Source organism: Nicotiana tabacum, chromosome 5, assembly GCF_000715075.1.
Source record: "Nicotiana tabacum cultivar K326 chromosome 5, ASM71507v2, whole genome shotgun sequence".
Lineage (NCBI taxonomy): Eukaryota > Viridiplantae > Streptophyta > Magnoliopsida > Solanales > Solanaceae > Nicotiana > Nicotiana tabacum.
This window is the reverse complement of record NC_134084.1, coordinates 96,722,502-96,794,590: the sequence shown is the minus strand read 5'-3', so window position 1 is coordinate 96,794,590 and position 72,089 is coordinate 96,722,502. Positions and strand designations below refer to the sequence as shown.

General features: G+C 39.1%; 1 protein-coding gene, 1 long non-coding RNA gene and 1 pseudogene across 2 annotated transcripts; 2 read left to right on the top strand and 1 right to left on the bottom strand.

Annotated features, from left to right (window-relative positions):
• The first annotated feature begins 31,411 nt into the window (after nucleotides 1–31,411).
• Nucleotides 31,412–33,596, top strand: LOC107760874 (indole-3-acetic acid-amido synthetase GH3.6-like; annotated as a pseudogene).
• An 11,985-nt stretch (nucleotides 33,597–45,581) lies between these two features.
• LOC107760875 (indole-3-acetic acid-amido synthetase GH3.6-like) lies at nucleotides 45,582–48,157 on the top strand. The gene is made up of 3 exons (XM_016578985.2): nucleotides 45,582–46,149; nucleotides 46,369–47,291; nucleotides 47,401–48,157. Exons 1-3 carry the CDS (start codon nucleotides 45,704–45,706, stop codon nucleotides 47,985–47,987), a joined length of 1,956 nt encoding a protein of 651 aa, XP_016434471.2. The 5' UTR covers nucleotides 45,582–45,703; the 3' UTR covers nucleotides 47,988–48,157.
• LOC107760876 (uncharacterized) lies at nucleotides 47,491–51,074 on the bottom strand. The gene is made up of 4 exons (XR_001642480.2): nucleotides 49,863–51,074; nucleotides 49,717–49,782; nucleotides 49,514–49,647; nucleotides 47,491–47,959 (listed from the first exon to the last, which is right to left on the bottom strand). It is a non-coding gene; the product is annotated as an uncharacterized LOC107760876 (long non-coding RNA).
• Between the last annotated feature and the right edge of the window lie 21,015 nt (nucleotides 51,075–72,089).

The following is a 72,089-nucleotide window of genomic DNA, read 5'->3' as shown; positions in this document are numbered from 1 at the left end:
AAGTCTCTAGCTCAAAATATGAGAAATGGGTTCAAACCCTCTATTTTGATATTTTGATAGTATGCCCAGTGATTACACTACGCGATCACGGAATTTCCCTTGTGATCACGAAGAAAAAAATCTTCCGTAGCCAAAAATCATATATGCGAATGTGCACTCCAGGTCACGAATGCGGTGACCCATTTTTTTCACCTACGCGATCACGGGCAGCCTCACGCGATTGCGATAAACAACGCGTGGAAATCTCAGGCCTTCTCTTCCTTGTTCGTGAATGCGTCTGCTCCCACGTGATCGTGTAATACAACTCCCTAAGGCTTTACGATCGCACCCTTAACCACGAGATCGCATAGATCAAATTCCAACATGCTATACCTTACCCTCCTCGATTGCGTCCCTCTCCTTGCAATCGCAAAAGAGGAAACTAGAAGCAAAAACATCAGCAACTTCAACAAATCTTCTAACTCCAATATCAATCCATTATCTATCTGAAATCCACCCGAGGCCCTCGGGACCTCAACCAAACATACAAACAAGTCCTAAAATAACATATGAACTCGTTCGAAGCCTCAAATCACATCAAACAACACTAAAATCAGAATCGCACACCGATTCAAGCCTAATGAACTTATCAACTTCTAACTTCTAAAACAAATGCCGAAACATACCAAACCAACTCCGATTAACCTCAAATTTTGCACATAAGTCATAAATGACATAATGGACCTATTCAAACATTCAGAACCAAAATCCAAGCCCAGTAACAAAAAAGTCAACTCTCGATCAAACTTCTCAACTCTTTAAACTTAAATTTTTCCAACTTTTGCCAATTCAAGCTGAAATCATCTACGTACCTCCAAATCAATATCCGGACACACTGCTATGTCCAAAATCACTATCCAAAGCTATCAGATCCATCAAAACTCCATTTCGGAGTCATTTACACATAAGTCAATATCTGGTCAACTCTTTTAACCTAGACTTCCAACCTTGGGACTAAGTGTCTTAATTCATTCTGAAACATCCATGGAACCAAACCAACCACCCCGACAAGTCATATAACAACGAATGAGCATAAAGTAAGAAATATATGGGGAAACGGGGCTATAATACTCAAAATGACCAGCCGGGTCATTACATTCTCCCCCTCTTAAACAAACATTCATCCTCGAACGGGTCTAGAATCATACTCGGAGTCTCAACTAGGTGTGGATATCTTCTCCACGTCTACTGCTTGGTCTCCCAAGTAGCCTCCTTGACTGGCTACCCTCTCCACTGCACCTTCACTAAAGCTATATTCTTTGACCTCAACTTCTGATCCTGCCGATCCAAAATGGCCACCGGCTCCACATCAAAAGTCAAATCCCCATCTAACTGAACCATGCTGAATTCCAAAACATGATACGTATCTCCAAAATACTTCCGGAGCATAGAAACATGAAACACTGGATGAACACTTGATAGACTAGGTGGCAATGCAAGCTTGTAAGTCACCTCTCCAATCCTCTCAAGCACCTCAAAAGGGCCAATATACTGAGGGCTCAACTTGACTTTCTTCCCAAACTTCATAACACCCTTCATGGGCGAAACTCTGAGCAATAACTTCTCTCCCACCATGTACGCAACATCACGAACGGCAAAACTCTTATGTCTAGACTGTGCCGTGCGAAGCCGGTCCTGAATCAACTTAACCTTTACCAAAGTATCTTGAACCAAGTCAGTACCCAATAACCTAGCCTCACCCAGCTCAAACCAGCCAATTGGAGATCGAAACCGCCTCCCATACAAGACCTCATACGGAGCCGTATGAATACTTGATTGGTAGCTGTTGTTGCAGACAAACTCTATAAGTGGCAGAAACTGATCCCAAGAACCCCCAAAATCCATGACACAAGCACGTATCATCTCCTCCAATATCTGAATGGTGCATCCGGACTATCCATCCATCTGAGGGTGGAATGATGTACTCAACTCAACTTGTGTGCCTAATTATCGCTGCACTGCTCTCAGAAACTGCAATGTTAATTGCCTGCCCTGATCTAAAATGATGGATAGTGGTACATTGTGAAGGCAAACAATCTCGCGAACATAGATCTTAGCTAACTACTCTGATTAATAGGTAGTCCCAACTAGAATGAAGTGCATGGACATAGTCAACCGGTCCACAATCACCTAAATAGAATCAAACTTCTTCAAAGTCCATGGGAGCCCAACTACGAAGTCCATGGTGATATGCTCCTATTTCAACTTAGGAATCTCAAGCCTCTGAAGCAAACCGCCCGGCCTTTAATGCTCGTACTTCACCTGTTGACAATTCAAGCACCGAGCTACAAACTCCACTATGTCTTTCTTCATCCTCCTCCACCAATAGTGTTGCCTCAAGTTCTGATACATCTTTGCAGCACCCCAATGAATGGACTACCACAAACTATGGGCCTCCTCAAGAATTAACTCACATAACCCATCTATATTGGGCACACAAATCCGACCCTGCATCTGCAACACCCCATCATCCCCAATAGAAACCTCCTTGCCATTAGCGTGTTGAACCGTGTTCTTAAGGACAAGCAAAAGTGGGTCGCCATACTGACGCTCTCTGATGCAATCATATAGAGAAGACCAAGAAACCACACAAGCTAGAACCCAACTAGTCTCCGAAATGTCTAACCTTATAAACTGATTGGCCAAGGGCTGAACATCTGATGCAAGCAGTCTCTCACCAACAGGAATAAATGCGAGGCTACCCATACTCACCGCCTTCCTACTCAAGGCATCGGCCACCATATTGGCCTTCCCGGGATAAAGGTAATATCATAGTCCTTTAACAGTTCCCTCTATCTCCACTGCCTTAAATTTAGATCCTTTTGTTTGTACAAGTGTTGAAGACTCTGATAATCCGTAAATACCTTGCAAGACATGCCGTAGAGATAATGCCTCCAAATCATCAAGCATGAACGATGGCTGCCAACTCTAAATCATGAACATGATAGTTCTTCTCATCAGGCTTCAATTGGCGTGGAGCATAAGCAATAACACTACCCTCCTGCATCAAGACACACCCAATACCAATCCGAGAAGCATCACAATACACTATATATGAATCCGATGCTGAAGGAAAAACTAGAACTGGAGCTATGGTCAAGGCAGTCTTGAGCTTCTGAAAGCTCTCCTCACACTCATCCGACCGCCTGAATGGAGAATCCTTCTTTATTAACCAGGTCAAAGGCACTGTAATAGATGAGAAACCCTCCACAAAGTGAAGATAATATCAGGCCAAGCCAAGAAAACTCTGAATCTCAGTAGCTGAAGACGGTCTAGGCCAACTCCGAACTGCCTCTATCTTCTTTGGATCCATCTTGATCCCCTCACTAGACACCACGTGCCCCAAGAATGCCACTAAGCTGAGCCAAAGCTCACACTTGGAGAACTTGGCATAAAGCTTCTCCTCCCTCAACCTCTGTAGTACAATACTTTGCATGCTCTTCCTGACTACATGAGTACACCAGGATATCATCAATAAATACTTTGACAAATGAATCAAGATATGGCTGGAATACATTGTTCATCATATGCATGAATGTTGTTGGGGCATTGGTCAGCCCAAAAGACATCACAAGGAACTCATAGTGAGGTGCTAAATGCCGTTTTCAAAATAGCCGAGTCTCGAATCTTCAACTGGTGATATTCATACGTCAAATCAATCTTAGAAAACATCCTAGCTCCTTGAAGCTGGTCAAATAAGTCATTAATATGTGGCAAAGGATACTTGTTCTTAATTATAACTTTGTTAAACTGTCTATAGTCAATGCACATCCGTATAGTACCATCCTTCTTCTTCACTAACAGAACTGGTGCACCCCAAAGGCGACACACTAGGCCTAATGAACCCCTTATCAAAAAGCTCCTAAAGTTGCTCTTTCAATTCCCTCAACTCTGTAGGTGCCATACAGTATGGAGGAATAGAAATGGGATGAGTGCCCAGCACCAAGTCAATACCAAAATCAATATCCCTATCGGGTGGCATGCCCGACATGTCTGCAGAAAACACATCCGGAAAGTCTCACACTACTGGAACAGAATCAATAGTAGGAGTATCAGCACCAACATTCCTCACAAAAGCCAAATATGACAAACACCCCTTCCCAACTGTCCGTTGGGCCTTCAGATATGAAATTACCCTACTGGGAACATAGTCCAGAGAACCTCTCTACTCGATCCTAAGTAACTCCGGCATCGCCAAGGTCACAGTCTTAGCATGACAATTAAGAATAACATGACATGGGGACAACCAATCCATGCCTAGAATCACATTGAAATCAATCATACTAAGCAATCAGAGATCAACTCTAGTCTCAAATCCCCCAATCGTCACCACACACGACCAATATACATGGTCCACAATAATAAAATCGCCTACCAGCGTAGATACATGAATAGTCAAAACTAAGGACTCACAAGGCATATCCAAATAATGAGCAAAATATGATGATACATATGAATAAGTGGAACCACGGTCAAATAATATGGAAGCATCCCTGTGGCATACTGAGACAATACCTATGATCACTAGGTTTGAAGAAACAACTTTTGGTCTGGCAGGGAAAGCATAGCATTGAGACTGACCACCACCTAATCGGCCTCCCCCTCTAGGGCGATCTCTAGTTTTCTTAGCCCCACCCTGAGTCGGGTGGGTGGGTGGTGAAGTAACTAGTGCGGAAGTCATAACCTGACCCCTCTACTGAACTGGACCTCCAAAATAACGGGGACACTACTTCCACACATGTCCAAACTCCTCGCACTCGAAGCAACTCCCTGATGGTGGTGGAGACTGAATCGTACCCCAAGAACTAGAATAACTACTAGAAGAACCTGGCACAGATGAACTCAGAACTGATGGAGTAGGAGATGAACTCTGAGCTGGAAGGACACTAACAGGTTACTGATCTAGGCCAACCCTATACTACTACAAAGTAGCAAGAGTGGTTGAAGCAGCTTTTACCCGAGAAGGTCGGGATCGATTTCCACAGGGAGCTAGAGATTGAAGTTGAGTTTCTATGTAAATTGGAGTTGCATAATTGTTCCTAATTACACTTCTATTCATAATTGGTTTTGATATTACTTCTAAATTTATACTACTAATATGCTAAATTACTCTACGTGAATCTAAGAGTAAACTATTGAAGGTTGTCTAAATTGGTAAAAGGCACTAGGGAAGTGACTTTATCCTAGGTGGGTGACTGACGGATTCTCGAGTCTAAGGCTAGATTGTCATATTTGGGGAGTATGATATAATCATTGCACGATTCTACTCACTCTATACCTCTCGGTAGTTTAAGTGATCTTGCCCTAATTGACTTTCTCAAGACCAATTGGGTATGGTAATTTGTGCAAGCAATAGAGGTTCAAGTCGGGTATTACTATCTCTAGGTTTAACCCTTTAATTGGGATATCAATCTCTTGAATACGCCCCAATTCATTGTTGTACCAATTTCATGGACTTAGGCTCTCTTTCTCAAGAAGAGCCAAAATCAACTAGGCATAAACTAATTTTTGCAACCACTAATTCAATATTTAAATCATAAATTAGTCCAAATATCAAACACCCATAGAAATTCAAGCCTTAAAACACAAGACCCATCAATTACCCACACTAGGGTTGAGTCGCAACCCTAGCTAATGGGTTTAGCTACTCATGATTATAGAATAAAACAAAGAAATAGATGAAGAAAAACCCATAATATTTAATTACTAGATAAAACTTGAAGATTCGATGATGAAACTAAGCTAAAATTACTCAAAATAGAAAAGGAGTGTTGTTCACGAGTGCAGCTCTTCATCAAAATCAACTGATGACCTAAAACTAGGAAAAGAAACTATTTATACTAGGCCGAAAATTCTGGACAAAAATCCCCCTACGGGGCTAGTGCGGGCCGCACAAAATCGAGTGCGGCCGCACTAAGGCTCTTGGCTGAAACAAACTGCTCTCTGAACTTGGCCACCGCGGGCCGCGCAAAATGCACCACGGTTGCAGTGGCTTCTGTTGCGGTCCGCACGAAATGGACCGCGGACTGCATTGGACTTATTCCTCCAACTTGGCAACTCTCTGATCTTGGGCTTTGCGAACTGCACAAAGTCAAGTGCGGAGTCAATGCGGTCCGCATAAAATACTTTGCGGCCGCATTGCTTGGCTACCCGAAATGAACACTCTCTGAACCTCCTCTTTGCGGACCGCACAAAATGCTGTGCGGCCGCACTAATCCTTTTATACTGAGCTTGGCCTTGTTCTTGGTACTTGTGTATGTTTCACTCATTTTTGAGCTGGTATTGACGAATTGTCACCTTGTTGACCAAATCCTGCAATCAAGTACAACATGTGAGCTTTTAGGAGTATTTTGTACATATTTCTAATCAAAACTTAAGTAAAAAGGAGTGTAAAATGCATCATAATCCCTAGTTATCAACTCCCCCAAACTTAAGCTTTTTCTTGTCCTCAAGCAAACAAAATAAGACCCACCCCTTAAGAGTAAATCCAAGAAAATTCGGCTGACCTAAAGTGACCTCATCTAGCATCAGTTGGAACTAACAATCGCCCTCAATTCAAATAAATCATTAACAACATTCACTCTTTTAAACACCATGGATTTAGTGCGACATAAGAGCATCAAGAGTCGACTCAACACATCAAAGAAACTCTTTCTATTACTTTGGTCATTGTGGAACCCAAACTCACACATCCTCGACTCTCCCTAAGCAAACCTCGCCTTTAGGATAGTAGCACTCAAAACGAGGTTAATGTAAATACACTCATCTCTCTCAAGGAAAAATCACAAGTCTGGCTCTAAGTACCATATGCTTGCCTCTTATGTGAGTCACCACTAATGTAAGCTTCATTCAACTCAAGATCATATAGGGCTTTTGTGGAGACATAGTGAAGGCTTTTGGTTCAGGGTAGGAATTCCATCTTCCCTTTAGGACTTCTTTTGCTTCTATTTGGCACGCACTCACTTGGACTTTTTAAGTCATTTCACTTCTTTCTAAGGGGTTAGAGAGACACACTGTCACTCTTTCTTGTTCATTTCAAATCTTTTCTCCTTTCTCAACTTTCCACACCTTTCATTCTTTGCTTTTATTGAATCCCTTCATTCTTTTCTACATTGAACATTCTTTTTGTCTTTTTTTGTTTCTTTCATTGCCTTTCCTTTTCTTCATTTTGTACCTTTTTACCACTTTGTTGTGATCCTAGTCTCTCCCCCCAAACTTATACTTTTGCCATGTACTAAGGAAAGATCGAGTTCTAAGAGAAGGTATCTTTAGAACGGGTAAAGGCTTGTATCGTGGTTCTTGAAGGAAAAAGGTCTAAGGCTCAAAAGGGTTGACTAGGGATTTTATCATTGGTAGGCTATGGAAGTGTTCAAGATATCATTCGGATCAAGGAGAGCCTATAGTCATGTCTTAAGTAAAATTACACTTAGGATTTCAACTAGACAAACATTTAGGGCAAGTTCTAGACCAATGGCTCGGGACTTGGACTTGAAATTCAAATTCTCACCAAACAATCTATGGGATTTCTAAAGACACAGAGTCGGGGGGCCCACAACGACCTTAGATAAGATTTGAGCACACAATGGTCCCGAAAAACCACTTGATGACTATCGGCCAACACAAGAGTCTCAAGGTCACAACTTTCACCATCCTATACACAATGATTTGTGTTTTATCATAGGATCAAAGGCAAATATGTTAGGCTCAAGTGAAGCTTTTCTTGAGGCACCCTTACTAACTAACTACTAAAAAGCAAAAAGGAAAATATACTCAAACCCTTAAGAAGGTTGTCATGACATCCATCATCGGGAAGAGCCACCCAATTCACACAAATTCCACCTTTGGAAAGAACTGTGGCATTAAGAAAACCAAAGGCTTATTGCAAAAACTCAAAACAAGAAGCTACAAACATGAAATAAGAAGCTAATAAAGGAAAAATGCGGAAAGTAAAATAAATATGTACAATAGGGGATTTAATCGAATATACAATAGGGGAATGAATATTTACATAAGAGCATAACTTTTATATACAGATCCAAAGTAAAAAGTACAAAAAATGCAATGAAATGCTATCATTATATACATACCAAAGATAAAAAGGAAAGAAAGCGTAAAATATTGTCATATGTACAGTCATCCAAATATCCAAATAGGGATACCCCCTCAAATGAAAGTTGGCATTGTCCTCAATGCCAATTAACCAAAATAGGCACAAAAATAGAGAAGAGAGGAAAAAAGAAACTCCCTATGGGCCCTTTGTCTGCATGGGATCCTGAGTCTGGGTCCCTGGGTCCTCTGTCTGCTCGAGAACCTATGACTGGCTCCCTATAATCTGTGGCTCTGCTGGGACCTGAGCCTGGACCTGGACTGAGTCCTGGGCTGAATCCTGGGGCTGGCTGGAGGAACTTCCATGTGGGTCCTCTAACTGAATAACTGCATCGTCAGACTGGGGGATCACCCCTCTTCCTCTTGGGAGGCCTCCCAGACTCCTGCTCTGGTTGGGGCTGGGTTGCTGGTGCTGGGTCATGCAATAGCAAATCTAAAAGTAGGTGATCCGCCTTCAATCTATCAACCTCGACCCTTAGCTCCTTCACCGACTCTTTTGAAGCCTGAGTCTTCCTCATTTTCTTCGCCTCTCTAGCAAGTTACTCGAGTGATTTTCTATATGAATCAACAGCGTCCGTAAGCAATTTCTGGTTCTCTAGGATTTTCTTCTGGTTGTCCAGAAATCCTTGAGAGTGTCCTCAATGAACTGTGGGACCTGTGGAGAAGGAGGTGCTGATTGAGCTGCCACCGTGGTAGATAGTACAAATAGCTTAGAAGTAGTTATTTGCATCCAATTGTTGATGTTGGCGAGGGCCTGGCTCAGGGCAGTGAGCAGTCAATGGGTATGTAGTGGTGGAGGGTATCTCTGGAGCTGTAGAAGTTGATGGACCTGGGGCCATGTCTGCTGAGGTGGAAGGAGGCTGAATAGGAGCTACTACCACAACTGGCTCTTCAGACTGGCCAGTCGAACTAGTGGCTTTGTCCTTGAAGTGCTTGCCCTTAGAGTTGTCATCACCCTATAGGCTATACCATGAGAAAGGTGCCTTCGCCTTCACTTTCATATTAAACTTCCGCTTTTCCATATCTTGGTCCTCCAGGTACATGGTCAGGAATTTGGGGAAGGGATAAGATCTGTCACCTTCATTCACTACCCCTATAATAACCCAGGACATCACATTCCCGACGTTAATCGGGTACCCTACCATGATAGATGCTACCAAAATCGCCCGGTGAATAGGGAGTGAGTTGTCATGGGTGGTTGGGTCTAGCCTGGTGCACACAAATATCTCCCACCCCTTAGCCTCAAAGTTCAAAGTTCTCCTCAAGATCTTCACTCCCACAGTCAACCAATCTGGGGTGGTACCTGGGATTGCCAAGTACTCCGTCAACCAAGGATGAGCTTCCTCACCCAATGCCATCTTCTCCAAGTATAAGGACTCATCCTCCTCCAAGAAGCCCAGGTAATCATTTATGGTCTTTCCCTTTGGTGACTGTGGTGCCCTTTTGATGTGGGCTACATTTGTGTAGAACTCCTTCACTAAATGCTCATTGGTGTCCTTCACATGGCCTATGAAGTAGTCCCATCCAGCTCTCTCTCTGAATTGCCTCATCACATTGGGGTTGTGAGGCAAAAGGTCCCGGGTGATAAATTTATGCTCAAGTATCAATTTCTTCTCGGGCCACCACTCTCTGAACTTGTGGTAGGAAACCTCACTTACAAACCGGTCATGCCATGCCTTCGGATTTCTAGTCCTCTCTACCCCACCTACTTGGGCCTCACCCCCTTCTACTTCTTCCCCATCTTCTGCTACTGGACCCTCTCTGGATAGTGCAGCTGTAAGAGAGGTGGAGTATTCATTTCCAATGCCGGCAGCTGAGCCCTCAGACAACTTGTTGTGCCCCCTTTTTCCTTTCCGCGGAAATCGGATTCATGACATTTGGTTGGGACAACTCTTTCCTTTTGGGAAAGGGGTTTTGCAATTTTGAAAAGTCGCCGCCTAACGATTTTAAGGTGCGTTAGGACATCTATAGGGTTCATTCATAACTACGTTTGGTAACCAGAGATAGGGTAAGGGCTTGAAATTATCCTAAGGGGAAGGTGTTAGGCACCTCTTAGGATCCACTAGTGTAGTTCCCGGCCAGACAGTTTATGTGAATTTGTGCAATTAGCAAGTAGGGCTCAAATAGTAGGGGATTTGAGTTTAAATACACAAGTGTTTGTAATTTTTTTTAGTGAAAAGCAAGATTTTTTAGAAGAATTGCAATCTAAGCCTAAAGGGGGAGGGGGTCCTAGGTTTGTTGATAATATGGATCACATCAACGCAATACCCGGTACGACACTCCTCAAAGAGGGGCTACACGTGGTATTAGCGCACCGGTAATCATATCCATATCTACCCTTTCCCACCCCGTGAAGGTAATTAGAGTGAAGGTTGGTCTCAACCTCTATTGCATGCTGTTACCCGTCCCTTCCTATCGGTCCCAGAGGAATTTAGGACTCCTATCCTATAAGAAGGAGGTTCTAGGTAGACCCTCAGGTTTAAAGGCAAAATACTAAAGCGACATACAAAACATATAAGACTGCACTTAGGGGAAAACATAGAAGCAAGTAGAAGGCTCAAGTATACCTCCACAAATAACGCACATAGATAGCATGACTCATGCACAACTGAAGTCTGAATTCATAATCCTAAAGCAGGGTGTTTAAGTGATAACAGCAGAACCAAATTTATTACATGACTCAGAAAAGAAGTCCGAATCAGGTTTGCCTACTGATTTTAACAGTTGATAATCAAACAAAGGCAGTTCCAGTTTTATTTAAGTTATTACCTAAGGTTTGCCTAGGTACAAAGCAATATGCAGTAGTTGTTCCAAGTTATTAAGACAATTTGGAGATTATTCTTACCTAAAACATGTTTTTCTAGTCGAATGTAGAGATTATTACCAACTTATTCAGAAAGCATCACAATGTGAAAATTATTACTTACTACCTTTAACTAGGCGTTTGAACGAAATGCAAACAGGATCCTAAGACATGATATTCTAATATGCAAATGGCAGGGTTGTTGAAAACAGAGTCCCTAAGGAATGATTGCTAAATGTACACAAGAGTTGCAGAATTGTTGAGATACGACTTCATGAGTAACAGCTTTTATACCAATGTTGTTATTGCCCTAGGAGCAGGATTTCTAAGCGATAGACATAAAACATGGATTAATGAATGAGATGTTGAAGCAAGAAACATGGATCCTAAGAATATGATTTCTAATGCACGTATGAATCCCAAGCATGGTTTCTATTGCACAATTAGGAATATAAACCTAATGACATGTTTTCTACCCTTAACAAATTATAGCATGCATATTTACCCTACCCCATCTCACTAGCAACCCCAATACTTATTTATAAATTATTATAGGCCATGTGAGGGAATTACATAAGTAGAAATGAAAAATAAGAAGCTACACTATAGGAAGCCTGATTAGGACTTCCTCTCTGATTTATGTAATAAACCACCTCAAGTGCCAATATCATTCCATAGCCTTTCTCATATCTGGGTGTGTCAGAGTTCCCTAAGGACCTCCAAGGATCCTGGGCAGTGCTCACACCCAGATTGCATAACCAAGAGTAAGTGCAGTGTGGAAGGGCCATCTCTTATGTGTCCATGTTCAGAGGAAGCTCAAGGGTCCCAAAGCAAGGCTCACACAAAAGGGGCAGATCCTAGCAGTCTAAGAGTATATGTGAGAGTGCTTGACATAGATTTAGAGGAGTTGAGTTGGAAAACAATTTTGAAAATAGTCATGTTTGAAGTGAGTTTGCAAAAGATAACAGAACAGTTGCTTAAGGAAAATAGTTTTGAAAAGGGAAGGGGATAGGAGCAACAACAACACATACAGAACAAGTTCAAAGAGCAGTACAACTTCAGAAGTTACAAACAGGGAAGTAGGGGTTGGGGACACAGAGGGTCCAAATTAGAAACACATAATCATGGTTGAGAAGAGATGCACATAGACCAGCAAATACAAGGGGCGAGTAGGGGCTAATTGGTCTTCAAAACACAAACAACTACTTCAGGGAATCATGCTTGAAATTATAACAATAATAAAACATAGGGACATGGTATGGGAGTAGTCATGCAGGGGGCTTATTACACATAATCAGTCATGAATTAGTATTAATCAAGTACATTAGGAGACATACTAGTTAAGGGACATAAACAGAAACAAGTAAACATGTTGATTACATTTGAACAAGGGAGGGCAGAATATTAGGCATGCTGAGTAAAGCAGTAAATAAGAAGTGAAATTTAACAGCATGAGCCATTAAATCAGTGCAGAAAGAGAGATGGATTGACAAACAAGGGAACACATAGAGTTGAGTTTCAGAATTTGAACTAAGAACATACCAGTTGAAGAAGCAAAGTGCAGAAAACGTAAAGCAATCAGAGTTCTACAGTCTAGCCTTGGCTTTCAGCCAGCTAGACAAAGCAGTAACACAAGTAGTAGCGAAAGAAAAGAGAGTTTGAGTGTATATGTCTGTGTTCTGAACTAATTGTTCATGTGTTGAGAGGTAAAACAAGAGTGTATATATAGCACTTTAGGAGTAGAACTAATAAGGTAAAGGGAACCAGAGTTTAATTAATTAAGGATCAATCAACCAATCACAGAATCAATTATCATAAGGGAGTCAGGAATAGACCCCTTAATTAAGGGTAATTGATTTAACAATGATAACAAGAGAGTCTAATTAAGGCAAGAATCCAAATCATACAAAGTAAAGGATCAGTAAAAATCACAAAATCATACTAACGGATAGTTAAGGCAAGTGTGATCAATTAAAATTACAAATAAGGAAACAAATAAATTTCCTGCATACGAATCTTTAACAGAACAAACCAGGCAACCAAAATTTCAAAAATAATACTGCTTTGAAGAGAGGGAAAATATTAGTTTTCTGTAAATAGAAAAATAGGCAAAAATAGAATTTCATAAGCATGCATAAACTTGCCAAGGGATCGACTCAAAACCCCTAGTAAAGATAAACAAGGGTAAAATTCACGAGATATTGAATTAGGCTAAAGGGGGAAATCATGAAAGTCAAAGCACCACACCAACAATGTAACAAGTAGCTCAGAAAGACTCAGAGTCAAAGCAAAAGATAAGAAAATTAGGGCTTTAACACAAACTAGTTAGGTCCAGACAATCTTAGCAGAAATCAGTCAATAATACCAAAGGACATATGATTAACACTCGAAAATCATGAAAACTTTGAGAAGACGAGTTTCAGTAAACCCTAGTTTAGAAAAGAGCAACTAAAATCGAAATAGTTACTCAAAACAGGAGATTTTTTAAGGAAAACGTTTAATAACACTTGAATCATCTCAGATCTATAAAGATCTGAGAAGAATCGAACAGTAGTGAGTTAGGGTTTCGAAAACAATAGCAAAGATGAAGAAAAAATCGGTTAAAACTCATGGACACACTTAGATCTAAGACAGATCAAAAGAAAAAAATGGAAAATCTCAAGAGCTAGGGTTTCAGAGAACCCAAGGAAGATGAGAAAACATTAGATCGTTACCGATTTCAGCCAGAAAAGCCATGGATCTTACTCGAATGGCCATGGACGGCCGGAAAGTAGCAAAAGAGACCATGGGTGGAAGTTGAGCAAGATATGGACTAGATCTCTTCGAGATCTTTCCACGAAATCACAAAAACGGGCAGCCAAGAGACGAGTATACATCTCAAACAGCCATGGGAATCGATGGATTGAGTGAGGATCGAAGGGGATTAAGGCTGGTTTGGGTGGCCGCAGCTAGGGTTTGAGTTAGGTTTTCAGCGATAATTGGAAAGGAAAGGGGATTCAAGGGCGGCGGATTGGTAAGAATGATTTAGGTTAGGGAGGTCGTTTGGGTTAAAAAAGGTATGGGGAAATAGGGGTCGTTGATCTTAGAGATTAACGGCCATGATGAGACGGGTAGGTGGGGATACGGGTTTGGGTAGGATTTAAATTGGGTTAGGGTCGGTTTTTAATTGAAATTGGGCTGGGAAATTGGGGTTTGATTTGGGTTGTAATTGAAAGCCAATTTGGCTACATTTTAAATAGCCATTTTTTCCATTTTAATTTATAAAAATAGTAAATAGTTTCTGAAAACTAATTTAAAGTACTAAAATGATTTACAATACATAATCAACAATTTAAAAATACAGGATCCAATTTTATGCGTATAAAACATAATTAAATCTTAAAAGGGCTAATATTACAATTATGTGCAATTTAGTTTTAAAAATACTAAATAAAATTGTAAAAATATGTAAAAATTTAGCCATATTTTGGCATAAATATAGAAATATAATAGATGAATTATCAAAATAATAATTTTCGAAATAATTATTTTGGATCTTATGGATTAAAAAGAGGGAAAATAAATCAATTTAAACCCTGTAAAATTATAGAAAAATAATAAAACCCTTGGAAATGCTTATGTATGCATATATATGCTATTTTGCAGGTGTTTTGCATATTTAAGAAATATATAGGGAAAAATTGGGTATCAACACGACTCAGAAGATATATGCACTGATGCTTGGGCAGTGGGAGAGCCTGGAGGTGTATACCTCAACCTGTTCCTCTCTGGCCAGTCAGGAACATACTCTGGCACGGAGCCTGAAGATGCCTCCCGGGAAGGCTAATACTCACTCCCCCACTTGTCAATGGCTCTATCAGCAGCTCTTATGATCCTCCTTGTGTTCTTTATGTTTTGTCGAACTTGTGGAGTCAATTTTATCATTCCTTGTACCCTACCCCCAAAGGACTCTCCTCTTCCCGATTGTTTATCACCCTTGCCTCGAGATTTCACCATTGTCTGCAAACAACATTCAGTTATGCTTTGTTAGTATCAGTAGAAACAATAAAATGCAAAGTTGTAGAAAAATTTGTTGCAGACAGTTTAAATGTTGCAGAATGCGGACCACACAAAATTCATTGCGGTGCGCACAGAGGTGGGGTTCAGACTACCCACTCTCTGAATCTATGCACCGCGGACTGCACAAAAAGACATTGCGGTCCGCATTGAGGCACCGCGGACCGCACAAAATGCATTGCGGCCGCGGTCCTCAAATGTCAGCATTCAGTACTTGGTCCATTGCGGTCCACACAAAATAGCATTGCGGACCACATAGAGGCACCGCAGACCGCACAAAATCCATTGCGGTCCGCACTGAATGCCTAGTAGATTACCAACCTAGGGTTCATGTTTTGTTCAGTTTTAGTCCAATTATTTACCTATTAATGATTCCCTAAGTGTTGCCTCAGTGTTTTAACTACCTAGTCCAAATTAAAATAGTATTTAACTAACCTAAGCTACAAGATTGAAAAAAAACGGGAAGGGAAGGAAGAAGAACTAAGAAAAATAAAAATTCAAAGAAAATAATAAAATTAAACAATTAAGGAGTTAAAGTTACCAGAAATGAGCTTTACTGAAGATTAAAGAGTCTTAGCAGTTAATTTCGTGCAATGAGAGTTATGAAAAGTGATTTTTATGCTTCTGAGATGAAAAAGATCAAAAAGTTTAAATGTAGGGCCTCAGGTATTATTTATAGAAAAAGGTCCTGGACCCGAGCTCGCTTACCCACCGCGGACCGCACAAAATGGAACCGCGGTCCGCGGTGCTCAAAACTATGAGGTACAGACAAGTTAACCACTGCGGACCGCGACAAATCCAGTGCGGCCACAGTGGACCACTGCGGACTGCACAAAATACCATGAGGCCGCGGTGGAAAACTTTAGAGACTCCCTACTTTTGTCAAATCACTTCAGCGGTCTACATTGACTTCTTGCCCCCGCACAAAGGCCTTTGCGGCCGCACAAAATGAGTGTGGTCCGCATTGCCAACTTCAGAGAGTGAGCATTTTCCAATTTGTTCCTTTACTGTATCAACACAATCCTACATCATCTCATAACCAGTCAGTCCAAAAATAAATCCTATACTACAATGAAAATCAAAGAAAAACAAGAAGAAAGACACATGGGTTGCCTCCCAAGAAGCGCATGATTTAACGTAGCGGCACGACGCAGGTTACCATCAAATCACTTGAGATAAAGAAGTGCCACAACGTGGCTGTCATCAATCTTGTCCAGGTAGTGCTTAACCTTGTGCCCATTCACTCTAACAACTTCCCCATTTTTGTTCTTCAAGTCAAGTGCACAAAACGGAGTTACAAACACCACTTCAAAAGGTCCACTCCATTTTGGCTTAAGCTTTCCCGGAAACAGACGTAACCGAGAGTTGAACAAGAGAACCAAATCACCCACTTTGAACTCCTTGCCACGAGCATATTTATCATGAAGGTACTTCATCTTCTCTTTGTACAAGGACGAACTGGAGTAGGCATGGAATTGGAATTCATCAAGTTCATTAAGCTTCTCCACACGAAGATTTGCTACCATATCCCATTCAAGATTCAACTTTTTCAAAGCCCACATGGTCTTGTTCTATAACTCAACCGGTAGATGGCTACCTTTCCCAAACACCAACCGATACAGAGACATACTAATCGGGGTTTTGTAAGCAGTCCTATAAGCCCATAGAGCATCATCCAACTTCTTTGACCAATCGGTCCTATTTGCATTGTCCGTCTTTTACAATACACTCTTAATTTCCCTATTTGAGGCTTCAACTTGGCCACTCTCTTGAGGATGATAAGGAGTAGAAACTTTGTGGTTGACACCATACTTTGCAAGCAAAGTGTCAAAAGCTCTATTACAAAAATGAGACCCCCCATCACTTATGATTGCATGAGGAGTGCCAAACCTTGTAAAAATGCTCTTCTTGAGAAACACAACAACACTTCGGGCCTCATTGTTGGGTAAATCCACATCTTCAACCCATTTTGAAACATAGTCAACCGCCACAAGAATGTAGGTGTTCCCGCATGAGCTAACAAGCGGGCCCATAAAATCAATGCCCCATACATAAAAAATATCAACTTCAAGGATGGTATTGAGAGGCATCTCATCTTTCTTCGAAATTCCACCCGCTATTTGACATTCGTCACACCTCTTCACAAGTTCACTTGCATATTTGTACAAAGTTGGCCAATAAAACCCACAACTAAGAACTTTGGAAGCCGTCCTCGCCCCACCATGATGGACACCATAGGGAGAGGAATGACAAGCCTCCAAGATACTCAATTGCTCTTCCTATGGGACACATCTTCGGATCACACCATCCATGCAAATCTTGAACAAGTAAGGCTCATCCCAATAGAAAACCAAACTATATCCAGCTTAAGCTTCTTCCTTTGGTTAGAAAAGAGCTCACACAGGATTATACTAGTCAACATTCGCAAACCATGGCATACCATTCATCGACACCGAAAGGAGTTGTTCGTCGGCAAATGAATCATTGATCTCTAGGCCATCATGAGGCCTCCCCTCCTCCTCCAAGTGAGACAAGTGGTCCGCCACTTGGTTTTCACTACCCTTCCGGTCCACAATCTCCAAATCAAACTCTTGAAGTAACAAGACCCATCGCATTAGTCTAGCTTTGGAATCCTTCTTCACCATCAAGTACCGGAGTATGGCATGATTAGTATGGACTATGACCTTGGCACCCATAAGATACGGCCAAAATTTCTCCATGGAAAACACAATAGCCAAAAGTTCTTTCTCAGTCACCGTGTAGTTCACTTGAGCATCATTAATTGTCTTACTCGCATAGTACACCAGATGAAACATTTTATTTACTCTTTGACCCAAAACCGCACCAATCACGACATTGCTCGCATCATATATGAGCTCAAAGCGTAAGCTCCAATTAGGCGAGGTAATGATAGGAGTGGTGGTCAACATGTGCTTAAAAAGTTTAAAGGCTTGCATACATCTCTCATCGAACACAAACTTGGCATCGTTTCCAATAACTTGCATAAGGGGTTCACTACCTTTGAAAAGTCTTTGATGAATCTCCGGTAGAACCCCGTATGCCCAAGAAAACTTCTAACTCCCTTGACAGATGTGGGGGGAGGGAACCTTGAAATCACATCAATTTTTGCTTTATCCACCTAATTACCATGCTTTAAAATTTTATGCCCAAGAAATATGCCCTCTTCCACCATGAAGTGGCATCTCTCCCAATTAAGAACAAGATTGGTTTCTTCACAACGGGCCAACACTCTATCAAGATTTTTCAAACACTCTTCAAATGAATCACCCACAACACTAAAGTCGTCCATAAACACCTCTAAAATATCTTCCACCATATTGGTGAAAATAGCCATCATACACCGCTGAAATGTAACCGGTGCATTACACCACCCAAAAGGCATCCTAGAAAAGGTAAATATGCCATATGGACAAGTGAATGTGGTCTTCTCTTGATCTTCTGGAGCAATCAAGATTTGGGTGTATCCAGAATACCCATCCAAGAAACAGTAGAAGACATGCCCAACAAGTCGGTCTAACATCTTATCAAGAAAGGGCAATGGAAAGTGATCATTGCGGGTCACTTTATTCAACTTGCGGTAGTCCATGCATACCCTCCAACCGTTCACGGTCCTGGTAAGAATCAACTCATTTTGTGAATTTGCAACCACGGTCATGCCACCCTTTTTTGGTGCACATTGTACCGGCGAAGTCCAAGAGCTATCAGAGATGGGGTACACAACCCCGACATCCAACCACTTGATCACCTCCTTTTTCACAACTTCTTGCATTGCCTTTTTCAACCTCCTTTGATGTTCCAAGGAGGGCTTTGCATCATCTTCTAGAATAATCTTGTGCATACAGAATGCGGGGCTTATCCCCCAAATATCTGCTAAATTCCATCCAATTGCCTTCTTCTGCTTTTGGAAAACCAGCAATATGGCATCAACCTGCATGTTAGTAAGACAAGAGGAAAGAATAACTGGCAAAGTAGAACTAGGGCCTAAGAACTTATACCTGAGGTGTGGAGGCAACGGCTTCAACTCCAACACCGGAGGTTCCTCGATTGAAGGTTTTGTTGGTGGATTCTTCCTATTCTCAAGGTCCAAAGATAGTTTCCTAGGTCATAAGAGTAAGAGCCCATCCCATGTAAAGCATTCACACACTCCACTCGGCCTTCATCATCATTGACATCAAGATTCAACAACACGGCCTCTAGATAGTCTTCCATATTAATCATTGAACTTGTATCATCAACTATCACTGTCGTGAAAATGTCCATAAAAGAGCACACCTCAGAACTGTTGGGTTGCTTCATTGACTTGCATACATGAGAGACCACTTTTTCATCACCCACCCGAAAGGTGAGTTCCCCTACTTCCATATCAACTAAGGCCTTCCCAGTAGCAAGGAAAGGTCTCCCCAATATGATTGGAACTTCATAATCCACCTCATAATCCAAGATGACAAAATCAGCTAGCAATATAAATTTGTCCACAGGACAAGCACATTATCAATAATACCCAATGGTCTCTTCATCGTTCTATCCGGTATTTGCAATCTCATGGAAGTCAGCCTCGGTTTCCTAATACCCAAAGCTTTGAAAACTGAGTAGGGCATAAAGTTGATACTTGCCCCTAAATCACATAGAGCCTTAGTAGAATCTGCACTCTCAATGGTGCAAGGAATGGTGAAAGCACCGGGATCTTCAAGCTTCGGAGCCATTGAATGCACTATTGCACTAACTTGGTGGGTCATCTTTATAGTTTAACAATCCATGGATCATTTCTTTGTCACCAAGTCTTTCATGAATTTAGCATAGCCCGACATTTGCTCAAAAACCTCCACCAAAGGCACATTAATGGATAAGCTCTTCATCATATCAATAAACTTTTTAAGCTGATTCTCATTTTTCTGCTTCGCGAGACTTTGAGGATAAAGTGGAGGTGACCTTGGCAAAAGAGCCTTGGCTTTAGGCATAACCGGCTCCGGCATGTCTATTACGTGTTCCCTAGATGGGTTCACGTCATTTTGAGTTTCTACCTCAGCATCTTGAATATCAATCCTCACTTCTTCATTCACATTCTCATCAATCACATTTTCAACCACCAAAGGAATTTCATCTTCTTGCAACTCAACTTCATCACTCAAAATTTTCTTTTGTTTGGAGGCATTCATATCACCTCCTCATCCACTCCTTGTAGTTACCACCATAACATGATTATTCCCACCCTTCGGTTTTACTACTGTATCACTTGGTAGAGCTCCCTTAGGGCGAGTGTTCAAGGACTGTGAGATTTGGCCTAACTGAACCTCCAAATTCTAATTGAAGTATTGTGGGAAGACAAGAGCATCAGAGTCCGCATTCTTTTTCATCATCTGTTCAAACATCATTTCAATTCTCCCCATATCATTGTTGGAAGAACTAGGACCATGTGATGGAAATGGGGGTAGATTGTTCGATTGTTGGTACATTGGGGGCCTTTGGAAGCCTTGCCCCCGATTTCCTTGATTGCCATTATTCCAACCTCCCTGATTGTTGTTACCACCCCAGTTGTTGTTGTTGCTATTCTAATTACCCTGATTGTTCTGATTTCCCCAATTGGAATTTTTGTTGTTGTTCCCACAATTACCATTACCTTGTTGTTGTTGATTGCCCCAATTGCCTTGGGGTCTCCATTGTTGTTGGTTGGAAGAATTGCCCCTTTGGCCTTGATAGTTGTTCATGTATTGCACTTCTTCATTCTACCCATCATAACCATCATCTTGGAATCCACCACAATCATTGTAAAATTGATCTGAATTCTCTTGGTTCTGTTGACCTCTCTGTCTTATTTTGTTCACTAGCATGTTGACACCCTCCATGGCATTCACTTGGCGAGGATTCTGAACTTGTTACAACTATGCCTTTGCTAGTTGGTTCATTATAGTTGTCAGCTCAGCTATAGCCTACCCATGATCATGTAAATCTTTGTGCAAATGAGTGACCGTGGGGTCACCCTAGGGCATATTGGCTCTACTTTGCCAAGCAGAAGAAGTATCGGCTATCTTGTCAAGAATGTCATTAGCCTCATCATAAGTCAGTTTCATGAAGTTTCCTCCAGCAAGTTGGTTCACTATGCACTGGTTTATTGTGTTAATGCCCCGGTAGAAAGTCTGTTGGATCATCGCCTCAGTCATATCATTGTTGGGGCATTCCTTTACCATTGTTCTATAGCGCTCCCAAATTTCATGTAATGGTTCTATGGGCTCCTGCTTGAAAGCTAAGATCTCATCTCTCAATGCTGTCATATGCCCCAGTGAGAAGAACTTTGCAATGAACCTGTCCGCCAACTCATCCCAAGTAGTGGTGGAATGGTTGGGAAGTTGCTCAAGCTAATCCAATGCTTTCCCTCTAAGTGAAAATGGGAAAAGTCTAAATCGAAGTCATCTTCGGACACATTAGTTTGCTTGCTCCCACAACAGGTATCCACAAAACCCTTGAGATGTTTGTAAGCATTTTGATTGCCAGCGCCCGTGAAATACCCATGCTACTCCAGCAATGTCAACATCACATTGGTAATTTGAAAATTGCCCGCCCGGATCCAGGGTGGGATAATTGCACTTGCATAGCCTTGGATGGGAAGCACTCGAGGAGCCACTCTTGGAGGTGGCGGGGGAGGGTCTGGAATATTATCATTAGCTTGACGGCCTCTTCTTTTTCCTTGAGGCACAATAGGGACCTCATCATCAACATTGTCATCTACCTCCTCCCCCGACGGAAGATCTCCAAGAGGTGCGTTGTTTAAGTTTGCTGCCATTTTGTACCTGAAGTTGTGACACACACAAATTAGTAACACAGAAGGAAAGAAGAACAATACACAAAACTATTTAGATAGATAGCCAAAACTGTTAGGCAATGGCGCCAAAAAGTGATCTAGGCCAACCCTGTACTACTACAAAGTAGCAAGAGTGGTTGAAACAGCTTTTACCCAAGAAGGTCGGGATCGATTTCCATAGGGAGCTAGAGATTAGAGTTGAGTTTCTATCTAAATTGGAGTTGCGTAATTATTTCTAATTACACTTCTATTCATAATTGGTTTTGATATTACTTCTAATTTTATACTACTAAGATGCTAAATTAGGCTAAGTGAAGCTAAGAGTAAACTATTGAATGTTGTCTAAATAGGTAAAAGGCACTAGGGAAGTGACTTTCTCCTAGGTGGGTGATTGATGGATTCTCGAGTCTAAGGCTAGATTGTCATATTTGGGAGTATGGTATAATCATTGCATGATTCTACTCACTCTATACCTCTCCGTAGTTTGAGTGATTTTGCCATAATTGACTTTCTCAAGACCAATTGGGTATGGTAATTTGTGCGAGCAATAGAGGTTCAAGTCGGGTATTAATATCTCTAGGTTTAACCCTTTAATTGGGGCTATCAATCTCTTGAATACTCCCCAATTCCTTGTTGGACCAATTTCATGGACTTAGGCTCTCTTTCTCAAGAAGCGACAAAATCAACTAGGCATAAACTGATGTTTGCAACCACTAATTGAACATTTAAACCATTAATTAGTCCAAATATCAAACACCCATAGACATTTAAGCCTTAAAACACAAGTCCCGTCAATTACCCACACTAGGGTTGAGCCGCAACCCTAGCTAATGGGTTTAGCTACTCATGATTATAGAAGAAAACAAAGAAATAGATGAAGAAAAACCATAATATTTAATTACTAGATAAAACTTGAAGATTCGATGATGAAACTAAGCTAAAATTACTCAAAATAGAAAAGGAGTACTGTTCACGAGTGTAGCTCTTCGTCAAAATACAACTGATGACCTAAAAATGGGAAAAGAAACTATTTATACTAGGTCAAAAATTCTGGACAAAAATACCCCTGCGGACTAGCGGCCGCACTAAGGCTCTTGGCTGAAACAAACTGCTCTCTGAACTTGGCCATTGCGGGCAGCACAAAATGCACCGCGGCTGCGGTGGCTTCTGTTGCGGTCCACACGAAATGGACCGCAGACCGTATTGGACATATTCCTCCAACTTGGCAACTCTCTGATCTTTGGTTTTGCGGACCGCACAAAGTCGAGTGCGGCCGCAATGAAGTCAATACGGTCCGCACAAAATACTTTGTGGCCGCATTGCTTGGCTTCCTGAAATGAACACTCTCTGAACCTCCTCTTTGCGGACTGCACAAAATGTTGTGCGGTCGCACTAATCCTTTTATACTGAGCTTGGCCTTGTTCTTGGTACTTGTGCATATTTCACTCCTTTTTGAGCTGGTATTGGCGAATTGTCACCTTGTTGACCAAAACCTACAATCAAGTACAACATGTGAGCCTTTGAGACTATTTTGTACGCATTTCTAATCAAAACTTAAGTAAGAAGGAGTGTAAAATGCATCATAATCCCTAGTTATCAGTGAGTGACGCGGATGAGCAATGTATGAACCATGGCTAGCTGATGAACCATGATGAACCAGGCGACTCATCTAAGCGGGCCTATAAGAACGACCCCTGTTGTGGTGGAACTACCCTCCAGAAGAAACACTGATGAAATCACCCGCACCTCGAGGCTTCTTGGCCTTCCTCTCCTCACGCTCCTGACTACGGAACTGCTCTAGCTACCTAGCAATAAAAACCACCTCGTCAAACCTATCATCTTATGCAATCTCTCGTGTCATAACAAAACGTGGTAGATAGTTGAGGCCATCAATGAACCTCCCGATCCTCTCCCTCTCTATGGGCAACCAGATTGCATGACGAGCCAACGCTAAAAATCACATCTCATACTGGGTCATGGACATACCCTCACGGCGTAGCTATTCAAACTGACTACGTAACTCCTCCTAGAGGGTCTGTGGAACAAACTTCTCCAAAAAGAGAATGGAGAACTTGTGCTACGTAAGCGGTGCAGCACCGACTGGCTTGCTTAACTCATAGGCCTCCCATCATCTGAAGGCTACCCCCGACAACTAAAAAGTAGTAAATAAGACTCCACTAGTCTCCAGAATACCCACCGTATGAAGAATCCACTGGCACCCGTCCTAGAAGTCCTGAGAATCCACTGACTCAACCCCGCTGAATGATGAAGGACTGAGCCTCCCAAACCTCTCTAGCCTCTTCTACACCTCGTCACTCATTGGTGGACCCACCTGGGCCTGGGCAACTACAAGTGGCTAGGCTGGTAGTACCCCCGATGTCTGAAGTCCATGCACCACCTACTCTAGAGTACAGGCAGCGGGAGTTTGAGCACCTCCCATGGCCTGAGAAGTGGTTGGAGCGACCGGAACTGAAACCACCTGAGCACGGCTAGTGCGTACAGTCAATATCTAGGCCAAAGCCTCCTGAAGGCTTGGAATCACAATAGGCACAGCTGGTACCTGAGCTGGTCCCACCGGCTCAACCACATTGGGTATCTACTCCTGAGCTGGAGCAACTGGTGGATCTATAGGTGCTGCTCTAGCTGTTGTACGAGCTCCACCTCAGCTTCTACCATGACCCCGACCTCTCATGGCCCTAGCTGGTGGTACTGGTGGCTGTCTTCCCGATCGGTAACACGTGTCCTCACTATCTGTGAGAGAATAGAATAATAGAAGTTGAGTTTCCGGAATCAACCAATCCGCACGACAAGAATACAAGAAAGTGAAGTTATTCCTAATGGTTCGGTGACCACCCAAAGCTAAATACTCTTTGTACCAATCCGCTAAACTCAACTAAGCTTGCTCATGACTCGTAAGACCTATGTAACCTAGGCTCTGATACCAACTTGTTACGACCCAAAACTCAACATGTCGTGATGGCGCCTAACTTAGTACTAGTCAAGTTGACAATCACAAATAACTACATATTTTAACTCTCTTAAATAGTCGATAAGAAATACCCCGACTCAAATACAACATTGCCAAAACTTCGGGTGTCACCAACTACATGAGCATCTAAATGACAATACAGTCTAACGGCTAAACAATTGTATAGAAGATAGAACCGTGTGAATAAACTGAAAAGAAGGAGAGTCGAGGTCTGCATATGCCAAGGTAGATACCTCAATAGTCTCCAAACAGATGAAGCTCCAAATCTAGCAACTGTCGTGCCCAGAAGTACCTGCATTTGCACACGGAGTGCAGAGTATGGTATGAGTACAACTGACCTAATGTACTCAATTCATAACAGGACTAACCTTGGACTGAAAGCAGTGATGAGCTCAAAAAGGTACAGTCCAAGTCCAGATAATAACAATGCAGATATGATAGGAAATTAACTAAAATAACTCGGATAAAATCTCATGATCAGTTTGTAGACAGTTAAGAAATGTAGACATGCTTTCAAGTACTTAACAGTTTGAGCTCAACACAGATAAAATATTTCAAGTATGACTAATATGAGGAATGTTGCATATCTATATCTACATGTCAAATATGCATGTCAACTATAATACAACACAATGATAAAGTCATATACATACTCTCGGAGTATTCAATCTCACCCAGCACGCTCAATCACTCAGCACTCCCAGTCACTCAGCACTCCCAGTCGCTCAGCACTCTCAATCACTCGGAGCTCCCAATCACTCGGCACTCACACTTAGTAGGTACACTCTAGAGGGGCGAATCCTGCCCAAGCATTAATACAAGCTAATCATGGAAAGAATCAAATAAGCCTATTGTAGCGTGCAGTCTGATCCCATAAATATCACTTACAATCAGGCCCTTGGCCTCACTCAGTCATCAATCTCTCCAATCTCTCGGGCTCACAAAACTCATGATAATTAGCCCAAACAATGATACATGATGTAACAACAAACGTTAATAGAGTGAGATATGATATGCAAGTGATGAATGCGACTAAGTACATAACTGTGATTTAGGAAAATAACTCAACAATAGAAACGATCATTGTGGGTCCCAACAGTACCATCATATAGTCTAAATATGATTTCTAACATGAATCACAACTCAATTTCTCTAACTCATAGAGATAACATGAAAATAACAAGTTTAGATAACTACATAGTCCTCTGGAATCAACCGAGTCATAATTACTACGGTGCACGCCCACACACCTGTCGCCTTGCATATGCGTCACCTCAACCTCAACCGCATAATGCGTAATTCAGGGATTCATACCCTCAGAACCAAGTTTAGAAGTGTTACTTTCCTCAAACCACGCAAATCTCTACTCCAACAAGTCCTTGCCTCGCGAATCGGCCTCTGAACGACTCAAATCTAGCCACAAACAACTTAATACTATCAATACAAGCTATAGGAGTCAATTCCATATGATAAAGCTAGGTTCTTTAACAAATCAAAATGTCAACCCAGGCTCACATCTCAGAATCTGATAAAATTAATAAAATCCGAACACCCATTCAATAACAAGTCCAACTATACCAAAATTATTCAATTCTGATCTCAACTCGACCTCCAAATCCTCAAATTATGGTTTATGAAGTTTCACTAATTTTTCTACCCAAAACACTAATTAAATGGTAAAAATAATGATACATTTATGTATAACACCCACATCCGAGTTAGAATTACTTACTCCAATTAACTCTGTGAAAATCCCTTCAAGAATCGCCCAAATCCGAAGTCTCTAGCATAAAATATGAGAAATGGGTCCAAACCCTCGATTTTGTTATTTTAGTAGTCTGCCCACTGATTACACTATGAGATCGCGGAATTTCCCCCGCGATTGCAAAAAACAAAATCTTCCGTAGTCAAAAACCTTATACACGAACATGCACTCCAGGTCGTGAATGCGGTGACCAATTTCCTTTACCTACGCAATCACGGATAGCTTCACGCAATCGCGATGAACAACGCATGGAAATCCCATGCCTGCTCTTCCTTCTTTCTGCAACCATGTGATCAAGTAATACAACTCTCTCAAGGCCCCGCGATCGCAGCCTTAACTACACTATTGCATAGAACAAATTCCCACCTACCAGATCTTACTCTCCATGATTACGTCCCTCTCCTCGCGATCGTGGAAGTGGAAACCAGAAGCACAAACATCAACAACTTCAGTAAATCGTATAAGTTCAATTTCAAAGCGTTAAACATCTAAAATCCATCCGCAGCTCCCGGGACCTCAATAAAATATACCAACAAGTCCTAAAATATCATACAAACTCGCTCGATGCGTCAAATCATATCAAACAATACCAAAATCACGAATCGCACATCGATTCAAGCCTAATAAACTTATCAACTTCTAACTTCTAAAACAAATGTCGAAACTTACCAAACCAACTCTAATTGACCTTAAATTTTGTACATAAGTAATAAATGACACAACAAACCTATTCCTACTTTCAAGAACCAAAATCCCATCCCGATAATAATAAAGTCAACTCTCGGTCAAACTTCTCGGCTCTCCAAACTTTAACTTTTCCAACTTTTGCCAATTCAAGCTGAAATCATCAACGAACCTCCAAATTAATATCCGGACACACTCCTAAGTCCAAAATTACCATATAGAGCTATCAGAACCATCAAAATTCTGTTCCAGAGTCATTTACATATAAGTCAACATCCGGTGAACTCTTTCAATTTAGGCTTCCATCCTTGAGACTTAGTGTCCCAATTCATTCCATAACATTCCTGGAACCAAACCAACCATTCCGGTAAGTCACATAACAAAAAATGAGCATAAAATAAGCAATAAATGGATAAACGGGGCTATAATACTCAAAATTGACAGGCTAGGTCGTTACAAATGCAAGCACACATGGGCTTGGAGCGAGGTCCATGGCGTTTGGCCTTTCCGGAGTGGCTCTCCAACATAGGCGACATGGCAGGCTTCCAAATGGGCCTGGAATTGAACCCAAATACAAACGAGATTCAAAGTATTTTTGAGACACCAACTAATGGTACAACCTCCTTGGGCCCCATATTCTAGAAATGGAGGCCCAGATTTCCAATAGCTTGCTCTGTACAATTTTCATATCTCATCACAAGAGTGAAAAAAATGAATTATTCTAGATATCAAGCATATGGCCATCCAAGTTCAAAATTACAATAACAATTTATTACATCAGGGATTCTTTGTTGAATTTCCAATTAAAGCCACTTTAATGACCTATGTTATGTGAAACAATGTTACAATACGTTAAACTAGTCTGAATTCTAAGATTAGCTATTCATTACTGCTTTTTGAATAATTATGCTTCTGCAATCTGCAATTAACATCTACTAAGTAATGACTTGCTTCAGCTTAAACAATCAGAATCAATGGCTAATAGAGAAGCGATTATAGGCAGGTCTATTGATGAATTCATGAGAAGCTAATCATAACAAAGCATTGAGCAGTTGTTAGGCTTGATCAGAGAATTATTTCAGTTTAAGCAGTTAATAAAAACAATCAGAACAATAAGCTAAAATAGAAGAAACTATAGGCAAATCTAATGGTGCATCTATGAAATTAATTATACATATGGCTTTGAACAACTTGAATCCTCATTCATGAAAGTCAATGGAGTATTACAGAAGGTTTTGATCATACCTAGTAGCAGAAAAACAATGAGGATAGACCAAATACAGATCAGAAAGTTGAGGGATGAAGTTCATCTCTCGAATCACAGAACCAACAACAGAGTCAGCATCCAAAGCAACATTTTCCAGAGTAATTAATTTTCTAGAATCTAGAAAAAGTAGAGTAAATCATCAACAATCAAATTCACTTTTGAAAACCTCCTGAATCCTATTTTTCTTTTGTTTTTCTTTGTTTATGTTTTGAAATTTTGGACTTTAGATTTGAGATCTCAAATTTGAATTCCAAAAATGCTTTTTAGTTGTTTTTGACTGTAAGTGAGCTCTTTCGTGTGTGTGAGTTGTGGGTGAGAGTGTATATAGATGAACGAGTGAGTGTGAATTTTCAGAGATGGGTATGAATGCTGAAAACGTGCAGAGGATCATTCGTTATATAGAGCAAATTTATTTCAGCCTTTTCTTTTCTTTTTACTCCTCCAAATTTCTACTTTTGCCTCACGGACCTTAATACCTAACCCATGCTCACTATTTTCTTGCTAAACAGTCCCATTTTCCCTTCTAGGAAGCTTCCTAGTAGCTATTTAAAGATTCCCTAGATTGAATTCCCAAATTACCCCTTAAAATCTCTGTAATTACCAATTTCTTTCAGCATTATGCATGGGCCTTCTAGCCCAACAAACCTACTACCTACATCTTTTCCTAATTGGGCTTTACACTCGCTCGGCCTGACTACCCAACAGAACATGCCCAAATCTGAATTAAATCAAACGGGCAGGCCTAAGTGGAGTCCAAATTCACATAAGCTCAAACAAAATTACCAACATATAGAAGTACAATTTATACTAACTAAAACATATAATTAAACACTAATTTAATCATGCGAATACTCATCATAATGAATCATTGACTAATCCAAACCATTCTTATGAACTTGACAATTAATTAAGATCCACTAATGGCAATAATTGAACCAAGCAAAGTAAGGAGAGAAGAATTTACCTAATGAGATCGAATGCAAGGATAGAAAAACGAAGCCCCGTGTGTTTAATCTTCAAAACACCGGAGATTTTCGACCTCTGAATATTCAGCCAGACTTTAGTCCGGTAAATATTTCATAGGTCAAAAATCCATGAAGAATTGAAGGTTAGAACCGAGCAAAGAAAATAGAAAAAGTTCAAAGGGATTCTGGCCGGTCGACGGTCGTTTGACCGAAAATAGACCGGCACAAACACCAATTGACTTTTCTCATCAAAAGTAGTCAAGTGATGTAAGTTTCGTCACTAAAAGGAGCGAAATCAGGAGAAAATTAGAAAAGAGACAAAAATCTTGGATTTTTATTTCATAGAATCTCTATTCGGCGAGTTTGGGAGGATTTTTAGGGAAGATAATGATGTCTTAGGGATGAGGAGTGTTTGGTGAAAATTTGGGGTCGAATGGGGGTGGCCCGCTGCCGGGGATGATTTCATGTGGAGGTCAGATGGTGGTCAACAGTGTCATGAAGGTGGAGGGACGACAGTGGGCAGCGAAAACGATTTTCGGCCGCCCATGAGAGAATATGAATAGGGGAAATTAGGTATAGTATGTAAAGACATGATTTTTTAGTTTGGGTGTTTTATTAAAAAGAAGGAAATAGGGAAAACGACGTAAGTTTGGTACCAAACTACGTCGTTTGGACTATCTGGTGGGCACAGCTTGGACCTGGCCGCAGACAGACTTAGGTGAACTGGGCGGCCGGATTTTGGGCCAAATTTGCTATGAAAATTAAAAGTGGACCTCTTTTCCTTTCTTTCTTCAAATTTCAACTCTAGCCAATTTAAATCTAAATGATTCTAAATGCAAAGTTAACATAATTAGCATTTAAATAATTAAAACTAATTAATTAAACCAATTGAACAATCAAAAATTTACAGGAAACAACTAATGTGATTTTTTTTTGTAATTTTCATTTGAAGGTGTAACTATATACGATTAAACCTTAAAAGAAATGCAATGAATTAAAGATAAAAAAATATTTTTTTTTTTATGATTGTCATGGTTTTTAGAACATTCCTAATGATGCGATGATGCAAATAATATATTAGTGCGATAAAAATGCAATCAATTAAACAAACAAAAATCAAAATAGTTTAAAAACTATTTTTTTAATATTTTAAGGTATTTTATGTATATGGCAAAAATTACGTGCTCACAATTAGCTGTCGGGGCCAAATTATTTTATAAGCGAAAGAGTAGAGAAGTACTTGTTCCTTCCACAGTTTTTCTTGACATGATTTTTCCCTCAATTTCTTCCATGAGCTATTGACCATGTCATTCTTGGATATCCCGGAAGTAGAATGACTTTTTCTTTTTTTCGTTTTTATTTTTATATTATATATCAGGGACAATTTGCGATTACCTCAACTATTCCATTATGTGCCCTCTACCTTCCACCAGTACAGATACCAATTAACATTTACTGTTTTTTTTTTTTTTGAGCAACCCCTCTTGTCACCAGCACTTCTTCTTACCGATAAGGATCACATGTTAACGTAATAACTATTACTATTAGTCAACAATCATTTTAATAATAAAACTTAATAAATTAATTCAGATTTTAGAATCCAAACTGAGCTGTTCCGTAATGATTAAATGTTATTACAGCTCAAAGATCCAGATCTGAATAGACACAACGTCAACGGATCTATAAGCCATGCTCACAAGTCAGAGTTGTCAAAAGCAATTTATTTACATGGTATGAACGCCAGGTGCTAATCACGTTTTGAAGTTTCAACTAAGTGTACCAAATTAACAAAAGGAGAGAGAGACATGGATATATTTTATTTAGAAACCCAAAACTTCCTTAATATAAAGTCCCACTTGATACAGTACTCAAATATTCATTTTCTTGTACAAATTACTAATATAGTAAGTCTTTATAAGTATGGAAAGAAGCGTAGCTAATGAGGCACCAAAGGCCACAATAACGGCGGAGGAAATCAAGAAGGATATTGATTTCATTGAAGAGGTGACTAGCAACGTAGATGAGGTCCAAAGGAGAGTTCTTGCTGAAATTCTCTCCCAGAATGCCCATGTTGAGTACTTGCAGCGCCATAATCTCAATGGCAGCACTGATAGAGAGACATTCAAGAAAGTCGTACCCGTCATCACATACGAAGATATTCAGCCCGATATCAAACGTATAGCCTATGGCGATAAATCTCCTATCCTCTGCTCCCAACCCATCTCTGAATTATTGTCAAGGTTCTCCTCCTTTCATTTCTTTTTCCCGAATAGAAAATAAAAATTTACATGTATCGATCTCTCATACTTTGGGTTGTACTCATTGAAGTATGTAACCATCTCATCGAATAGCTTATGCTGTTAGAAAAAACACACTTTATTTAGTAGTTAATCATGTCTTCAGCAGTACAAGCAGGTTGCTCTAGCATGTGTGAATACGATGGATCCTCGATTCTTAATAAATTTTTGCTAAAGGGAAAGTTTTGATGCAGTTCTGGCACGTCTGGAGGGGAGAGCAAATTGATACCAACAACAGAGGGAGAGCTTGGGAGGAGATTACAGCTTCACAAACTTCTGATGTCTGTGTTGAGTTAAGTGGCTCCAGATTCCGGAAAGGGCAAAGGAATGTATTTCATGCTCATAAGCCCTGAACAGAAGACCCCAGGAGGATTACTAGCTCGCTTTCTTACAACAAGTTACTACAACAGTCCTCACTTCAACTACAGTCGTCTTCATAACCCCTACTGTAACTACACTAGTCCAACTGCAGCCATTCTCTGCCCAGACTCTTACCAAAGCATGTATTCCCAAATGCTTTGTGGCCTCTGCCAAAACAACCAAGTCTTCCGTATTGGCTCCTTTTTTGCGACCAGCTTCGTTCGTGCCATCCGATTCCTGGAGAAGCACTGGTCTCTACTTTGTAACGATATCCGAACAGGAACCATTAACACCCAAATAACTGATCCTTTAGTGAGAGAGGCAGTGATGGAAGTCCTCAAACCTGACCCAACATTAGCTGATTTCATTGAGGTTGAATGCAACAAAGATTCATGGCAAGGGATCATCACTAGGTTGTGGCCTAATACAAAGTATGTGGATGCTGTTGTGACTGGATCCATGTCACAATATATACCGATACTTGATTATTACACCAACAACCTCCCTCTTATCAGTACTCTGTATGCTTCCTCGGAAAGCCACTTTGGAATCAACTTGAACCCTTTTTGTAAGCCCAGTGAAGTCTCTTACACCCTTATTCCCACCATGTGCTATTTTGAGTTCTTACCGTACCGCGGAAACAGTGGAGTCATTGATTCTATCTCCATGCCCGAGTCACTTAATGAGAAAGAACAACAACAATTGGTTGATTTGGCTGATGTCAAGATTGGCCAGGAGTACGAGCTTGTTGTTACCACATATTCTGGTATTTTCAAATGCCAAACAAAATGCTCTTGGCACATTTTCATTTTCCTATTTATCAGTCAAACATGCGGTCTGCTGATGCTTACCTTTGCTTGAATTTATGCCATTTCAGGACTCTACAGATACAGAGTCGGTGATGTGCTTCGGGTTGCTGGATACATGAACAACGCACCTCAATTCAACTTCCTATGCCGGGAAAATGTAGTCTTGAGAATTGGTGCTGACTTCACTAATGAAGTTGAGCTACAAAATGCAGTGAAAAATGCAGTGGGCAATCTGATGTTATTTGATGCTCAGGTAACCGAGTACACTAGCTATGTCGATATTAGCACCATTCCAAGCCACTATGTCCTATTCTGGGAGCTGAGTGCGGATGACTCTGCCCCAGTTCCGCCTTCAGTCTTTGAAGATTGTTGCCTCACAATTGAAGAATCTCTAAACTACTTCTACCGCGAGGGCCGTGCGTCTAATGAATCCATCGGGCCTCTAGAAATTAGGGTGGTGGAAATTGGAACTTTTGACAAGCTCATGGACTACTGCATGAGCTTAGGTGCTTCCATGAACCAATACAAGACACCCCGTTGTGTGAAATATGCACTGTTGAAGTTTGGCAAAATGCCAAAGTCCCACATTGGTTGGGAGTTAAGTTTGGAGGGGATTTTTCCCCTATAAAAGAAGGCCTAATGTTTAGGATTGAGATACACCTCTCATTTGCCTTCTCATCTGTTTAAGGCATTTGTATCTTCTCTCTTTAGTATTATTTCACTTGTATTTTTGGAGTGGAATAAAATATTGGTTGTGTCCGAGGAGTAGGCAAAATTAGCCGAACCTCGTAAATTCTGGTGTTTCCTTTATTGTTGTTTTATTGTCTTATTTATTATTTGGTGGCTGTCATAATTTTTGGTATAGTAGTTGTGACTTATTCACACTATATACATTTGGCTTCCGCAACAATTGGTATCAGAGCCAAGGTACTGTCTAAGTATGCTCTGTGGTTGCAGCATAGTCTAATCTTCCACATCAGAAAAGATTTATCTTGGTAACTGAGTCAAGGTTCTGTCTGAGTATGCTCTGTAGTTGCAGCTTAGTCTGATCTTCTACATCAGAAAGGAAATAATCTTGATTTGTGTCGTCAGCTATTAAATAATATTTGTGTCAAATATGGGAGACAATAAACAAGAAGAATCTACATCAAGTGTCAACAATACGTCATCATTGGCATCTTCGCTTATGACAAGAATTGTGTCAAATGCGAAATTTGCGGTAGAAATTTTTGACGGGTCCGGACATTTTGGGATGTGGCAAGGCGAGGTTCTAGATGTCTTTTTTCAACAAGGGCTAGATCTGTCCATTGAAGAAAAGAAACCAGATGTTATTGGAGAAGAAGATTGGAGAATTATCAACCGTGTTGCTTGCGGTACCATTCGATCCTACCTTGCTAGAGAGCAGAAATATCCATACACAAAGGAAACTTCTGCAAGTAAATTATGGAAAGCACTGGAGGATAAATTTTTGAAGAAAAACAGTCCAAATAAATTGTACATGAAGAAGAGACTGTTTCACTTCACCTATGTTCCTGGTACCACGATGAATGAACATATCACCAGTTTCAATAAGTTGGTCACAGATTTGCAAAATATGGATACAACTTATGATGATGGTGACTTGGCCTTAATGTTGTTGGCGTCACTTCCTGATGAGTACGAGCACCTTGAAACTACTCTACTCCATGGAAATGACGAAATTTCTCTCAGAGAAGTTTGTTCAGCTTTGTACAGCTATGAACAAAGAAAGCGAGAAAAACAGAAGGGCGGAGAAGGAGAAGCACTGTTTGTGAGGGGTCGTCCTCAAAATCAAACGAGGACAAAGAAGGGAAGATCCAAGTCAAGATCCAGACCCAGCAAAGATGAATGTGCCTTTTGTCGAGAAAAAGGGCACTGGAAGAAAGACTGTCCGAAGTTGAAGAATAAGGCCAAACATAACAATGGAAAGGCTATTATGGATTCAAATGTAGCTGATTGTGATGATTCAGACTTCTCATTAGTTACAACAGAGTCATCAACATCATCAGACATATGGTTGATGGACTCGGCTTGTAGCTATCATATGTGTCCCAACAGGGACTGGTTCGTGGAATTTCAAGAAGGAGAATATGGAGTCATCCACACAGCGGATAACAGCCCTCTTACCTCATATGGCATTGGTTCAATACGATTAAGGAACCATGATGGAATGATCAGAACATTGATAGATGTTCGATATGTACCGGATTTGAAGAAGAATCTCATCTCTGTGGGAGCCCTAGAATCAAAAGGGTTCAAAATCATTGCAGAAAATGGAGTGATGAGAGTATGCTCCGGTGCACTAGTGGTAATGAAGGCTAATCGGAAGAATAATAATATGTACCGCTATCGTGGCAGTACAGTTATTGGGACAGCGACAGTAACATCCAGTGACGACAAAGAGGCAGAAGCAACCAAGCTATGGCACATGCGCTTGGGACATGCTGGAGGAAAATCCTTGAAAACTCTATCAGATCAAGGATTGTTAAAAGGAGTAAAGGCTTGCAACTTGGAGTTTTGTGAGCATTGTGTTAAAGGGAAACAGACAAGGGTTAAATTTGGTACAGCGATCCATAATACTAAAGGCATTTTGGATTATGTACACTCTGATGTTTGGGGTCCTTCCAAAACACCTTCATTGGGTGGGAAGCACTATTTTGTAACCTTTGTTGATGATTTTTCCCGAAGAGTATGGGTGTATACAATGAAGAGCAAAGATGAAGTGTTGGGAATTTTTCTCAAATGGAAGATGATGGTGGAGAATCAGACAGGCAGGAGAATCAAGTGTATTCGCACAGACAATGGAGGTGAATACAAAAAAGATCATTTCAATAAGGTCTGTGAAAATGATGGCATCATCCGACGCTTCACTGTTAGACATACACCACAACAGAATGGAGTGGCAGAACGTATGAACCGGACCTTGCTGGAGAAGGTACGGTGTATGTTGTCCAATGCTGGCTTGGGCAAAGAATTTTGGGCTGAGGCAATTACATATGCATGCCACCTCATTAATCGTCTACCATCTGCTGCTATTGATGGCAAAACACCATTTGAAAAATGGTACGGAAAACCTGCTGTAGATTATAACTCTTTGCACGTGTTTGGCTCAACTGCATATTATCATGTGACGGAGTCAAAATTGGATCCAAGGGCAAAGAAGGCTATTTTTATGGGAATTACTTCTGGAGTCAAAGGATATCGCTTATGGTGTCCTATGACAAAGAAAGTAATGTTCAGCAGAGATGTTACCTTTGATGAATTTGCTATGGTAAATAAGGTAACAGAAGATACCAAACAAAATGAAGGTGCTTCTAAGCAGGTGGAGTTTGAGGGAAAATTTATTTTTCCTACACAAGAAGCAGAGGAGGAAACAAATGAAGATTACCCTCTGGAAGGAGAGCCAGTAGAGGAGATTCCAACTCAGGAATCTCAACAACAACTTGAATCAATAGCAACCAGCAGGCCAAAAAGAACAATAACGAAACCTGTTCGTCTCATAGAGACGGTTGCTTGTGCAACCTCAATTGTAGTTGATGATGTTCCTACTACTTACAAAGACGCTGTCCAAAGTTCAGAAGAAGATAAGTGGAGGATTGCCATGAATGATGAAATACAGTCCCTTCATCAGAATCATACATGGAGATTGGCCAATCTCCCGAAGGGAAAGAAAGCAATTGGGTGCAAATGGGTATTTGCAAAGAAAGAAGGATTTCCTAACCAATTAGATGTTCGCTACAAAGCAAGATTGGTGGCCAAAGGATATGCTCAAAAGGAGGGAATTGATTACAATGAAGTGTTTTCTCCAGTTGTAAAACATTCCTCCATTAGAATTATGTTGGCTTTGGTAGCACAATTGGATTTGGAACTAGTTCAGATGGATGTAAAAACTGCGTTTTTACATGGAAACTTGGAGGAGGAAATCTACATGACTCAGCCAGAAGGATTCAAAGTTGCTGGAAAAGAAAATATGGTGTGCAAACTTGAAAAATCGTTGTACGGATTGAAACAATCTTCTAGACAATGGTACAAGCGATTTGACGAGTTTATGTTGCGGCAAGGGTACAAGAGAAGCAAATACGATCATTGTGTGTATTTGCACAAGCTTAAAGATGGTTCCTTTGTATATCTTCTCCTATATGTTGATGATATGTTGATAGCTTCCAAGAATTTGGAAGAAATTGATAAGTTGAAGATTCAACTGAAGAAGGAGTTCGAGATGAAGGATTTGGGTGAGGCAAAGAAAATTCTTGGCATGGAGATAATTAGAGATAGACGTTCAAAAAAACTCTGTTTATCTCAAAAGGAATATTTGAAGAGAGTACTTCAACGTTTTGGCATAGATGACAAGACTAAGCCAGTTAGTACTCCACTTGCTTCCCATTTTAAGCTAAGTACTACTATGTCGCCAATGGATGAAGCTGAATGAGAGTATATGTCAAAGGTACCATACGCAAATGTTGTTGGTAGCTTGATGTATGCAATGGTTTGCACAAGGCCTGACATTTCACAAGCTGTTGGAGTTATTAGCAGATATATACACAATCCAGGGAAGGAGCATTGACAAGCTGTGAAGTGGATTCTACGGTATATTCATAATACTGTAGATGTCGGGTTAGTTTTTGAGCAGGAAGACAATCAGTCTGTAGTTGGATATTGTGACTCAGATTTTGCGGGTGATATGGACAAACGAAGATCAACTACTGGTTATGTGTTTACTTTTGCAAAGGCACCAGTTAGTTGGAAGTCTACTTTGCAGTCAACAGTTGCTTTGTCTACAACAGAGGCAGAGTACATGGCTATTACAGATGCTGTGAAAGAGGCAATTTGGCTTCAAGGATTGCTAAAGGAGCTTGGTGTTGAACAAAAAGGTATCACAATTTTTTGTGATAGTCAAAGTGCTATTCAATTAGCGAAGAACCAAGTTTATCATGCAAGGACGAAGCACATTGATGTTCGGTATCATTTCGTACGAGAAATCATAGAAGAAGGTGGAGTCACGGTGAAGAAAATTCATACTACAGAGAATCCTGCTGATATGCTGACAAAGGTGGTGACTGCGGTCAAGTTTCAACATTGTTTGGATTTGATCAACATTGTTGAACACTGAAGATTGAAGATGAAGACACAACCAAAATTTGTTATTGAGAGAGAATTGAAAATGTGGAATTTTGCCAAGGTGGAGATTTGTTGAAGTTTGGCAAAATGCCAAAGTCCCACATTGGTTGGGAGTTAAGTTTGGAGGGGATTTTTCCCCTATAAAAGAAGGCCTAATGTTTAGGATTGAGATACACCTCTCATTTGCCTTCTCATCTGTTTAAGGCATTTGTATCTTCTCTCTTTAGTATTATTTCACTTGTATTTTTGGAGTGGAATAAAATATTGGTTGTGTCCGAGGAGTAGGCAAAATTAGCCGAACCTCGTAAATTCTGGTGTTTCCTTTATTGTTGTTTTATTGTCTTATTTATTATTTGGTGGCTGTCATAATTTTTGGTATAGTAGTTGTGACTTATTCACACTATATACATTTGGCTTTCGCATCAATAACAATTGGCTTTGAGCTATCGAACTCTAGGATCGTGTCCAACTACTTCAGTCCCATGTGTCCAAAATGGGTTCCTGGCTGCAAGAAATGGCACAACATGAATTGAATGTCAACTTTCCAATTTCTCTGCTTGTAGCTTCATTCACTATCCAGAAAAAAAAAAAAAGACAACCATTTGTGAATCCTAACTATGTTAGTCTTTCACGAACACGGTATGGATTTGTATTTGTCAAAAAATAAATTATGGCACTTTTTATCTCTGCAATGGTTTTATTGTGTTGAGTAGTTTAGTGCAAAGACATATGAGGAGAAGCAGTGAAAAAGAGAGATTTGGTAGACACTTTTAGTACCCATATTTTATCCAATCTAAAGAAATCACTCACCCAACCCGTGGTAATATTCTGCCAAAAAAAAAGGCGTGTAATGTTGGATGGGGTTGGACGGGTGATGAGGGAAAAATCCAATTTTGCCTGACATTTTCCTGAATTCTCACGGCATAAGTTTACTAGTCTGGAAATTGAGAAACTACCGAGTAGTAGTACAAAACTACAACCCCTCTATTAACAGTAATTTTTTTAGAGAAAACTACTGCAGAAGTGTTAAAGACTGGATTAGCAAACAATTACAAGCTCTGAAAGGAAATATTCCTGATTACTAGGGAAATATAGCAGAAAGACTTTAAAATATAGAACTATATTTTTTCCTCTTTTCCTTTACAAAAAAAATTGTAAGCATTCCAATGTATGTTTCACATAACACTGCAAATGAAAAGAAGATAGAGAGATTGCTATAATGACCTATCTTTAGCTTGCAGCTCAGAGAGAAGCAATTCCTGCAAATCTGCCTTCCGAGTGTTGGACACCATATATATTTAGTTGTGTTGAATATGCCAAACTATCCTACATCGGTGACGACTTAATTTGGGGGAGAATTTCACCCTATAAAAGAAGGCCTAATATTTAGGATTTAAACACACCTCTCATTTGTCTTCTTATCTTCTTAAGGAATTAGTATCTTCTCTCTTTAGTATTATTTCACTTGTATTTTGGAGTGGAATAAAATATTGGTTGTGTCCGAGGAAGTAGGCTAAATTGGCCGAACCTCATAAATTCTGGTGTTCCTTTTATTGTTGCTTTATTGTCTTATTTATTATTTGGCGGCTGTCATAATTTTTGAGTAGTTGTGACTCATTTACACTATATATATACATTTGGCTTCCGCAACAATTGGTATCAGAGCCAAGGTACTGTTTAAGTATACTCTGTGGTTGCAGCATAGTCTGATCTTCCACATCAGAAAAGATTTATTTTGGTAACTGAGTCAAGGTTCTGTCTGAGTATGCTCTATGGTTGCAGCTTAGTCTAATCTTCCACACCAGAAAGGAAATAATCTTGATTTGTGACGTCAACTATTAAATAATATTTGTGTAAAGATGGGAGACAAAAAACAAGAAGAATCTACATCAAGTGTCAACAATACGTCATCATTGGCATTTTTGTTTATGACAAGAATTGTGTCAAATGCGAAATTTGCGGTAGAAATTTTTGACGGGTCAGGACATTTTGGGATGTGCCAAGGCGAGGTTCTAGATGTCCTTTTTCAACAAGGGCTAGATCTTGTCATTGAAGAAAAAAAACCAGATGTTATTGGAGAAGAAGATTGGAGAATTATCAACCGTGTTGCTTGCGGTACCATTCGATCCTACCTTGCTAGAGAGCAGAAATATCTATACACAAAGAAAACTTCTGCAAGTTAATTATGGAAAGCACTAGAGGATAAATTTTTGAAGAAAAACAGTCAAAATAAATTGTACATGAAGAAGAGACTGTTTTGCTTCACCTATGTTCATGGTATCACGATGAATGAACATTTCACCAGTTTCAATAAGTTGGTCACAGATTTGCAAAATATGTATGCAACTTTTGATGATGGTGACTTGGCCTTGATGTTGTTGGGGTCACTTCCTGATGAGTACGAGCACCTTGAAACTACTCTACTCCATGGAAATGACGAAATTTCTCTCAGAGAATATTGTTCGGCTTTGTACAGCTATGAACAAAGAAAGGGAGAAAAACAAAAGGGCGGAGAAGGAGAAGCACTGGTTGTAAGGGGTCGTCCTCAAAATCAAACGAGGACAAGGAAGGGAAGATCCAAGTCAAGATCTAGACCCAACAAAGATGAATGTGCCTTTTGTCGAGAAGAGGGGCATTGGAAGAAAGACTATCCGAAGTTGAAGAAGAAAGCCAAACATAACAATGGAAAGGCCATTATGGATTCAAATGTAGCTGATTGTGATGATTCAGACTTCTCATTAGTTACAACAGAGTTATCAACATCATCAGACATATGGTTGATGGACTCAGCTTGTAGCTATCATATGTGTCCCAATAGGAACTGGTTCGTGGATTTTCAAGAAGGAGAATATGGAGTCATCCACACAGTGGATAACAGCCCTCTTACCTCATATGGCATTGGTTCAATACGATTAAGGAACCATGATGGAATGATCAGAACATTAACAGATGTTCGATATATACCGGATTTGAAGAAGAATCTCATCTCTGTGGGAGCCCTAGAATCAAAAGGGTTTAAAATCATTGCAGAAAATGGAGTGATGAGAGTATGCTCCAGTGCACTAGTGGTAATGAAGGCTAATCGGAAGAATAATAATATGTACGGCTATCGTGGCAGTACAGTTACTGGGGCAGCGACAGTGACATCCAGTGACGACAAAGAGGCAGAAACAACTAGGCTATGACACATGCGCTTAGGACATGCTGGAGGAAAATCCTTGAAAACTCTATTAGATCAAGGATTGTTAAAAGGAGTAAAGGCTTGCAACTTGGAGTTTTGTGAACATTGTGTCAAAGGGAAACAGACAAGGGTTAAATTTGGTACAACGATCCATAATACTAAAGGCATTTTGGATTATGTACACTCTGATGTTTGGGGTCCTTCCAAAATACCTTCATTGGGTAGGAAGCACTATTTTGTAACTTTTTTTGATGATTTTTCCCGAAGAGTGTGGGTGTATACAATGAAGAGCAAATATGAAATGTTGGGAATTTTTCTCAAATGGAAGACGGTGGTGGAGAATCAAACAGGCAGGAGGATCAAGTGTATTCGCACAGATAATGGAGATTAATACAAAAATGATCATTTCAATAAGGTTTGTGAAAATGATGGCATCGTCCGACACTCCACTGTCAAACATACACCACAACAACATGGAATGGCATAACGTATAAACCGGACCTTGCTGGAGAAGGTACTGTGTATGTTGTCAAATGTTAGCTTGGGCAAAAAAATTTGGGCTGATGCAATTACATATGCATGCTACCTTATTAATCGTCTACCATCTGCTGCTATTGACGACAAGACACCATTTGAAAAATGGTATGGAAAGCCTGCTGTAGATTGTGACTCTTTGCACGTATTTGGCTTAACTCCATATTATCATGTGATAGAGTCAAAATTGGATCCAAGGGCAAAGAAGGCTAATTTTATGGGGATTACTTCTGGAGTCAAAGGATACCGCTTATGGTGACAAAAAAGGTAATATTCAGCAGGGATGTTACCTTTAATGAATCTGCTATGGTAAATAAGGTACCAAACAAAATGAGGGTGCTTCTAAGTATGTGGAAAAATTTATTTTTCCTACACAAGAAGCAGAGGAGGAAACAAATGAAGATTATCCTCTAGAAGAAGAGCCAGTAGAGAGGGAGATTCCAATGCAGGAACTTCAACAACAACTTGAATCAATAGCAACTAGCAGGGCAAAAAGGACAATAACAAAACATGTTCGTCTTATAGAGACAGTTGCTTGTGCCGCCTCAATTGTAGCTTATAATGTTCCTACCACTTATAAAGACGCAGTCCAAAGTTCAGAAGAAGATAAGTGGAGGATTGCCATGAATGATGAAATACAGTCCCTTCATCAAAATCATACATGGAGATTGGCCAATCTCCCGAAGGGAAAGAAAGCAATTGGGTACAAATGGGTATTTGCAAAGAAAGAAGGATTTCCTAACCAAGAAGATGTTCGCTACAAAGCAAGATTGGTGGCCAAAGGATATGCTCAAAAGGAGGGAATTGATTACAATGAAGTATTTTTTCCAGTTGTAAAACAGTCCTTCATTAGAATTATGTTGGCTTTGCTAGCATAGTTGGATTTGGAACTAGTTCAGATGGATGTAAAAACTGCGTTTTTACATGGAAACTTGGAGGAGGAAATCTACATGACTCAGCCAGAAGGATTCAAAGTTGATGGAAAGAAAAATATGGTGTGCAAACTTGAAAAGTCATTGTATGGATTGAAACAATCTTCTAGACAATGGTACAAACGATTTGACAAGTTTATGTTGCGGCAAGGGTACAAGAGAAGCAAACACGATCATTGTGTGTATTTGCGCAAGCTTGAAGATGGTTCCTTTGTATATCATCTCCTATATGTTGATGATATGTTGATAGCTTCAAAGAATTCGGAAGAAATTGATAAGTTGAAGATTCAACTAAAGAAAGGAAGGATCTGGGTAAGGCAAAGAAAATTCTTGGCATGGAGATAATAAGAGATAGACGTTCAAAGAAACTCTGTTTATCTCAAAAGGAATATTTGAAGAGAGTACTACAATGTTTTGGCATAGATGAGAAGACTAAGCCAGTTAGTACTCTACTTGCTCCTCATTTTAAGCTAAGTACTACTATGTCGCCAAAAGATGAAGCTGAACAGGAGTATATGTCAAGGGTACCGTACGCAATATTGTTGGTAGCTTGATGTATGCAATGGTCTGTACGAGACCTGACATTTCACAAGCTATTGGAGTTGTTAGCAGATATATGCATAATCCAGGAAAGGAGCATTGGCAAGCTGTGAAGTGGATTCTACGGTATATTCATAATACTGTAGATGTTGGGTTAGTTTTTGAGAAGGAAGGCAATCAATATGTAGTTGGATATTGTGACTCAGATTTTGCGGGTGATCTGGACAAACGAAGATCAACTACTGGTTATATGTTTAATTTTGCAAAGGCACCAGTTAGTTGGAAGTCTACTTTGCAGTCAACAGTTGATTTATCTACAACAGAGGCAGAGTACATGGCTATTACAGAGGCTGTGAAGGAGGCAATTTGCCTTCAGGGGTTGCTAAAAGAGCTTGGCATTGGACAAAAAAGTATCACAAGCTTGGCATTGGACAAAAAAGTATCACAATTTTTTGTGATAGTCAAAGTGCTATTCAATTAGCGAAGAACCAAGTTTATCATGCAAGGACGAAACACATTGATGTTCGGTATCATTTCGTACGAGAAATCATAGAAGAAGGTGGAGTCACGGTGAAGAAAATTCATACTACGGAGAATCCTGCTGATATGCTGAAAAAAGTGGTGACTGCGGTCAAGTTTCAACATTGTTTGGATTTGATCAACATTGTTGAACACTGAAGATTGAAGATGAAGACACAACCATAATTTGTTACCGAGAGAAAATTGAAGATGTGGAATTTTGCCAAGGTGGAGATTTGTTGAATATGGCAAACTATCCCACATCGGTGGGGGACTTAATTTGGGCGAGAATTTCACCCTACAAAAGAAGGCCTAATGTTTATGATTTAAACACACCTCTTATTTGTCTTCTTATCTTCTTAAGGCATTTGTATCTTCTCTCTTTAGTATTATTTCACTTGTATTTTGGAGTGGAATAAAATATTGGTTGTATCCGAGGAAGTAGGCTAAATTGGCCGAACCTCGTAAATTTTGGTGTTCCTTTTATTGTTGCTTTATTGTCTTATTTATTATTTGGTGGCTGTCATAATTTTCGGTATAGTAGTTGTGACTCATTCACATATATACATTTGGCTTCCGTAACAAGTTGATGATTTGCCATCGCCCTGAGTTGAACCAGTCATATTATAGATATATTCAATACAAGGTGATGGTCTAATAGATCACAAGGGAGAAACATCAGCATTAGAATCATCATAGGAGCTGGAGCCGTTAATGACCGGAGGCTCGTGACTTGTTCTGCCATGTGATTTTACCAACCTATTCTGAACATTTTTCTGATCTTTATTCTCTTGGATGACTGGTCCACTGAATTTACTCCTCATTCTCAAGCGGGACTGAGAAGTTGCACTAATATCTGCAAAACCAGCAGCTCTTTTGGCTCCAGCCAGTTGAGTTTTCTTGATGGTATTGTCCCCATAACCATCACCTGATCTCCTCTTTAGCTTCTGTCATTCCTTTTAGAATTCAACAGATGTGACAGTGATTCCTCTATAGCACAATTAGTTTTAGTAGGCAAAACTTCCTGTCCCTTTATTCGACATGGAGATTTTATTCTTTGAATTTCTTGTCGTGAAGCATGTCTGTCCTCCAGAGTTATTCCTGCTGGCTGTCAAAGAACATTTTCACCTTTTTGATTGAAAGGTCTCAAATAAGCAAACATAGGCATCATCTTAAAGCAGTTTATTCATGCGTGGAATTTAATTGAGAACTAAAACATTCATAATATTTGCAATTTATTATCCTGAACTCCTAAGTTTAGGAGAAAATTGATAGTATAAGAATTTAAAATCCTTTGTTCGAAATAGCAAGAAGAGATTGGACAATGAGCGAGAACTGAACTGGGATTGTAAGATTCTTTAAGTTCTATTATTTTAAAAGAAAGTTAAGAATTGTAAGATTGTTTACGTTCTAGTTTAAAAGAAGAACCCTGTGCCTTGAGGCAAAACCTGCTTAGACGCCAAAACAAATAAACGAACGAAACTTTTCTGCCCCATTTTTTGTCACTTGAACTTGAGATGCCAAGACTGAATTATTGGCCTGGATAGTGAAACCATACTTGAATTCTACAGTCCTGATGTCCTTTGAGTTGTGATTCTCTTTGCTTCTGTTTTGTTAAGACACGTGTTAGCAACATGTTATGTGGTAGGTAAAACGTTAATACAGACAAGGATCACATGTTAACATAATAACTATTATTAGTCAACAATCATTTTAATAATAAAACTTAACAAATTAATTCAGATATCAGAATCCAAACTGAGCTGCTCTGTAACTGATTAAATGTTATGGCATCTCAAAGCAATTTCTTTATAGTAAGTAGTACTGTCCATGGTATGAAGTCGAGGTGCTAAGCACGTGAAGTTTCAACTACCTATACCAAATTGACAAAAGGAGAGAGACACATGGATATATTTTATTTAGAACTAGTTCTGGAAAAACCCCAAAATATCTTTTATGTACTCAAATCTTCATTTTCTTCATCTTGTATATACAAATTACTCTATATTACTTTACAAGTCTTCTTAAGTATGGAAAGAAGCGTAGCTAATGAGGCATCAAAGGCCACAATAATGGCGGAGGACTACAAGAAGGATCTTGAGTTCATTGAAGAGGTGACTAGCAATGTTGATGATGTCCAGAGGAGAGTTCTTGCTGAAATCATCTCCCAGAATGTGCATGTTGAGTACTTGCAGCGTCATAATCTCAATGGCAGCACTGATAGAGACACATTCAAGAAAGTCGTACCTGTCATCACTTACGAAGATATCCAGCTTGATATCAAACGCATAGCCTATGGTGATAAATCTCCTATCCTCTGCTCCCAACCCATCTCTGAATTATTGTCAAGGTTCTCCTCCTTTTTTTTCTTTTTCCAAAATAGAAAGTGAAAATTTATCTGTATCGATCTCTCACATTTTGGGTTGTACATATTGAAGTATGTGAAAATCTCATCGAAAAGCTTAAGTTAGGAAAAACACACTTCTATTTAGTATAGTTAATTATGTCTTCAACAGTACATGCATGTTGCTCTTAATTATTTTTTGCTAAAGGGAAAGTTTTGATGCAGTTCTGGCACGTCTGGAGGGGAGAGCAAATTGATACCATCAACAGAGGCAGCGCTTGGGAGGAGATTACAGCTTCTCAAACTTCTGATGTCTGTGATGAGCCAAGTGGCTCCAGATTTTGGAAAGGGTAAAGGAATGTATTTCATGTTCATAAGTTCTGAACAGAAGACCCCAGGAGGATTACTAGCTCGGTTTTTTACTACTAGTTTTTACAAGAGTCCTTATATCAACTGCGGATACCCCTGCAGGAAATTCACTAGTCCAACGGCAACCATTCTCTCCCAAGACTCTTACCAAAGTATGTACTCTCAAATGCTCTGTGGCCTCTGCCAAAACCAAGAAGTCCTCCGTGTTGGCTCACTTTTTGCAACCGGCTTCATTCGTGGCATCCGTTTCTTGGAGAAGCATTGGTCTCTACTTTGTAACGATATCCGAAACGGAACCATTAACACTCAAATTACAGATCCTTCAGTGAGAGAAGCAGTGATGGAAATCCTCAAACCTGACCCAAAATTAGCTGATTTCATTGAGGCTGAATGCAGCAAAGACTCATGGCAAGGAATCATCACTAGGTTGTGGCCTAATACCAAGTATGTGGATGCTATTTTGACTGGATCCATGTCACAATATATACCGATACTTGATTATTACAGCAATAGCCTCCCTCTTATCAGTACTTTGTATGGTTCCTCAGAATGCCACTTTGGAATCAACTTGAACCCTTTCTGTAAGCCCAGTGAAGTCTCTTACACCCTTATCCCCACCATGTGCTATTTTGAGTTCTTACCATATCACGGAAATAGTGGAGTCACTGATTCTATCTCCATGCCCAAGTCGCTTAATGAGAAAGAACAACAACAATTGGTTGATTTGGCCGATGTCGAGATTGGTCAGGAGTACGAGCTTGTTGTTACCACATATTCTGGTATTTTCAAATGCTAAATAAAAATCTCTTGGCACATTTTTTCCCCCATTTATAAGTTAAACATGCAATCTGCTGATGCTTAGCTTTGCTTGAATTTATGCCATTTCAGGACTCTACAGATATAGAGTCGGTGATGTGCTTCGGGTTGCTGGATACAAGAACAATGCGCCTCGATTCAACTTCCTATGCCGGGAAAATGTAATCTTGAGCATTGGTGCTGACTTTACTAATGAAGTTGAGCTACAAAATGCAGTGAAAAATGCAGTGGGTAATCTGATGCCATTTGATTCTCAGGTAACCGAGTACACCAGTTATGTCGATATTACCACCATTCCAAGCCATTATGTCTTATTCTGGGAGCTGAGTGCGAATGACTCTACCCCAGTTCCTCCGTCAGTCTTCGAAGATTGTTGCCTCACAATTGAAGAATCTCTAAACTACTTCTACCGCGAGGGCCGTGCGTCTAATGAATCCATCGGGCCTCTAGAAATTAGGGTGGTGGAAAATGAAACTTTTGACAAGCTCATGGACTACTGCAGTAGCTTAGGTGCTTCCATGAACCAATACAAGACGCCCCGTTGTGTGAAATATGCACCCCTCATTGAGATGTTGAATTCAAGGGTCGTATCCAACTACTTCAGTCCCACGTGTCCAAAATGGGTTCCTGGCTACAAGAAATGGAACAACACCAATTAAATGTCAAGCTTCCAATTTCTCTGCTTGTAGCTTCATTCACAATGCAGAAAGAAAACAACCATTTGTGGATTGCTTTAGTGAATAATCATCCTAGCTATGTTAGCCTTTCATGAACATGTTATGGATTTGTATTTGTCACAAATAAAATATGGCACTTTTTATTTCTGTAATGATTTTATTGTGTTGAGTAGTTTAGTGCAGAGAAATATGAGGAGAAGCATTAAAAAAGAGAGATTTGGTAGACACTTTTAGTACCCATATTTTATCCGATCTTAAAAAATCACTCACCCTAACCGCGTAATGTTCAGCCAAAAAAAAAAAAGGCACGTAATGTTGGGTGGATTGGAGGGGTGCTGAGGGAAAAATCCAATTTTGCCTAAGATTTTGCTGCAGCCTCAGGGCATAAGTTTACAAGCCTGGCAAGTGAGAAACAACCCTGTACCATGTAGTAGTACAAAACTACAACCCCTCTATTAACAGTAATTTTTTAGAGAAAACTACTGCAGAAGTGTTAAAGACCGTAAGATTCTTTAAGTTCAATACTAAAAGAAAGCTAGGAATTTTTTTTCACAAGGAGAAAGCTAGGAATTGTAAGATTGTTTAAGTTTAGTTTAAAAAAGAAAGGGCTGGTCTCTGAATATCATCTTGGCTTTTAAACCTCTATTGTTAAATCCACCTAGGAATCAGACATGGTTAAAGGACTATATCTTCAAGCTAAGTTGATTTAGCATGTTGGCGGTTCCACTTGTCTTTTCTATTGCATTTCTGAAGTCTGCTATATCAGTAAACATCCCGCCATCTAAAAATTTAAAATTGAACAAGGGAGACAGCTAATCAACGTACTGTTTTTTAATGATTTCTCACTTGAACTTGAGATGCCAAGACTGAATTATTGGCCTGGATAGTGAAACTATCCTTGAATTTTACAGTCTTCATATCCTCTGAAATATGAAAGTCTATCGCTTCCAATTTGTTAGGTCATTCTTTAGGCAGGTTTGAACTTCCAACACCAGGTTTGGCTATAGGTTGACATATTGAAAACATTATATGCAATTGTAATGAGCATAAGCTCAATATGTAGGTAGCCATCAGGTTTTTTCCACCTAACATAAGCCATCCAATGTTGGCTATTCCACTAGCACTATGGATACAAGTACACACCAAATATTTAGTAGAGGATGTACTGATTAAGGAAACTGACTTAAGTGAACAATAGATAACAACATGCATGTGATAATTTCAAAAAGCAAACCTGCTCATTCTCATCCTTTAAGGCCCTTAGCACACTATCCAGGTTATCAATCTTTTTATTTAATGCAGCAAAGAACAACAACAACAACAACCCAGTATAATCCCACTTAGTGGGGTCTGAGGAGGGTAGTGTGTACGCAGACCTTACCCCTACCCTGGGGTAGAGAGGCTGTTTCCAAATAGACCCCTGACATCCTTCCCTCCAAAAACTTCCCACCTTGTTCTTGGGGAGACTCGAACTCACAACCTCTTGGTTGGAAGTGGAGGTTGCTTACCTAATGCAGCAAAGAACATATCAGACAATTTCTCATCGGTACAGGCCAATTGGCTCTGGAGCATCAGTATATCATCAGTATCTTCAGAACTTGCTGACAAGATATCTCATTTAAAGCATCTTGCTCGATCACGCCTGTGAATTAAAATAGATGAGATATGTCAAACAAAAAGAACAATAAAAGAGCTATACATGTGAACTTACCAAGCCGTGCATTGAAATACAAGTTATACTGCCAAGTGCTTGCTGTATAATTGCTTTCATCTGTAACTAAATAAGTCAGGACAGTCAGCACTTTTTTCTACCAAAAAATCATGAAGAAACCCAATTAGAGTGTAAGATTATGAAACCTTGATTTTCAAGTGGACCCAAATAGACGAATCCATATCAAAAGAAAGTTCACCCTGATGTATCAACAAAAACAAAAATGATTACATTCCCCGGTTTAAGAAAGTACAAATAAAACAGTATGCATCCCAAAAATGTGTACATACACGCCAGTAAATAGGGTACTACAGGTGTTTTATTGTTAGAAATATCGGATTTTGAAGATTCCCACACTGAGTACCACATTACCAGCTTGTTTTATCCCATGGAGTCGTATAATTAAATTCATAAATCTATCAAAGCAGAATATTTCCAATATTTAGCTTATACATTTTATAGCCTTTGTGTATTAGAGAGAGAATAATATATGCACTTAAATTTAGTTGACTTGCAACTTCTACTCTTAATTTATTCCACTGAACTTACTGAGAAAATGACATCTGCCCTTAATTCTATTGAAGTGTGACTTCTTGTTGTCTCAATTGAAATATGAGATGCCTAAATTAATTATGGCGTTGTATCTAATTTCAATCTCCAAAACCTCATTAAGAAACTAGAAACAGGTTCTCTTTTCTGGTGTAAATTACCTACAACTATCAGGGAAATTACATCGGGAGTTAGAGTTCTAACTATAATAGCCACAGGATTAATGATACAAAACTACAACCCAGGATCTCAACTGAAATATGAGATCAGAATCAACAGTACTCTTACACATGATTATGTACATACACAAGCAAACATTTGAATAGATAAATATTAATCAATAAATTCTTATGCTTTTCAAGGATGGAAAGCATTAGTCGATGAAAATTCAAACGCAAGAATGTCATCTCTTTGTCTTGTTCTATAGAACAAGTTAGAAGGTTGTTAAGAATACAGTGAACTTGAGTAGTTAATGCACAATAAGGTAACAGAAAAAGAATTTAGAAACTTTAGCTTCCAAAGAAAGCTCAATGAATCAAAAGAGCTCTTGAAATTCCTCTTTTTTCATGAAGCAGATAAAGAAAGGAATCTAGGGTTTTTGCTCGTAGCAGGAGGGAATGGTGACTGAGTCGGTTGTGAGGAAGAAGAATTTTGCAAATGTAGTAGTAGTAGCTAACTAATAGCCGTTTAGCCAAGCTCCAAATATCATCTAATTTTGGCAAGTGCTTTTTTTAGAAAGTGTTTTTCTTGAAAGTATTTTTGGTGAGAAATAGTTTTTGTTTGGTTAATTAGATTGAAAAGCATTTTTGAGCAGCAATTAATATTTGACCAAGCTTTAAAAAATTGGTTCTAAATGTATTTTTCTCAAAATATTTTTTTCTGCTTCTTCAAAACTATTTCTGCTTCTCCTCAAAATCATTTTTTTTTCCTTCCAAAAACTTGACCAAACACATAAATTTTTGGCCAAAAATGCTTTTGGCAAAAAAAAGAAAAACACTTTTGGCTAAAAAAAAGTTGTGACAAACAGGTTATAAAGCAAGAAATGGAGATTTCAGTTGCAGAGATGAGGGAGTAATTCGAATTGAAGAGTCGATTTATGTAGAAAAGAATATACTTATCCTAAGTGGAAAGTAGTATCCGGTCTGCTCTTGGCGGAATATCTTTGACTTGTCTTGGTAAAATATTCCCATTGTTTTTACTTGAATATTATAGTTTTTCAATATTTAAAGTTTGAAATTTTTATTTGGTGGTAGAAAGTAGAAGCTAATGATCGATTATTATTAAAATTATTAAAATGTTAATAATGTGTGCTTAATTTTTGAGTTCAAATACTTAACGAGATATGGATGGTCCTCAAACTAATTCAGCACCTAAAAAACAAAAGAAAAGTCTCTTAATATGGTATTGGTCATAAGAAGGATGTCGAATCCGCTTCAAAGGTAATTTTTTATTTTATTTTTATCTATTCAAAGTTTTATGTATGTTAGCATTTACTTTTTAAGAGCTAGTTCCTCTAATAGATATGTATGTTTAACTTATTGGACAATAAAAGATATATATGATAAATTTGTTTGGATATCATGGGATATACTTATGCATGTTTCTTTTTAAATGTAGCATAATACAAATGGTAAGTTAAAACTTGGTATTCATTTTCAATTCTAACAATTTTAATGAATTGGAAAGAATATTATCAGCAACACAAGTTGTGCTTTTTAAAGTAAGTTATTTTGGGTATTTGCTGGAATTGCATAAAATAAATAACAATCTCAATAGATATATTCTTTATTGATAATAGAGATTCAAAAAGAAGTTAAGGATGAAATATAGTTTCTTGTCAATGAAGTTAAGTTACATTTTAATTTGTCTCGGTTTGCTTGTGTGGTTGGATTAAAATATAATGGTGATGTAAAGCGTCCTACTTGATCTAAAGGAAAAAAAATAATCATGAAAAATATTTTGTGGATTATCCTTCTTTTGCTAAGAAATATATTAAGCATTATGTTCCTAATAAAACGCCCGAATATAATGAAGATGTTGTGAAGATGACAGTGTTCTACATGATAAACTCCTTCCTCTTTTCTATTAAAAATATAAAATAGTTTGACAAGGATTATTTTGACTTGGTTGAGGAAGATAATTTTAATAGTTATACGTGGGGAGAGATGTATACCAAGCTACCTTGGAATCAGTGTCTAGAATTTTGGATAGGAAGACTATGTATTATCAGACTTCGGGATTTCTTATGGCTCTTCAAATATGTTACTATGAATGTTGTGAATATGTGCATAATAGCGTAACTATTTGTTATGGGACTAACTGTCCATGAACTCTTAGATGGAAGGTGACAACGCAACTCAAATTTGAGAAAATACATGAGAAAGTTTATGGTTTTCCCCACACAAGATAATTTTATTTGTTGTTTTTCATGTATTTCAACTAATAGTGGTATATCGTGTGATATGCTCGTCTGTTTTTCTGTTATACTAAGTCATTTGTATAACTGCGTATATGTAATAATCTGGCAGGTCGTTTTGAGCTTTAATATTATGTTTGACAAGTTGAGATTTTGAGTAGCTTCATATAATGCATTATGATTTGTGTATGTAGTTGAATCTGATGTTCGAGATCGACTTGGTAGAGTGATTCTCTAGTTGGAAGATTTAAGTTAGAAGAGTTGACCAAGGTTTGACTTTTGAGTAAACGACCTCGAAATTGGGATTTGATGGTTTCAATAGGTTCGTATAGTGATTTTGCACATGGACGTATATGTAGACAATAAATTTGCGCCAGTAAAATAAAATCGAGATCATATTGCAACAATCCTAGTATTTGATTTCAAATAATTGAGTGTACAATCTCTATAGATCCTCTGATTCATCTTTTCAATAGTAAATAAATTCAAGGGCCTTTGAGCTTGATCTTGAATATGTAGTTGTTGCCACGAACAATGATCTTGAATTCAACTAGTACGAACTTTGATTTGAACTCGTACTTCTTGAACCTTGATTTGTTCTTGGTTCTTGAGCTTGAGCTTGATTTGTTGTTCTTTCTTAAGCTTGAACTTGATTCTTGAACTTGAACTTGATTGCTTGAAGCTTATGGAGGAATTTGCAGCGTTTGATCCACGAGCTCTCTTTTGCTTCTTGTTATAACTTCTAGTATCTTTTCTGGGTTATGAAGACCTATCACGACCCCAAATACTGGTCGTGATGGCGCCTATCACATTACTAGGCAACCAACTAATCAATAAACACAACCCTCTTTCTAATAACATTAAGCCATTTTTCTGACGCAAGTTTTAGATACCAAATTCATTATAAGTATTACGGCAACAAAGTTATGCGGAAAGTCAAAATAACAATAAACTACACAGCCCCAACAATCTGGTGTCACGAGTCTAGAGCCTCTAATACAAGTCTGAATACCTAATACATCAATAGTCTAGGAAATGCGGAAAAATAATAAGATAGGAGGGAGAGAACAGGGCTGCGGACGCCATGAAGCTACCTCGAAGTCTCCGTCAAATATTGAACAGCTGAAAGCCCTCACTCGGTCGCTCGGGCACCTGGATCTGCACACAAGGTGCAAGGAGTAACGTGAGTACGCTAACTCAGTAAGTAACTAGAGTAAATAAGGGCTGAAAGCAGTGACGAGCAGTTCAAAAATACATAACTGAATAATCAATAGAATATCAGGTCATCTTTACAGTTTAAAATCACATTTCCAGTTTAAACAGTTGGAATCAAATACTTAGCAGTATATCAAACAGAGGCTTATTTAAAAGAAGAGTAAAATCAGTGAAAACATCATAACAAGGCCTCTCGGGCAAGGAATCACTCAGAATATAGCCCCTCGGGCAGCCTCTTAGTCACTTGTGACTCGACTCTCGTCACACAGCTCTCATTCTCAGCACTCGGCTCATTAGTATCTCATAATAATAGAAATCATAGTAACCGTTGCGGCGTGCAGCTCGATCCGTAATTTATAGTCGACTACGCTCACTGGGGTATATAGACTTCGGAGGAGCTCCTATAGCCCAAGCGTCATATCGCTGCGGCATGCAGCCCGATCCAATATATATATCGCTGTGGCATGCAGCCCGATCCATATAAGTATTGTTGCGGCGTGCAGCCCGATCCATAACTCACATATATAATTATCGTCACAATTGGGTTCTCAACCACTCTTGGTCTTTAACCTCACAGCCTCTCGGACACAACAATGGAAATTAGGGAACTCAGCCCAAATAGTCCTCACAATTGGGAGTAGAGTAATAAAACCAGTTTTATACATTTAAGCAGGTAAAACATGACTGAGGATTTGCTCTAGCAAGTAAAGTGAGGAAAAATAGTCAAAATGCCCCTAAGGGTCTCAACAGGTCGGCACAAGGCCCCAAACATGGCATACAACCCATAATACAGTATAAATGACTAAAGTGCGGAATAATATAAGATTCCAAATCAAACACGCGACTTAATAGTCGCTACGGGATGGACCAAGTCACAATCCCTATCGGTGCACGCCCACACGCCCGTCACCTAGCATGTGCGTCACCGTATTTATCAAAACAAGTCAATTACCGGGGTTTTGTACCCTCAGTTCCAGATTTACAATGGTTACTTACCTCAAACCGGTGAAAATACTACTCCGCGACGCCTTTGCCCCTCGAATCGGCCTCCACGCGCATCGAATCTATCAAAAATCAGAACGAGGACGTCAAAATATGCTAAGGGAATGAAGCCCAAGTGAAAAGCACAAATCCCGAAATTACCAAAACCTGACCCCCGGGCCCACGTCTTGAAATTCTGAAATTTTTACATCAATAGATTCGTCATCTCCGCACGAGTTCATACATATCAAGAATACTAAAATCGGAGTCCAAATCACCCCTCAAATCCTCTTTTAAAGGCCTCTTAAACTCAAGCCCTAATCCTCCATTTTTAGCCCTTTAATTACAGCTTTAATCCACGAAATACTACCATAAAAATGTGTTTTAGGTCCAAAATCCTTACCTTAACGAAGCTCCGTTGAAATCCCTCTTCCAAATCGTCCAAAAGCTCCCAAGCCGAAGTTAATAGTGGTGAAAACCTTCAAAAATTGCGAAGGAAAGCTTATATATATTCTGCCTAGGGGTGCCCGCATTTGCGGTCCAAAACCCACTTCTGTGGTACTGCATTTGCGGTCCATCCTCCGCTTCTGCGGAAATAACTTAACGGACCAAATACCGGATCTGCGATCCACTCGTCGCATCTGCGACTCCGTAGGTGCGGCTCCTCTACCATATCTACGGTTCCTGACTCTACCTCTCCATTCCACATCTGCGCCTCCCCATCCGCACGTGTGACGCTGCACCTGCGGTCCCCAAACTGCAGGTGCGAAAACACCAGAAGCAGAAAAATCTCAGCAGCTGCAGTAACCTTTCAACTTCTCCGACGACCACCCGAAATCATCCCTAGGCCCCCCGGGACCTCAACCAAAAGCACCAACATGACCCAATACCTTATTCAAACTTGTTCCAATCATCAAAACACTTCAAGCAACACCAAATCAACCAAAACACCTCGGATTCAAGCCTAAGTTTCAAAAATCTTCTGAAGTCCGCTTTTGATCAAAAACCCAACCAAACCACGTCCGAATGACCTGAAATTTTGCACACACATCCCAAATGACACAACGGAACTATTGCAACTCTCGGAATTCCATTCCAACCCCTATATCTAAATCTCGCCTATCAACCGGAAATCGCCAAAATATCAACTTCGCCAATTCGAGCCTGATTCTACTCCGAACCTCCAAAACCCATTCCGATCAAACTCCTAAGTCACAAATCACCTCCCGAAGCTAACTGAACCATCGAAACTCACATTTGAGCCCTCTAACACATAAGTCAACATCCGGTTGACTTTTCCAACTCAAACTTCTTTAAAAGAGACTAAGTGTCTCAAATCATATCAAAATCATCCCGGACTCGATCCGACCAACCCGATACCATAAAACACGGATAACGAAGCATAAAGAAGTAGAAATGGGGAAAACGGAGCGGTAACTCATGAGACGACTGGTCGGATCATCACAAGACCCTTATTTATAGTTGTGGCAGGGAAGAGTTATGATAAGAACAAACTCTTTCCGACTAATCAAATCAAAGTGTGACAAGACCACATTTGATTGGTCAGAACATGTCACTTGCACATGTGGCACGATTTCATTAGACTTTTAATGTGACTTGGCATGCCTTATCATTTTGACACGTGGCATGATCCTATTGGCTCTTCCGCTGGACTTGGTGTGCCACGTCATATGACATGTGGCGCCAAACTGGGGCTCTAGGAAGATGACATCTTGGGATTAATGAAGTGGGCTCATCACTTTAGCTCAATTAAATGTGCTAGCCCAATGGATTAAGACTTATTTATTTAATTTCTATATATTGGACTTATATAATAAATTTAATTATATTAGCCCATAATATTTATTTAGACCAATATATCTTGAATTTAAAATATAGTCCAAATTAGTTTATGGATTTAATTTTAATAAAATTTTATATGCCTACAAATACCCCTACTTCAAGGCTTGTTGGGGTATAAAATCGCCAAACCTCCGAAGCTAGGCTTGAAGTATCTCATAATACACTTTAGAGCACATATTTTTACATGACTTCTTCCTAGAATTATTACAAAATCATAATTTTCAATCAGTTGGCATGATGTTTTCTTGCCAAAGTGCAATTTCAAAATATAGTATGCCAACCTCAAAACACCTCTACTTTTACTTGTGGAATATTCTTGGAAATTTTACCTCTTATAGCAAAGCTTTACACCTTATTTACTATAATTAAAAACCCTTTTAAAATATTATTTTCTATAGCTACCTTTTAGTTTTTGGAAAAATATGTATTTATGGTCACTTTCTACCGTTAAGCCATTAAATACGCTATCTAATATTTTTCTCTCTCCTTCTTTCAGTTTTTTCTCTCCCAAACTCACCGTATAGTATCAAAGTTCTCTCTCCACAATCTCTCTCATAGCGCAGTTTTCTTCCCAATTAGAGAAGCATCGTGAAATAGCCATCTAGTGATTGATTGAAAATGAAAATCTTCACCGCTGGGGTATCGATTCCATTTCTGGAGGGGTTTCTCCAGAAGGAGATTGCTCTGACTTTCTCTCTCAGGTATTTCATTCCTCTTTATCTCTTTCTCTCCTTTGATTTGTACCAGAATTCATTAAAGTTTGCAGAATACCCACTAAAACATTCAATTTCGAAGGGCCATCTTTTGATTTTCAAACCACTCAAGAGGAATTTGTATTTGTAGGTTCATCACTCAAGAGGAATTTGTATTCGAGTCCGCATACATTGATTTTTAGTTTCTATAATGGTTTTCATTTCTTATATTTAGATGTATTTATATGTATTCGATAAGGCATACACTGATTTTTATTTTGTACTGTAATTTTTGACTGTTGTCTTTAGATGTATTCATATGTATTTGAGTTCTTAAAATAATATTTTTAAATAGATTGTTAGTTCTATTATTTTAATATTATTGATGAATTAGTTATGCATTCAATCTAATTGTATTCATCTGTATTTTTAATCTAACTATATTGAATATTGTGAATACAAAAATAAACTTGAATATATTGAACACAATTGTTAGATACAACAGAATACAAGCACTAGGTTTATTATGAAATATGCAGGCAGTAGGTTACTATTACAAGTTGTATCTGGTATAGATACATGTTGTATTCATATACAAAAAATTGAAATTCAAAATATTTCTGTAGATACTTGTATCAATTCCGAGCAGAACCTCGAACAATATTAGAAAAAAAATCGAACTGTATCAGAAAAAAAGAGGGACTGAAACTCTAAAGAATGCTCTGTTTTTTTGTGTTTAGCGTCTGACAAAACTTCTCATTAATTGGATTGATAATATTGTGTGTTATAATTGATTTAGGTGAGTTATATTAGGAGAGTATCCCATTAAATTAGCAGCTTTTCATTATTAAACAACTAGAGAGACCTATTATTATGTTGTATTCATGAATACATGGTATGAATACATGTGAATACAGCGGCTGATAGCTGGATTGCCCTATTTTTTAGCCAATTTTTGCTATTGTATTCATGAATACAGTAGCTCGAATACATCGAATACGTTACCATAACAACTAAAAGGTAGCTATGGAAAGTAATTATTTATATAGTAGCTATAGGAAGTTAGTAGCCACTAAACAATAGTCATTTCTGAAAATTCCTCAATATTCTTACTACTAAGCCTTTAATATAATATTCAACAAAGATATCTTTCTTATCCTATGGACCCACATGGAATTAACTGAATAATTCCATGGCATATTGGCATTGTGACCCTTGATTATAGGATAATACACCGATAATAGGACTAAAACTAGCGCATAAGTAGACAAAATAGGAAAAGGATTTCAATTCTCATAGGAGAAGGAAAACTATCACATTACTGCTGCCTTTCCTTACATAATCTCACATCGGAAGCATCATTTTAACATCCTCTTCCAAAGATCTATATAAAACCATGCACTTGTATTTGTTGAGCAGCAATTCGCAGTATTTGCAATCCGTTTGAGTCTAATTTTGTAGACTCAGAAGCATTAACGCGAAGGTAATTTTTTTTCTTGTGCTTTTCTTCTTTTGTTATCCTTTTTGGCATTTTTGTAGGTCAAAAAAGAAGGATGTATTCTTGTTTAACGAGATAATCCATGCATAGAGAAGACAATCTTAGGGTACGAGGGGATGAGTACTTTTTTCCGTCCAAATATCGGAGAGATTACTCTCAATGTGGCCCGATTATCGGAGAGATTACTCTCAATGTGGCCCGATTATCAGAGAGATTAGTGTCAAGATGACCCAACTATCGGAGAGATTACTCTCAAGATGGCCTGACTATCAGAGAGATTACTCTCAATGTGACCCGACTATCGGAGAGATTACTCTTAGGGTGGCCCGACTATCGGAGAGATTACTCTCAAGGTGACCCAACTATCGGAGAGATTATTCTCAAGGTGACCCGACTATCGTAGACATTACTCTCAAGGTAGCCCGAATATCAGAGAGATTACTCTCAGGGTGTCCCGACTATCAGAGAGATTACTCTCAAGGTGACCTGACTATCGAAGAGATTACTCTCAAGGTGACCCGATTATCGGAGAAATTACTCTCAAGGTGGACCGACTATCGGAGAGATTGCTTCTCTTTTGCTTTACTTTGTCCAACTTTTATCTTAGTCGCATTTACCATTATTAGCTTTATGCGCTTGTAATAAAAGATTCATATCTTGCTATGAGAGAGTCCAAATAACAAACATTTTATATTTCGAAAATTAGACTTCAATATCTAAAACATATCCAAAACTTAAAATCGAGCACCTTCTTATCTCCCCAGCTTTAGATTCCACCATGTTGAAAATTTCAGATTTGCGCGGTCTCACCAAAAAATTAATATATTGGTGTAGAAACGTCAAAATTATGAACCATTTAATTTCATGAAAACTAGACTTCAAAATCCAAGACATATCCAAAATCCGGAATCAAACACTTTGAGAATCCTTTCAGATATTATTTTGAATCTAACTTTAAATTCCGACGCATTGATAGTTTCAGATTTGTGCAGCTTGACCAAAAAAATTGTATCTTGGAGTAGAAATGTCAAAATCATGAACCACTTAATTTAATGAAAACTAGACTTCAAGATCTAAGGTATTCCCAAAATTAAGAATCAAACACCTTCAAAATCATCCCAGATAATATTTTGAAATTAACTTTAGGTTCCAACACGTTGATAGTTTTAGATTTGTTCAACTTCAATAAAATATTTGTATATTAGTGTAGGATCATCGAAATGATGAACTGTTTGATTTATCAAAAACTAAAGTTCAAAATCTAAGCCATACCCAAATTGCAAGATTTAATCTTTAAGGATAGTTTCAAATAATATTTCAAAGTCAACATAAAATTCCGACACGCCGACGATTTCAAACTTGCGTGACTTCATCAAAACTTTTATATCTTGAGGTAGGAATGTTGAAATCACGAAGCATTCAGTTTCTTGAAAATAAGACGTAAAAATCTAAAACATGTCCAAAATGTAGGATTTAATACCTTAAGGATAGTTTCATATAATGTTTTGAAATCAACATCGGAATTCTATATACTGACAGTTCCGAATTGGCATGACTTCTTCAAAACTTTTATGTTTTGGTATGGAAGCCTCGGGAGAAAAATACACTTTTCTTGCTATCAATCGAAATTCAAGAGCTCTATTCTCATAAATATCTTGGGTTCAAGTCTCACTGAATTTGGAACATTGTGCCAGGCAATCTTTCTTCTTATACTTGTGTTCCCTTTTGGTGCCTCATTTTTCTTCCTTTTTTTTTTGTTTTATGGCAGTGAAAGGCTTGAAGACCAACAAACTTGAAGGTTATGAGAATATGAAGATAGAGCGAATCCCTAAACTTCAATGCAAATACTTTGTAGCCTCCTAAAAGACTATAATTATTTCATTGAAGACACCAATTTACCATAGCGACTTGCCCCCTTTAAATCAAATGGGATCCAAAGTTTAATAGAAGAATGACATCCCATATCGATTTGCAAGCGCTGATTGAACGGATCACATTACATCGTACTTTATTCGAATAACGATTAGGGAATTGTGTATATTTTGAACTTATGCGACTAAACTCAGAATGAAACTCTATGGGTGATTTTTTTTAATTTTTATATTGTTTTATATCCTAACTTTTGCCTAGGCCGCCTCTTTCGAGATTTTTAACCTAGTGGACCCCCTTTTTTTGGTGGGTCGTACACAGTTTAGACTCATGCAGGACAAGAGTGTAGGAACATGCATTTTAGGCTCATGCGTCAAGGAGCGTTGCAACTTCAAGGATAATACTTCTTCAAAAACTTGCCATTGATAGGGGCGATTCTCATGCCATCTACATCAACTAGCTTATAAGCCCCACTTGAATAAGCTTCTTGCACGGCATATGACCCATCCCATTTTGAAATGAACTTCCTTACAAGTTTATGGGAAGTAATAATGGGTCTTCTTATGGCAAGGACTTGATCTCCTACTTGAAAGGATTATGGAAAACTCTTTTATTGAAGGCGCGAGACAATCGAGCCTGATAACATTCAAGACTCTGTTGAGCTTCCAACCTCTTATCATCAAGAGCCTCCAACTCTGCTAATAGAAGTCGAGCATTTTCTTCATCTGTGGTCCCTTCTTGAATAGCTAATCGTAATGAAGTTTTTTGACGCTCGAGCGGCAAGATGACTTCGATTCCATAAACGAGTGCATAAGGGTTCGCTTGTGTTGGCGTGCGGTGAGTTGTCTTATATGCTCACAGAGCTTCTTCCATATGGTCGTGCCAATCTCATTTGGATTTGGAGATGACTTTCTTTAACAAGTTGCATAGAGTCTTGTTGAATGCCTCGGCTAGACCATTGGCGGAGCCAAAGTTTTCAAGTGTCATGTTTTCCCTATTCCGTCAAACTAACCGAACTATGCGGGTTTGATTCTCACCAGATGTGAGATACGTAGGCAAACCTCATCGGTACCGTCCCCAATTTAAAACAAATCAAAAAATATTTTCCTTTAATTCCTTCTTTAGAAATCTTTCCCCAGAAAATTCAAAAAAAAAAAAGAAGAAGTTTTTTTAGAAAAAAAAAACTCAAAAAAAGTAGTTTCCTTCTTTTTGAAGTCTTTCATATGGAAAAATCAATAAAAAGAAAAATCAATAAAAAGAAAAATCCAAAATACGAGTTTCCTTCATTTTGAAGTATTTTTTCCAAAAATCCAAAAAAAATAACAGAAACAAAAATTCAAAAATATTCTTTTCTTCTTTAGAAGTCGTTCTTTTGTAAATATCCATAAAATAAGAAATAAAAGTCCAAAATATTTTCGCTTTTCTTTAAAAGTACTTTCGTAAATTTAAAAAGAGTGAAAAAAAGAGAAACTTAGAAATCCGAAATGTTTTCTTAAAAGTCATTCTTTGAAAAATCCAAATTAGAAAAAAAATATTTTTTCTACCTTTTTAAGAAGTTTTTTCCCAAAAAAAAAGAGAATACGAAAAAAAATATTTTCCTTGTTTAAAAGTCTTTCTTTCGTAAATGTCAAAAAATAAATTTTGAAAAAATTGAAGTCCAAAAATAATTTCCGTTTTTCTTAGAAGCACTTTTGTATATTGAAAAAAAAACTCAGAAATCCAAATTATTTTTCTTAAAAGTCCCTCTTTCGAAAATTAAGAGGCAACATCCAAAATACAAAAATATTTTCTTTCTTCTTTAGAAAAAAAAAAAACAAAAGAAAATTAAAAAATATATTTTCCTTTTATTTTGAAATTCCCAAAGTTCCAATCAAAAGAAAAGGAATTTTTAGAAGTTTTTCTTTCAAAAAATAAAAATAAAATCAAAGTCAAAAATTCAAAAAATATTTCCTTTCTTCTTTTAAAGCATTTCTTTCGAAATTTCCAAAAAAAATAACAACATAACAAAAAATTCAAAAAAATATGTTTTTCTTTTTCTTAAAGATTTCTTGGTCTAAGTTTTATAACAATAAACAAAAAAAATTCAAAACAAATATGTTTTTCTTTTTCTTAAAAACTTTCTTGGTCTGAGTTTTGTAAAAGTAAACAAAAAAAGTTAGCTTCTTTGCTCCATTCTCAATCTTCCCGAACTATACAAGATCTGATTCATGCGGCATGATGATACGTAGGCAATCTCCATCAGAGTCGATCATAGCCATAAAATTAATTGAGTGAAAAATAAACCTAAAAAAAAGAGAAAGAAAAATTGAGTGAAAAAAAAGAAAAGAAAAGAGTGAAAAAAGAAAGAAAGAAAGAAAATAATAAAAAAGAGCGACAAAAAATAAAAGAGTGACAAAAAACAAAAAAGAGAAAAAGAGAGTGTCAAAGTTAAAAGAGTGCCGGAAATAAAATGAGAAAATCAATAGTGATTAAAAAGAGGCAAAATTAAAGAAAAAGATGTACAGAGTGAAAAAAAAGGTTAATTAGGGACGGGATGGAACATGCACTCGTTAAAATACATAGTAGAAACTTTTAACTGTTTAGGTGCATTGCATCCCAATATGCGATTTCCTATTTATTAAGCGTCTCAAAATTAACAAGATTGTTGGATGTGCAAATTAGCCAGGTTCTGTTCAGGTGGTTGGTTTTGTTGGTAATCTGGCTTCCTATCCTTACTTCACAAGATCCAAAGGAAAGGTTCCTATGGCCTTTGAAAGCCATCTACAAATCATCGATCCTGAGAATAGCCCAACACTGGCTATTCCACAACCAGAATCAGCAGCTGCTGAAGAGAATAGGATATTGCATCTCCGGATATTGAAAATGTGGGACGCCTGGTCTAATGGTAGAGAACCATCAAGTACAATCCCTGGGTTCCCCGAGTTGATCCCCAGGTCAGGTGAGGTTACCAACGCCCTTGTGCCCAACCCGCTCATCCCATGCGGGCACAATCCAATGCTGTCCAATGATCATGGCCTGACTTCTATGGTTCATCAGCTTCAAGCGCACCGCCTCCAATGTTCACCTTTCAGGGTCCATAGATTCAATCAGAAATAACATATATGACCCCGAACTCTTTCACTCAACCTGCGCAATATGATCTCTCGGAAGAGCAAGAAAAGGTTGTTAAAAATCCCGAGCAAGAGGAAATGGCTCAGAAGATGAAGAGCCTAGAACAAAGCCTGAAAAACATGCAAGGTCTAAGTGGCCAAAAGAGTGTCTCATACTCTAACCTTTGTATGTTTCCCCATGTCCACTTGCCAGATGGCTTCAAGATGCCAAAATTTGAAAGGTACGACAGGCACGGAGACCCGGTCGCTCATCTGAAACAATATTGTAACCAGCTGATGGGTGCTGGTGGAAAAGAGGAGCTGCTAATGGCCTATTTTATGGAAAGCCTCTCCGAAATTGCTTCTAAGTGGTATACGGATCAAGAAATTACCCATTGGCATGTGTGGGACGATATGACTTGAAAATTTTTCCACATGTTCCAATATAATGTGGACATCGCTCCCGACAAAAACTCTTTGTCCAACTTGAAAAAGAAAACCACAGAAAGCTTCCACGAATATGCCGTCAAATGGCGTGAGCAAGCTACCAGGGTAAAGCCACCAATGGACGAAACTGAAATGGTCACGGTCTTTCGGCAGGCCCAAGAGGCTAACTACTTCTAGAACATGATGTCTGTTGTGGGTAAGCCATTCGCTGAGGCTATCAAAATTGGGGAGATGGTAGAAAGTGGGCTAAAAACGGGTCGAATCTTGAGTCATGCTGCTTTTAAGGCCACATCATAGTCTGCTCAGAATGGTTCAGAGGGTTTGATGAATAGAAATGGGAGTGAAGAGGGAGCCATGATGGTTTCAAGTTCGAGGGGGGCCCGCAGGTCATTCAGCCAATCATATGTTCCTCCTATCAGCCCACCACACTATTATCCCCTTCAAGATGCTGCTTATGCCATGGCACCACCTCCTTATACGATGATGAATGTGCAACCTTACACGCGGCCACAACATCATACACAAAACCGAGCTCCACCTCCCATCAATGCCCATCCTTATCAAGCTCCATATAAACCCCAACCAAATGTTCTCCAGTACAATCCTCGCCCAAGAGAGCCTTTCAGAAAGAATTAGTTCACCCCTATTGGTGAATCTTATGTAAGCTTGTTCCAAAAGCTAATCAGGCTAGATCTATTGCAGCCAGTGGCCCCGAATCGGCCGAACCCCGAGTCTCCGTCGCACCGAGCTGATGCTAGATATGAATACCATTCTGGAGCAGTGGGACACAGTACAAAGGACTGTTGGACCCTCAAAAGGGCAGTTGAAGATTTGATTGAAGCTGAAAGAATTATTTTTCAGGATGATGAGGCTCTTGATGTGATGAACAATCTGTTGCCTGCCCACAACAGCAAGCCCAATAGTCGGAATGATTTGTGAAGCTGAGGAATTTGATCCGGCACTAAAGGCCATTACATCCATTGCCGAGACAGAAGAAAAGCCAAAAAATGGTCGCCAAACATGAAAGTTCCCCATCAGACGGGAGTCTTAGTAGCCAATCTTTCTATCCTTTCTGCGTCCGAATTATCTCAGGGTGTGATCCGGATGTTTTACTTTATTTTCTTACTTTTCGATGTAAACCCTTATATTTTCAAAAATTAAAAAAAAAAATCAAAAAATCAAAAAAAATCAAATGAAATTAATATTTCATTGTCGAGGAATGTCTCTTTTCTTAATCTTGTCATTTTTCTTATTCTCTTTTTAATTCTTTTAAATGCATATTTCAATAACAAAACATGCTTGCGTACTTCATGCCCAGATCGTAAAACACTGTCAGGCTTCGAAATAATGAATCAAGAGACAAAATGCAAAGAAGATAAGTTTAAGAAAATAAAACAAAGAGTTGGAACAACTGAAGGAAAATTGGTTATAATTTGAGAAGGTACATACATTGCAACAAGAGTACTTCCAAAAGAGAGCGTTGTACTTGGGACACATCGAAGGAAATATCCCTGAAACAACTGTTAATGCAAATACAGTCAAAAAGTACTATGTTGGATCCTCTATATAGCATTACTGTTCTCCGATTGGGATGAAGAAGGCTTTCTTTCTCATTATCCAAATATTTAACCCTTTGCCAACCCTTTGAGCTGACTCCCATTCCTTGCTTACCCTCTTTGGAAACTGGAAGTTAAAGTTGAAAAAATGAAATGAAAAAAAAGAGAAGAAAAAGAAAAATACAAAAAAGGAAGAAAAGGGCAAAAAGAAGATGAAATGAAAAATGAAAAAGGAAAAAAAAAAGGAAAAAAAAGAAAGAGAACAGAAAACAAAACAGAAGAAAAACAAAAGAAATCAAAACAAACTTCCCTGAACTACGTTCGACTTGATTCCGAAAGGATACGTAGGCAGCCTCTCTCAGGAGTTCAGTCACACCAAAATAAAAATCTAAATTCCCCTTAAAAGTGAAACTGGGGCAGAAGTTACAAAGGTTCGGCAATAGGTTCGCCTGAAAGGTTCCAAGGTTGTAATTCAGTCCAAATGCTTTTTAGCCCAAAACCCTGTTCAAGTCATTCTGATCAATCGACAAAGAGGTTCAAAATGGGAGGATATAGTTACTTGGATATGACACAACAAAATAATAGAAATAAAATGAGAGAGTCTTATTGGTGAAACCCCTCACGGGCACCGTAAAGCGATGGTAAGTAAAAAAATAAAAAATGAGAGAGTCTTGTTAGTGAAAACTAGCAAAGAGCACTATAAGGAGATGGTGAGAAGAGAAATGAGAGAGGTTAGCTGGTGAAAACCCGCAAAAGGAGCCCCTGATCAAAAAGAAGATCTTCACAGCCGTCGACATCGACAGAGTCCTGGCAAGGTTTCTCGATTTTGAGGCAAAAGTTGTGATGAATTTCTGAGAGTCGGATGGCTTACACAAATCAAGCATCCAGTCCAAAAGGCATGTCATATTCATTGAAGTCTGCATATACTCCAGTAAGTCCTTCTTTCCTTTCCCCAAAAGGGATACTTCTTGTTTTAAACTCATTCTCCATTCTATTGTTTTCTTTGAATCCCTTTCGGTCTAACTCTATTCCGGAACTGAGACAAAGAAGGGATGGAAAGTTTGATTTACTAGGTTTTCATTTGACGCGAGCTAATGTGCAACAAGGCACCCAGCCTCGTCAGGGGCATCAAGTTGACTTCGACCGGCCATGGTGGCTGATGTTTGGAAATTGAAAACTTTTGGAAGGAGAAAATCAAATTGAAGTTCCTACAAAGGCAAATGAAGTTGAAAAGGTTGAGTCTCACGTGGCTAACCGCCTTGGTAAAGGTTTGAAAAGCCAAGGTACCCCAAAAGCTCTGAAATTGAAGTTGGAAGAAAGAAGCCAGAAATGAAAGGCCTATAAAGGCAAAATAAAGTCGGAAAAGGTTATGTCCCACACGACTAGCCGTTGCGACAAAGTTTGAAGAGTAAAAAGTTCCTCGATTCTCCGAAGTTAAAAAAAATAGAAAAAAAGTGACAAGGGAAAGGCCTACGAAGGCAAAATAAAGTCGAAAAGGTTGAGTTCTATCGACCAACCGTCATGGAAAAGTCTAGAAAAACCAGAGGTTCTCCAGGGCCTGAAATGAAATCGGTCATCAGGAAACAAGCACTCGCAGTTGAAAGTATCATCAAAATAGTCGACCAAGATCAAGTGGCTGAAACAATCAAGGCCACAAAATCAACCACCGCTTCAAACTAAAAAATTGTTATTTGTTTGAAAAACAGGAAAACAAGTGCAATCCAAAGCAACCTCGCAAGAAGCAGGTGCAACCAAAAGAAACTACACAAGGACTAGAAACAACTCTGCAGCAATAATCAATCCAATAGGGAAGTCTCCTCCAAATTCTTTCCTGCATTTTATTCATTTTTTAAATATAAAAAATAATTAAAAATAAATAAATAAAAAAAAAGCCAAAAAAAGAAAGAAAAAGAAAAATTCAAAATCATGGTAGTATAGGGTCTCCAATCCCTAACTGCGTCTTTGCCAACATAGGGTCCCACACCACCCTATCTGCTGCCAGCATAACATGGTAATCTTTCCAGCATAGGGTTCCACTCCCTAAGTTGATTCCTGGCATAACCCGTGGACCTCCCCGACATAACCCGAGGACCTTTTCCGACATAACCCGATGACTTTCCCGGCATAACCCGTGGACCTCCCCGGCATAATCTGAGGACCTTTTTCGGCATAACCCGATGACTTTTCCGGCATAACCCGAGGACCTTTTCCGGCATAACCCGATGCCTTTCCCAGCATAACCCGTGGACCTCTCTGGCCTAACCCGAGGACCTTTACCTGATGAATTTTCCGGCATAACCCAAGGACCTTTTTCCGGCATAACCCGATGACTTTCCCGGCATAACCCGTGGAACTCCCCGGCATCACCCTAGGGCCCTTTCTGGCATAACCCGGTGACCTTCCCCGGTATAGCCCGAGGACCTTTCCAGCATAACCCGATTTTCCCCGGCATAACCCGAGGACGTTTCCGGCAATAACCCGATGACCTTTTCTAGAATAACCCGAGGACCATTCTGGCATAACCTGGTGATTTTTTTCAGCATAACCTGGTAATCTTTTCCAACATAGGGTACCACTCCCTAGATGATGCGAGCATAACCTGGTAGTTTTTTCCAGTATAGGTTCCCACTCCCTAGTTGATGCCAGCATAACCTGGTAATCTTCCCAACTTAAGGCCTCCGATTCCCATTTGATTTCATTTTGGATATAGGGCTACACTCTCTAATCTCTTTTCTCAAGGATACACAATCCTGATTTTTATTGTTTTCAATAAAGAAGTAGTTTAAATTTTTACAATAACTCACGAAATTTTTCTAGTGAAAACTGGGGCAGAAAATTTTATTCGTTTGTTTGTTTTGGTGCCTGAAAAGGTTTTTACCTTGAGGCACAAGTTCGAGGCGGCCAAAAGAAGAAGTATAGATTCAAATAAAAGAAAAGAAAAACAAGGAAAAGAAGTGAGCTCTAAGTGTAGAAGCAGAGAAAAGATGTGGACTACTCAAGATATGATTGAAGTCACAAGCTTTGCATGTCCCACCTTGATACGAAAAGCTGAAGAAGAATGGACCAGCGGTTGTAGTTAACAAGCATCAAGATTCAGATCAGAGTCTGCAGGAGGAACTAGCCAAGACTCAAGATCAAGTTTTAGAAGGTTTATAGATAGGAATCTTGTAACTCGTAGTTGATAGGCTTAGCTAGTTTATCTTTTCATCTTTCTTTTTGGTGTAATAAGGAGCTCAGAAGCAGAAACAACAGCAACAGCAGTGAAATCACAGTTTCGTTGTAGTCCTAGCTACCAAAACTTCTAGAACTACACTGACTTGATTCCTTTATAGCCAAGGATATGTAGGCAACCTCCGAAGCAAGGTTCGGTCAGATTCTTTCAAAATGCTTCCAAATGGAGTTTCAAACGGGAAAAAATTGCTCGTAATTGCTCACTTTATCTTTGCCCGAAAACTCTTCATGTTTTCGAGCAAAGAGGGGCAGCTGTGAGCACCTAATTTTTGCCCTACACATGAAAATAACTCCTAAAATAGACCAAAATAATTTTAATTGATTTTTAGGAGTTTTTCTTTATTTAGTTGCATTCCATGCATTTTTTTAATATTTTAAAATCATAAGAAAAATTATAAAAATTGTCATGTTTTAATTTCATACCATCTTAGGTTCAATTTGCATGTGGGAATTAATTTTATTAAGTAAAAATCACAAAAATGGTCATTTTTGCATATTTAGGTTTTAGTCTTTAAAATTAGTATTTTTCTTTAGTTTTAAGTTAATTAGTTGTTTTAATGTTAAAAATAAATAAAGAATTTTAATTTCTACAAAAATAGATTAATTTAGAATTTTAATTAATTAAAGAAAAAAGGTGGAAAACAAATAAAAGAAAAATAGGAAAAATATTTGGTCTTGTTTATTCAAAATTGGGCCAATCCTTAAATTGGCCCCAATTAATACAATCCGTCTAGGCCCAGCCCATCCCCCTTTACCCTCATCTGATAAATGAACTAAGGCCTAACATTAAATTTTTTTAGAGCTTAGACCTATACATAAGAGGACCTCCCCCTTCTTGACAAAAAGCAGAACGACGGATCTCCTCCCCATTTCCTCCATTTTGTTCTTCTTCTCAAGCCATAAGAAATCAGAACATCAGACCTTACTCTCTTACACAACCAAAAACGGCAGTAGCTGAATACTCCACCTTCTTCTCCAAAAAATCGAACACATCTGAAGAATACAGACCCTCCATCCCATTTTAGGAACGACGTACCTTCCCCTCGAAAGTTCTTCTTCTTCATTTGGTTTCTCAAAACCAACAGACCCCTTTCTTCTTCCATTTCCATCGAGACTAGCCGGAGAACACGCACACACATACTCACGTCCTCGGACGAAAAATAAAGAAAAAACTCACACACAAAAAATTCTGCTTCTTTTGAATTTCGAGTTTTTGTCATGACCCTAAATCCGGACCCGGTCGTGATAGCGTGAAGACAAGGCCAGCCGACACATTCCCACTTCAATATTAAGCAATTAAAATGATAAGTATTAACTCCTTAACATGATAAAATCCCAAAATAAGCAATGAATAGTACAATTTGCGTAATTAAAACCAACACAGCCCGACATCGGGGTATCACCAGTAATGAGCATCTATCAATATACTAAAAGTCTGAAGAGTCTACTCAAAAAATTACAAAACACTAATAAGAGAAAATAAATGAGATACGGGGAGAAGCACAGGGCCGCGAATGCCGAGCAGCTACCTTCTGAACTCCGGAATCTGCAGGAAGCTCTCAACCCTCGCCAGCAGGACCTGAAGCGCCTGAATCTGCACACGAGGTTCAGGGAGTAAAGTGAGTACTCCAACTCAGTGAGTAATAATAATAAATGCAGACTGAGAAATAAGAAATCACGTAAAGCACATCACAGGCTATAAGGAACCAGTAAAAGCCCGTAAAAATTGTGAAATAGTGAAAATATGTGAAGTCATTTTAGTTCAGTTTAAACTTTATGAAATGCCTTTTTAACAATTAAGCAAGTAAATGACATGCAACAAGGAAAGATAAACACATAAAAGATCACCCCTCGGACACAATGTCAACAAAATCCGCCTCTCGGGCAATATCATAGAACAACACCAGCCCCTCGGGCTATATCTCACATCACAATGGGTACCCGCGCTCACTAGGGGTGTGCAGACTCCTGGAGGGGCCCCTTACGTCACAAGCGCAATATCAAGCCATCTCGTGGCATAATCACGAGGCTCTCTGCCTCATATCAACAAGCCACCTCGTGGCGTACAATCTCAGGCTCTCGGCCTCATGATCATAATTAGTGTTTCCTCACAACATATGCCCTCGGCCTTACTCAGTTAGAATCTCACAAGCCACTCGGAAAACAGTAAAACATGGTGCTCAGCCCAAAATATCATTTAAGTGTTAAAGCAGAGTAAACATGGTTGAGTTATGAAAATAGTAAAACATAGAATGACTGAGTTCAAGTATAAAGTCAAAATAGTGAGTAAATATCAGTAAAAATCCCCTAAGGGTTCAAATAGTTGGCACGAAGCCCAAATATGGCATTCAGCCCAAAACATGATGATAACAAAAAGTTTTCAATCAAATACGCGGTAAAACAATTATCCGGGATGGATTAAGTCACAATCCCTAATAGTGCACGAACCCACGCTCGTCATCTAGCGTGTGAGTCACCTCAATATAGCACAACGATATGCAATCCGGGGTTTCATCTGGTCCAAATCTCAAGCTCGTGCGGCCTTCGGATGCTCCAAATCTAACCAAAATCAGTGCAAAACCATCAGAATTTGCTAAGGGAACAAGGCCCACTCGAAAGAAATCAAATTACAACACAAATCCCGAAATTTGCCAAACCCGACCCCCAGGCCCACGTCTCGAATCTTACCTCCAAGTGTTTCCCCTTGAATCCCTCTTCAATCCTCTTCAAAAAGCTCCAAAATCGCGGACAAGATGACTATTTAAACATTCTGCCCAGGCCTCAATTCCTTCTTCGTGAACGTGGTCAACGCCTCGCATTCGCGAAGCACAATTTAACTTTGACCAAAAATCCTCTATGCAAACGCGACCAGCCACTCGCGAACGCGATGGCTCCTAACCTTGACCCTTCGCGATCACGCTCCCTCTCTCTCGAATGCGATGAACAAAACACCCTGAAACTCAACTG

Coding starts and splice junctions, on each gene's coding strand:
- LOC107760875 (XM_016578985.2), top strand. CDS start 45,704: ATGGATATATTTTATTTAGAACTAGTTCTGGAAAAACCCCAAAATATC. Junction 46,150..46,368: donor ATCTCTGAATTATTGTCAAG/GTTCTCCTCCTT, acceptor GTTTTGATGCAG/TTCTGGCACGTCTGGAGGGG. Junction 47,292..47,400: donor TGTTGTTACCACATATTCTG/GTATTTTCAAAT, acceptor ATGCCATTTCAG/GACTCTACAGATATAGAGTC.